At 43.0% G+C, this 71,212-nt stretch overlaps 2 protein-coding genes across 3 annotated transcripts; one reads left to right on the top strand and one right to left on the bottom strand.

Annotated features, from left to right (window-relative positions):
• Positions 1–23,527: 23,527 nt before the first annotated feature.
• Positions 23,528–29,121, top strand: Fabp1 (fatty acid binding protein 1). The gene is made up of 4 exons (XM_070019647.1): positions 23,528–23,652; positions 25,045–25,217; positions 26,690–26,782; positions 29,007–29,121. The coding sequence occupies exons 1-4, from the start codon at positions 23,586–23,588 to the stop codon at positions 29,055–29,057; spliced, it is 384 nt and encodes a 127-aa protein (XP_069875748.1). The 5' UTR covers positions 23,528–23,585; the 3' UTR covers positions 29,058–29,121.
• A 3,924-nt stretch (positions 29,122–33,045) lies between these two features.
• Positions 33,046–66,503, bottom strand: LOC138825234 (histone-lysine N-methyltransferase Smyd1-like). Of its 2 annotated transcripts, XM_070019645.1 has the most exons (10): positions 66,331–66,503; positions 56,315–56,491; positions 54,211–54,424; positions 51,434–51,564; positions 48,931–48,969; positions 44,926–45,115; positions 39,005–39,097; positions 37,156–37,319; positions 34,992–35,160; positions 33,046–33,378 (listed from the first exon to the last, which is right to left on the bottom strand). In XM_070019645.1, exons 1-10 carry the CDS (start codon positions 66,465–66,467, stop codon positions 33,220–33,222), a joined length of 1,473 nt encoding a protein of 490 aa, XP_069875746.1. In that variant the 5' UTR covers positions 66,468–66,503; the 3' UTR covers positions 33,046–33,219. The 2 variants fall into 2 exon arrangements, with proteins under 2 accessions (XP_069875746.1, XP_069875747.1); XM_070019646.1 differs by lacking the exon at positions 48,931–48,969.
• Between the last annotated feature and the right edge of the window lie 4,709 nt (positions 66,504–71,212).

Genomic DNA, 71,212 nt, shown 5'->3' with positions numbered 1-71,212 from the left:
TTAAGAAACCAATCAAGCCACAGGACCTCAAGCTGACCAGAGACTCCAACAAGAGGCTGGTTACAGACAAAAGGAGATACAGGATTCTTCCCACCTCTCCCGAAAAAAAAAAAAATCAAAGAACTTTTTTTTTTTTCTTCTTTTCTTTTTTCTTTTTTTTTTGGTACCTTATGTATATAAAAAAATTTTTTTCCTTTTCTAAAACATTTATTAATCTTTAATCTTTGCCTTTTTTGAAAAAATAATTGTTTTCCAGTAACTTTTTTTCCCTCTTATAATTTTTATTTTAGGAATACGTGAATGTGCGTTTTCCTTTCTTTTCTTGTCTTCTTTCTCTTTTTCTCTCTTTCTTAATTATCTTTTTGTTTTTTGTCTAGCTCTACTGAACTTCTGATCTTTTTTTTTTCTCCCTTTCTTATCCTTATCACCTTTTCCTCTGTTTTGTTCTTCTGTATGTGACTTAACCCTTGTCCTGCACATCCTCAGATAAACCCATAGTTAACTAGTAGACCCTATCCCCCATTGTGTACACACTTAATCCACAAATTTATTACTCAATCCAAAACCTCTGAGACTTAAATTCCTTAATAGCAGTACTATCTCTTTATACCTATATAATACTTTAAGCATTTTTTAAAGTTTTTCACATCTCCTCTATCTCCCTCCTGTTTTCTCAATATATTCATATTCCTCTCTAAATAGATGGTCTTTCAATCTCCATAACTATATTAATTTTTACGTTTCTATTTTTTTTCTGTTCTCTTTTCATTTCCCTTTCGCTTTCTTCTTTTTTTCTCTCTCTATACTTGCATCCTACCCAACCTATTTCCTGCATTGAGATTAGGACATAGTTAACTCTCCCTGTGCCTCCCCACACCAATCTATTCCTATTTTTTACCCACATCTCTCCCTAACCCTAAAAATTTCTGGTTTTCCAAATTCTTCTCTGTGGTTTGAAGCCCATTAACATATAGTTGTTTGATGTTGAATAGATGTATCTGTTGAACTAGATTGTATCTGTAGACTATTGACTGTATAAATGCAAACGTTGGTTGATGGTTGCCTTAAGATAGTGTTCTAGCACAAAACTGGTGCTATTTTCATCTCAAATGGGCAGAGTAAGCCAGAAAAACACAAGAAAAATGGAAAATCCGGGTATCTCAATTCCCAATCTTGATAATCAGGGGTCAGATCAGATAATGAACAATCCAGAGGAGAGTTCCCAAATAGCTCTACAAACACTGGTGGCAAACATGATAAATGAGAAGTTTGACAACTTACTAAGGACTCTGTATGAACGTGATAGAGAGAGAGAGGAGGCATCCCAAAAGTTTATACAGGAATATAATAAGTGTGAGGAAGCTACTCAAAAACTGATACAGGATTTGCGTGAACAACTTGAGAATACTCAAAGAGAAAGGGAGGAATGGCGCGCGCGAGCAGGCTGAGAACAGTCAAAGAGAACTGCAGGAATTCCACGAACGGGAGGAAAGAGAACTGCAGGAATCCCACAAACGGGAGGAAGCTAATCAAAGAGTAATTCAGGAATTGAGAGACCAGGTAGAGAAGACACAAAGATCACTAAAGGCATTCATGGAATCCATTAACAAAGAACTGAAGGAAGTCAGGGAGACCACAAAGGGAATGCTGAATGGAACCCAACAGAAGGAATGGGAATCCAAAGAAACCATAACCAATCAACTAAGTGATTTGAGGACAAACACTGAACACCAAATTAAGGAAGTAAAGAAATTCATACAAGACCTAAAACAGAGCTTCAACAAAGAACTTGAAGCCATCAAAGCTGACCAATTAGAAGGAAAAGAGATAAAAAACAAAGTAGAGGGTCTTGATAGCAGGTTAGACCATGCAGAAGATCGAATCTCAGGGATTGAAGACAGCCTAGATATTATAGAGAAAGAACATACAACCATCCAAGACAAGTCCAAGAAATATGATAGATCTATCCAACACCTGGAAGACACCATCAGAAGGCCTAATCTAAGGATAATGGGTGTGGAGGAGCACCTAGAAACAGAAGTTAATGGTCTAGGAAATTTGTTTAACAGGATCCTAGCAGAGAACTTCCTATTCGGATACAAGAAGCTTTTAGAACCCCAAATAGACTAGACCAGAATAGGACATCCCACCGTCACATTATAATCCACACAGGGTCAACTCAGACCAAGGAAAAGATCCTTAAAGCTGTCAAGGAGAAAAGGGTAATCACCTATAAAGGGAAACCAATTAGAATCACCTCAGATTTCTCAGCAGAGACAATCAAAGCAAGAAGATCCTGGAATGATGTATGCCATGCCCTAAAAACAAACAACTATCAACCAAGAATACTGTACCCAGCTAAACTCTCCCTCATAACTGAAGGCCAAATAAAAACCTTCCATAGCAAAGAAAAATTGAAACAATACATCTCCACCCAACCAGCCCTACAAAAGATTCTTAAAGATGTCCTACACATAGAAAACCAACAAGACCGCAACAAAGGCCAAAGAAACTGCACCCAAACTGAGAATCCAAGAACCATAGGAAGAACCCAGTTTTCGCAGCCCCCAAGAAGGTGGATAACATGGCAGGAACTCCCAAATACCTCTCAGTCCTATCTCTTAACGTTAACGGACTGAACTCTCCAATTAAGCGACATAGACTGTCTAGTTGGATTAAAAAACAAGACCCTTCTATCTGCTGCCTGCAGGAGTCACATCTTGCCCATAAAAACAAACACATTTTCAATGTTAAAGGCTGGAACAAAATCTACCAAGCAAACGGCCCCCATAAACAGGTGGGAGTTGCAATCCTAATATCAGATAAAATAGACTTCAAATTAAAATTCGTGAGAAGAGATAAAGAAGGTCGCTACATACTAATTAAAGGATCTCTCCTTCAGGAGGATATTACAATTCTAAATATCTATTCGCCAAACAATGGAGCACCCAAATTTATCAAAGAAACACTACTTTCCCTCAAATCCCATATAGATCCAAAGACATTAATTATTGGGGATTTTAACACACCACTCTCCCCACTAGATAGATCAACTCGGCAAAAACTCAACAGAGAAACCGCAGATCTAAACAGCTGCATAGATCTACTAGACTTAACAGACATCTACCGAACATTTCACCCAGCAGCATCAGAATACACGTTTTTCTCAGCAGCACATGGAACGTTTTCTAAAATAGACCACATTTTAGGCCACAAAGCAAACTTGTCTAAATTCAGAAACATTGAAGTTATACCTTGCATTCTCTCTGACCACAAGGGAATAAAATTAGAACTCAACACCAAAAGCCACCAAAAAAAGTCCAGTATCACATGGAGGCTGAACAACACACTGCTGAATCAAGAGTGGGTCATGGAAGAGATTAGAAAGGAAATTCAAATGTTCATGCTATTCAACAAAAATGAACACACAAATTACCAGCTCCTCTGGGACACAGCAAAGGCAGTACTCAGAGGCAAGATTATAGCTCTGAGCTCCTACATCAACAAATTGGAGAGATCTGAAACTAGCAATTTAATGACACATCTAAACCTCCTTGAAAAAGAGCAGCAAGATAAACCCCAATCCAGTAGACAGAAAGAAATAATCAAAATTAAATCAGAATTAAATGAATTAGAATCCAAAAAAACTATAGAAAGAATCAACAAAACAAAGAGTTGGTTCTTCGAAAAACTTAACAAAATTGACAGACCCTTAGCAAATCTAATCAGAAAAAGGAGAGAACACACCCAAATTAATAAACTCAGAGATGAGAATGGAAACATCACCACGGAAATAACCAAGATTCAGAACATTATAAGGGAATACTTCTCAAAACTTTATGCTAATAAGTTTGAGAACTTGACAGAAATGGACCTTTTCCTAGCAAATATTGACAAGCCAAAACTAAACCAAGATGAGTTAAACCAGCTTAACAGGCCCATATCAAGCATTGAAATAGAAACAGCAATAAGAGACCTCCCAGCTAAGAAAAGTCCAGGACCAGATGGTTTTACAGCGGAATTTTACGAGGCCTTCAAAGCAGAGCTCACACCAATACTCCTCCAACTCTTTAATGAAATTGAAAGAGAAAGCTCACTACTGAACACATTCTATGAAGCCATCATAACCCTCATCCCAAAACCAGGCAGGGACTCATCAAAGAAAGAGAACTATAGACCCATTTCTTTGATGAACATTGATGCAAAACTTCTCAACAAAATTTTGGCCAATCGACTTCAACAATTCATCCAAAAAATCATACACCATGATCAAACAGGATTCATTTCAGGGATGCAAAGCTGGTTCAATATATGCAAATCAATTAATATTATTCATCACATCAACAGGAGCAAGAATAAGAACCACATGGTTATCTCAATAGATGCAGAAAAAGCATTCGACAAGATCCAACACCCCTTTATGATGAAAGTTTTGGAAAAATTAGGAATCCATGGAACATTCCTCAATACAATAAAGGCTGTATATGACAAACGTACAGCCAGCATTATACTCAATGGTGAAAAACTAATGCCATTTCCTCTTAACTCAGGAACAAGCAAGGATGCCCACTCTCTCCACTTCTCTTCAATCTAGTATTAGAATGCCTAGCTACAGCAATAAGACAAGATGCAGACATAAAGGGGATCCAAATAGGGAAAGAAGAAATAAAACTCTCCCTCTTTGCAGATGACATGATCTTGTATTTAAAGAATCCCATAGACTCCACTCCCAAATTACTCAAGCTGATTCAAAACTTTGGCAAAGTAGCAAAAATCAATGGCTTTTCTGTATGCCAACAATGAGAAAAGTGTGGCTGAAATTAGGAGAGCAACTCCATTTGTAATAGCCCCACAAAAAATAAAATACCTAGGAATTAACTTAACTAAAGAAGTGAAGGACCTCTATGATGAAAACTTTAAAACCTTAAAAAAGGAAATCAACACAGAACTTAAGAAATGGCAAAACCTCCCATGCTCCTGGATTGGAAAGATTAACATCGTGAAAATGGCAATACTTCCCAAGGCTATTTACAAATTCAACGCAATACCTATCAAAATTCCAATCTCATTCTTCAAGGAAATAGAAGAGGCAATCCAAAAATTCATATGGAACAATAAAAGACCCCGAATAGCAAAAACGCTCCTCAATGGAAAGAACACTGCTGGAGGAATATCAATACCAAACTTCAAACTCTACTATAAAGCCATAGTAATCAAAACAGCTTGGTATTGGCATAAGAACAGACTTCAGGACCAATGGAATAGAATTGAAAACCCAAAAATGAACCTACAGACCTATAGCCATCTAATCTTCGATAAGGGAGCTAAAACAATAGAATGGAAGAAAGACAACCTCTTCAGTAAATGGTGCTGGCAAAATTGGTTAACTACATGTAGAAAACTTAAGCTAGATCCTTATATATCACCCTGCACCAGAATCAACTCCAAATGGATCAAAGACCTTGAACTCAAAGCAGACACTCTAAAAACATTACAGGATGTAATAGGAGAAACCCTAGGTCTCCTTGGCTCAGGCCGAAATTTTCTGAATAGAGACCCGGAAACACAACAAATCAAAGAAAGGTTGGACAAATGGGATTGCATAAAGTTGCAGAGCTTCTGCAGGGCAAATGACATAGCTAGCAAGATCAACAGAAAGCCCACGGATTGGGAGAAGATCTTTACTAGCCATGCAACGGACAAGGGTCTCATATCTAAAATATACTTGGAACTCAAAAAATTAAACCCCCCAACAACAAATCCTCAAAGTAACAACTGCCCAATAAATAAGTGGGCGAAAGACTTAAAGAGAAACTTCTCTGAAGAAGAAAGAAGGATGGCCAATAGACACATGAAGAAATGCTCAACCTCCCTAGCCATAAAAGAAATGCAAATCAAAACAACATTGAGATATCACCTCACTCCAGTTAGAACGGCAAAAATCAAGAACTCTAACAACAACAGATGCTGGAGGGGATGTGGACAGAAAGGAACCTTACTTCATTGTTGGTGGGAATGTAAACTTGTTCAACCACTTTGGAAAGCAGTATGGAGGTTCCTCAAAAGACTTCACATAGAACTCCCCTATGACCCAGCAATCCCACTTTTGGGCATTTACCCAAATGTTTACAAACAAGACCACACTAAAGCTACCAGCACAACTATGTTTATTGCAGCATTATTTACCATAGCTAAGATATGGAACCAACCCAGATGCCCCTCAGAAGACGAATGGATCAAGAAAATGTGGTATATATACACAATGGAATTCTATGCCTCCATCAGAAAGAATGACATTGCCCCATTTGTTAGGAAATGGAAAAACTTGGAAAAAATTATATTAAGTGAAGTAAGCCAGGCCCAAAGAAACATAGGTCCCATGGTTTCCCTTATTTGTAATATCTAGTATATGTATGAGTCAAGCGGAAAAGGTCAGATAATGTGATGTCAGGAAAATGAACCCTTAGATGTGTATTTTAATGTTTTTTTCTCTCATGCATGTGTTTCTAATGCATTTATAAGATTATCTCTTTGTTGCTTTGTATGTCCCTCCCCCACAGTATAACCCCTGCTTTCACTATATTTGATGTCAGTATAACTTGTGGAGGAGATGGGGAAAAACCAGTTGTGCGGGGGGGGGGGGGGGGGGGGGGGGAGGAGAACGTCGGTGCGGGGGGGGGAGGGGGGGGAAGGAGAAGGATAGGGATTGGGGGGAGGGGGGGGGCTGGGAAGGGATGTGAAGGGTAAACAAATGAGGAGGCTGCAATGCTTGGTAAGAAATGTACGCATTATCCTGCCCATGTAATTGTAACTCCTCTGTACAGTATGTTCACAAATAAAATTAAATTAAATTTAAAAAAAAGATAACTTGCAAGGTCTTTCCATTTCCTTATGAATAGGGCAATGTCATTCTTTCTGATGGAAGCATAAAATTCCATTGTGTATATTTACCACATTTTCTTGATCCATTCAACTACTGAGGGGTATATGGGTTGGTTCCATATCTGTGCTGGTAGCTGTAGTGTGGTCTTGTTTGTGAGCATTTGAGTAAATGTTCAGGAGTGAGATTACTGGATCATAGGGGAGTTCCATACTGCTTTCCAGAGTGGTTGAGCCAGTTTACATTCCCACCAACAGTGTAATAGCATTCCCTTTTGGCACATCCCTGCCAGAATCTACTATTATTTGTTTTCTTGATAATGACCATTCTAATGGGTAAAGTAGACTTTCAATGTGGTGTTGATTTGCATTTCTTTTATGGCCAGAGATGTTGAACATTTCTTTATGTGTCTATTGGCTACTCTTATTTCTTCTCCAGAGAAGTCTCTTTTTAATTCTTTAGCCCACTTATCAATGGGGTGATTGTTTCTTTGAGGATTTTTTATTTAGGGGTTTAATTTTTTGAGGTCTAGGTATATTTTTATATGAGGGTCTGTTGTATAGCTAGTGACGATCTTTCTCCCAATCTATGGGCTTTTTATTGATCTTGCTAGCTATGTCCTTTGCCATGCAGAAGTTCTGCAGTTTAATGCAATCCCATTTATCCAGCCTATCCTTGATTGTTGTGTTTCTGGATTTTTATTTAGGAAGTTTTAACCAGTGTCAAGGAGCCCTAGTATATCCCCTATCCCTTCCTGTAATATTTTCAGGGTACCTGCTCTTACCTCAAGGTATTTGATCCATTTGGATTTGATTCTGGTGCAGGGTGATATATAAGGATCTAACTTCAGTTTTTCTGCATATGTATAGTCAATTCTCCAGCACCATTCTCTCATTTGTAATAATTAGTATATGTCTAGGATAGTCCTAGCAGAGGATTACAATAGCTCAATAACTATGTACATATGATCATATAAAATGATGCTAATTGAAATTATCTCCAAGATATGGAAACAAGAGGTTTTTGTTGTTGATGATGATGTTTTTAATGTACTGCATGAAGTTATTTCTTTTTTCTTTTGCTTCCCTCCCACTTTGTTTACCTCCTGTCATCACTGTTTTTGAGTCTGGTACCCTGTGTCTTATATATACATTTATCTTAATTGGAGAAGGGAAGGGGAATAACAAAATGGTGAAATAAAGGACAAAGGGTGAACAAATACAACAGTGATACTCACAAGACAATATGTTGGAATTAACTTTCCAATTTGGGGGAGAGAGTTGGGAGGAGGGAACGTGGGAGAAAATGTGGGAGGGGATAACAATGTTCAATAAGAAATGTACTCATGCCAGGCGCTGGTGGCTCACGCCTGTAATCCTAGCTACTCAGGAGGCTGAGATCTGAGGATCTCGGTTCAAAGCCAGCCAGGGCAGGAGAGACCGTGAGACTCCTATTTCCAATAAACCACCAGAAAACCGGAAGTGGTGCTGTAGCTCACGTGGTAGAGCACTCGCCTTGAGCTGAAGAGCTGAGGGACAGCGCCCAGGCCCAGAGTTCAAGCCCCACGACTGACCAAAAAAAAAAAAAAAGAAATGTACTCATTACCTTACTAATGTAATTATAACACCTCTGTACATCACCTTTAGAGCAAAATAAAATTAAATTAAGAAGATAATGTGCCATTTAAACATGCAATGTGGAATTTTAATGTACATAATAGTAATACATATGAAAAGTGTAGGACAAAGGTATGAAAAAAACTGAAGTAGTTTTAAAGTTTTCATTGTATATAGGAAGTGGTGCAATATCATTTAACAATACCATATGATAAGTTAAGGTGTGTACTCTAGACCATAAAGCAATCATAAAAATATTAAATATTCCATAGCTAACCAACCAACAGGGAGGATAAAATAGTGACACAAAATATGTAATTAGCCCACAAAATACAGAAAAGCCAAAGAAAATAGAAAACAGAAATACGACAGATTTTTAAAAACACAACAGATACTTTAGAGTTAATGGCTTATTGGCTTAGGCTATAGTTTTTAGGTCAAACATCAGTAGCACAAACAGTTTTAAAAAGTTGAAGACCAGACTTAATGAAAATCAAAGCTTTTATGCTTTGAAAAATGCCATCGAGAAAGCATACCACCACCAAAAACTGAGGAAAAATAGGTGTAAATCATATATCTGATAAGGAACTGTGTCTAGAATATATAAAGCCTTAGCTGCTAACTCAACAATTAGAAAAGAAATAATAGAATTTAAAATTAAGAAAAGAATGAATACACTTTCCCCCTCAAAAAATGGAAGATACACAGTGTCAAACAAACACATAAAAAGATGCTCAACACCACCAGCCACTAGCGAAATATACTTCTCATCCATTAGGATAGCTCTAATAAAACAGATGGGACAATAATACGTGTTGGCAAGGACATGGAATAACTAGAAACCTCCTATACTGCTAGTTATGGACAAGATTGGTATTTTCTTAGGAAGGATGTAGGTGAGGAGTCAACTCAAAGGGCTTGCTGTGCTAAGATGATTGTGAAGTGAAATAGTCTTGGTTTGGGCAATAAAAGCCTAAAACACTGGAACTTGGAGACTGAAGTCATAAAGTCTTTGATCGCTTACAGGCATCCATGAAAGCAAATTTAAGCCTTTTGATCTCTATATTTTGGTCACCTTTCATGTTCAGAGTGATAAATTTCAGGAAAGTTGAAAACAGTTGCCCACTCCCTAGCCTCCTTATGCTTAAAACTTCCCCCCTGGGGAAAAAGAGGTGTTTCCAGTACCTAAGAACTCCAGTCTTGCTCTTTAGGAATAGATGTCAATCCTCTCAGAGACATCAAGGGCTCATCAGAGTTGCCTCTTGAGAGGAACACAGCTTGGCAAACCTCTGAAACTTCCTGACTGAAACTTTAAAAACCTGGGTGATCAATAAAGGATGTTCAAAGTCCTGGCTCTAGATATATTGTGCTCAGAAACGCTCTGGACTTTTATTCTGGAATGTGTGACATAAATGTGGCTATCCATCCTTCACTCCTCTCAATTGATCACAATGTGTATTTCTTATGTGAATTTCTTATGAGATTGGGAATGGAGGTGAGAATAGGGGATGGGGACCCTCCTCAAGAAATCACTGAAGATATTGGCAGCAGTATTCCATATGTAACATTTTGTGTCTGTGAACAGAATAAGGTACAATGAGAGGCAGTCTTTGTTACTCTCTGTTGAGTTTCAGAGGAGTATTCTACGCTGGGGTGCAGAGTTGATTGGTGGAGACTTGAATGGAGAAGATGGTAACCAGCCTGCAGGACAGGTGGGACATTTCCAAATGAGATAGAGAAGTAGGTAAGTAAGGACCCAGGAGAAATACTGGGGTGCCCAAGGTAGCCCCCCAACACTAACACTCAACCTCATCAGCAGCGCCTTCTCCAGGAATGACTATGGCCATGCTTACTAATCAAGTACAGAAGCTTGCTGATCATGGCTTTGTTTTTTGTTTTCCTTATAAAGCAGACTCAAGCCTCTTTCTATGATTATGTGACCACCATCATTTGGTTCTGATATACATTCATGAAGATTAGAGGAGGGGAGTGTATACTGGGAAGAATAGAGTGGTATGTGCTACTTCTGTGTGGAGACAGAAACAAGGTCAAGAAATAGAAGTGCTTAGTGGCTCACCCCCATAATCCTAGCTATTCAGGAAGCTGAGGTCTGAAAATCATGATTCAAAGCTAGCTCGAGCTTTGGCAGACAAATCTGTGAGGCTCCAATTCACTAGCAAAAAAATCCAAAATGAGAGGCATGACTCAAGTGGCAAAGCACCCATCTGTGAGCCAAAAATCCAAGCGAGAGCACAAGGCCCCAAGTTTAAGCCCCAGTTCCTCTCCCCACCTACATACACATAAGTCCCAGGACTAACAATAAAACAAGCAATTAAACTAAGGAGTAGCAGTACATTGCAATCTGGATTCGATAGTAAAATATAATACTGGATTCTATGGCTCATGAGGGAAAAGGAAGATTTTAAAGGGGAAGGATTTATTGATCCTTTTGGATAAGGAAAATCCAAAAGCATTAACAATTTATTATGAACACTTGGGCAAATGTTCTATCCAGATCACCTTGTCTGAACCATTTCCATCTTAAAAAGGGGCAAGGACAAACTCTGACCTCATAAATTTGTATGTATGTGCAAGATGCTCCAAGTATTCATTCATGTAGAATGAGAAAAATATTTCTAGAGCTTTTAGAAAGTACATGTGAGGGGGCTGGGAAGGTGGCTCAGTGGTAGAGTGCTTGCCTTGCATGCATGACACCCTGGGTTCGATTCCTCAGCACCACATAAGCAGAAAAAGCTGGAAGTGGTGTTGTGACTCAAAGTGGTAGGGCGCTAACCTTGATCTGAAGAGCTGAGAGACAGCGCCCAGACCCAGAGTTCAGGCCTCATGACAGAAAAGAGAGAAAGAGAGAAAGAGAGAAAGAGAGAAAGAAAGAGAGAAAGAGAGAGAGAAAGAGAGAAAGAAAGAGAGAAAGAGAAAGAAAGAAAGAAAGAAAGAAAGAAAGAAAGAAAGAAAGAAAGAAAGAAAGAAAGAAAGAAAGAAAGAAAGAAAGAAAGAAAGAAAGAAAGATGTGAAACTGTTTATATCAAGCATATACAGGTCCACAACTTCATAACTCCCTGCTTCTAATTTTTATCTGGTTCTAACAAGAAAGACCATCTAGTTATCATCTACCTTCACACTTAGAAACTACAATATGCCAGGTACCAATCTCTCTGGTTCTCTTTCTAGTGACTAAATCCTGAGTAAGTATACTTTTTAAAATGCAAACTGCCTTGCATTTTGGATGAAGATATAAAAGGTAGACAACTCCAGGCTGTGGAGGCCTCCTAAAAAAGGCCTGATTTTCCTGCTCTTACCTAGAGATGTGACCCTGGGCTTGACATTTTGCCTTGGAATCTAAGAGTCTTCCTGTTAGGATGGGAGTGGTTGTACACACCCTGGCTGTGTGGTTGGAGTTCAATGAGTGTTGGTAAGCAATGCCATGTAGGGTAAGGTTCATCTGTCTTTTCCAGTTTTCTGGAACTTGCAGTCTTCCTAGTTGCAATGAAAAATACAATTTCACACTAGACTCAAGCATTTATCTACTTGGGCCTGTTTGAAAAAGGAGTTAAGTGAATTGCTGAGATGCCTGACTCTTCTCTTCCCTTGGGGACCGTACATCTTTATCAAATCACTCTTATTTCAGTTAATACCACTCTTGCTCAAGCCCTGGGGATTTTACTTTGCCCTGGGGAAACAATATCCATCCAAGCTATTGGAAGTGGCCAGCCAAAGAGGACTCACAGTCTCTAGCCTCCTAAGTTATTAGGGAATAGTTCAGTCAAATAATATTTAGTTGAAATTTAACTAAATTGCCAAAACTTTGGCCAAAGGAGGAATTCAGGTTGAAATACGCATATATATACTTATCAGAAAGTGAGCTGAGCAGTCCCACCAATCACCACTCGCTGCTCACAATGGACACTGCACATTTTTTTTTTTTGCTTTGCTTTGCTTTATTTTCTTTTTCTTTTTTCTTTTCTTTCTTTTTTTTTTTTTTGTTGTTGGTTCTAGGGCTTGAACTCACATCCTCATGTTCTCCCTTGGCTCTTTTACTCAAAGCTCTACCATTTGAGCCCCATCTCCATTTCTAATTTTTTAGTGTTTTTTTAGTGGCTAATTGGAAAGAAGAGTCTCATGGATTTATTTACATGGCCTGACTTCTAGTCTCAATCCTCAGATCTCAGCCTCTTGAGTAGCTAGGATTACAGGACACCAGTTTGCAGCAATGTGCATTTTCATAAGCTCTGTATGTGTCTTGTAATCCTGGAAGGGCACAGCTTCTATGAAATGCTTATAAAGATATTGCCACACAGATTTTATTTTTTTTTTTTTTTTTTTTTTTTTTTTTTTTTTTTGGTCCGGTCGTGGGGCCCGAACTCTGGGCCTGGGCGCTGTCCCTCAGCTCTTCAGCTCAAGGCTAGCGCTCTACCACTTGAGCCACAGTGCCACTTCCGGCTTTTTTCTTTTTTGCTTATGTGGTGCTGAGGAATCGAACCCAGGGCCTCAGGCATGCAAGGCAAGCGCTCTACCACTGAGCCATCTTCCCAGCCCCTGCCACACAGATTTTAGGTCTTTTCTCCTAGACTTCTTCTTCATTACTCTCTCATCTTTGCTCTGCGCTGGACATTTGTTTCCCACGTGGAACAAAGCAAAGATGCTATGTGGCACTTGTTTTCATCTTATCCATTCACTCTGCCATTCAGCAAGCATGAGGGCCTCATGTGCTCCGCCACTTTGTTAAGCCTTGGAAATATAACCATAGTTCCACCCTCCAGAAAATTAAGACATAACTAAACTCACACAAAATAAACAAAAGGCAATGGAAAGAAGTGTTGTTAAAACCTGAAGCCTCACTGGGCACTGGTGGCTTACACCTGTAATTCTGACTACTTAGGAGGCTGAAATCTGAAGATCATGGTTCAGATCCAGCCTAGACAGGAAACTGTGAGACTCTTCTCTCCAGTTAACTACCAAAAAAAGCTGAAAATGGAGCTGTGTCTCACAGTGGTAGACTGGTAACTTTGAGCAAAAAAGCTCAGAGACAGCACCAGGCCTAAGTTCAAGTCCCAGGTCCAGAAAAAAAAAAAAAGAATAAAAGAGGATATTCCTAGGGAAGGAACACAAAGGCACAATGTCTATGTGCTTCTGATCATATAAAATAATATTTATCAAAATGCACTCCAGGAAATGGAAACAAGAGGCTTTTTGTTTTTTATTTTTGTTTTTGTTTTCTTTTTGTCTTGTTTGTTCATGTATCTGCCTTTGAGAAGGTAACAGGGGTACAGAAATGGAGGGACAAAAAGTGAACAAATTCAGCAATAGTACTCACTAGACATTGTTGAAAATTAACTATACAACTTGTAGGTGGGGATGGGAGAGAAAAACGAGGTGAGAGTAAGGGAAGGGGTGAAACTATCCAAAAAATGTATTTCTTACCTGACATATGTAACTGTAACACCTCTGTATATCTCCTTTATAGTAACAATTTATAAATAAATAAGAAAAAATTAATAATTAAATACACCCCAAACCTCTGTTGTTTAATTCCAGGGACATCTCCATGTGCATCCATAACTATTTTCTCTGTCAGGATCACAAAATCTCATTTAGAGATTCATGGTCTACTTCCTATTCCCAAATCCGCATCCTGATCCTCTCATGCCAGAATTTTTGCAAGTTTCTTAAACCATTTCTCTACCACTGGGTCTTCCTACTGTCCCAATCCCATCTTTCCTGCTATCTTTAGTGTAATCTGCTAGCTTCACAAATCAATTTGCATCACTCCTCTGCTTAGGGATTTGCATTGAGTTCTCATCACCTAGAATAGCAAATCCAAACTTTTGAGACTCTTTTTTTTTTTCCAGTCATGGTGCCTGAACCCTGGGCCTGGGCACTGTCTCTCAGCTCTTCAGCTCAAGGCTAGTGCTCTACCACTTGAGCCCCAACACCACTTCCAGCTTTTTCTGCTTATGTGGTGCTGAGGAATCAAACCCAGGGCCTCATGCATGCAAGGCAAGCACTCTACCACTGAGCCACCTTCCCATCCCCCCAAACTTTTGTTACTAGCATATCAACCTCACTATTTTATTTTTGACACATCTTCTCATGTCATTATGTCTAATTTACCTTTGCCTCAGCCCCTTGCCCTAATTTTCTTTATAGTAGTTCAAACTCTGGCCAAGGTGATACCATTTTATTACCTCCAAAACTGAAGGTACCAACCACCTTCAACCTGTAGAAGCTGGTGTATAGACTGCTGGATTCTAACCAAGCCAGTAACAGTTTGAATCCTCCTTCCCTCTGCTCTCTCAGCAATTCCAACAGTTCAGTAAGCAGCCCCACAAGTGAAATCTGCACTGCCTAGATTAATATCTGTTTTCTGTACTGGACTTTAATGGATTATTCCTGTGTTATGAATTACCTTTCTTTAAGCTACTCTTTTTTAGCTAAAAAAAAAATCTGGAGCCAGGTGCTGTTGGCTCACGCCTGTAATCCTAGCTACTCAGGAGGCTGAGATCTGAGGATCACAAAGCCAGCCCAGGCAGGAAAGTCCGTGAGACTCTTATCTCCAAAAAACCACCAGAAAACCAGAAGTGGTGCTGTGGCTCAAGTGGTAGAGTGCTCGCCTTGAGCTGAAGAGTTGAGGAATAGTGCCCAAGCCCTGAGTTCAACCCCCACGACCAACAAAAAAAAAAAAAAAAGAAGAAGAAGTCTGGCACCAGTGGCTCATGCAGTTCAAAGCCAGACTGGGCAGGAAAAGTTCCTAAGACTCTTATTTCCAATAAATTACAAAAACGAAAACAAAAAACTGGAAGTAGAGTTGTGGCTCAAGGGTAGAGTACTAGCCTTGAGCAAAAGAATCCCAGGGACAGTGCCCAGGCCTGGAGTTCAAGCCCAGAACTGGCAAAATAAAAAGAAAAATTAAAATTACAGGCTCATGCCTGTAATTCTGGCAACTTGGGAGGCTAAGAATTGAGGATTAAGTTTGCAGCTTGCCCAGACAGGAAAGTCAATGAGATCCTTATCTCCAATTAACTAGCAAAAAGCTGGAAGTAGTGCTCATGACTCAAGTGGTAGAGCACTAGGCGTGTGCAAAAATGCTCAAGGATAGAGCCCAGGCCCTGAATTCAAGCCTCAAGATTAGCGCATGTCTGTGCCCCCCCACACACACAAACAGAGCATATCTTAAGCAATAATATCCATAAGGTCATAAACTGACATGAATTTCTAATATATATTTCAGAATGCATGATTAATAATACAAATGACCATCTATGCGATCTAAAATCATTGTGGGACTGTAGATCCCTCTGGGGAAACACAGTATTAGGAATAAAGCACATTCTCCTTCCCCATCTGCTGAACACCAGCTCCTGCCCCCAGATTCCCTGCTCAGAGTCCTGCGTCCACCCTCCTTCCGGTCCTTCACTAAACTACATGCTGTTTTCTGTTTTCATGCTTTACAAGCTTTGCTTTCTCTTCATGCAAAGAAACTCCCTCTGCAGACAGAAAACTCACTCTTGATTCTTTTTTTTAAACATTTAAACAAAACACCTTTTATTTTAAATGATACAGTTTTGGAACTAATACAATCCAGTCTTAATGTAGAGCCAGTTCATTGGTGATTGCTTGTTTTTGCCCTGATCCTTTCAGTCCTTCCATTGGTGCATCATCCTGCTTCTATGCTTCCTGAGTTTTAAATAGGCTATTTCATTCCTTCTTCTTTCTTTCTCTTCTTCTCTTGCTTTCTTTCTTTCTTTCTCACTCTTAATTCTTAAGTCAAACTTTTTCTAAATTTTGAAGTTTTATTCAAATTTCTTTCCATCCAAAACACAGTTTCAATTCCCATCATGCCTCCTTCCAGACAGTGAATTCCTTTGTAGTTTCTAAATGTTATCCCAGCCATCATTTCATAATAGGACACAGTATGCTCATTAAGTGGATAGGTAGCATAGTTTAAGCATCTGGGAAATGGAGACATAATGTTTACCTTCTGATATTGTTTTGAGAATTCAATAACAGGAAGTTCTTAGGATTCAGATAGTTAAGGCTGTTATTTCATCACTATAAATAGAATAGAGAGAATGGGATGGGAGGGGAGGGGATGAGAGGGAAGAGAAGGGAAGGGGAAAGAGAAGGAAAAGAATGGGAGAGGAGGAGAGGATAGAAAAGGTGAGAGAAGGAAAGGAAAGATTATTATTCGAGATCCTGGTTTAAGGGTATAGAGAAAGCAGACATTTCAGGAGGGCTTCCTGGAAGAAGACTGTGGAGCCAAGGTATGATGGATGCCAGTGTGTGGCCACTATGGCCCTGCAAGGCTGTTTATCCAGAGAGAACTCAGGATTGCAAGGTACAGGTGGCAAGTTAGTAAAGGTTTGTTTTGAAGCAAACTTTGAAGCCAACTAGGCTATCTTTTAACCCTCAGGGGGCAAGGAACCCAAGCACACAGGACAAATAAATAGTGCTAGCTTTTACAGTCAAAACAGAGAAGGGCATAATGTGGTAGGCTTGCAGGCAAATTTGGAGTTCTTTCTTGATTAGATCAGTCTGCAAGTATCTCTACCACCTCCTATGCTAGCCCAGACTTTTCGATTCTACCTTGTAAAGATCTCTTTAAGGACCTTAAAGCAAATCATAGGAAGGTTTCACTTTCTATAACAGAAACATTCCTCAGAGGTTATTGAGCAGAGGGAAGATCTGTTTGTCGAATATACATTTCTCTATAGTTCAAGCAGTACAATTCTTACAGAGCAAACCACTTTTGTTTGGCATGTTTTCACTTTTGATCCCTGTGTGAGTTCTTCAAGCACATAGGTTTCTAAAACTACCAAGGTTATTGTAAAGCCCAATAAGACTAGTCTGATTCTAGGTACTGTTTCACAGAAATATTTTTAGTTCCAGTGCTAAGGTTTGAGTCATTACAATGGCCCCTTTTTAATTGGTTATCTTCAAGGCAGTCCTTCCTCCCCAGGCCAGCCTGGACTGTGATCTTCCTCTTAATCATGCTTCTCTGAATCTCTGGGGTTCCTAGTCATTGAGCTTCCTCATAATCAGGATTGCAGGTACACCCCACCATGCACAGTCATGGATTGAGATGGAGCCTTGTGAACTATGTTTGCTGAGCTGACCTGGAACTACAATCCTCAGATTGTTGCCTTCCAAGAGACTAAGGTTGCAGGCTTTATGATAAATCATTTAAGGAACTTCCTATGACTGAAGAAGTCAGGTATATGTAAAATGAGACTTAAAACCTGTCTTTTAAAACAATTTCATTCAAATATATAAGCCCAGAAATCCTATCAGAAGGCTTTAAAACAGAAACATGAGACTCCAGGGCCAATTGGATGGACACCTAAGCGAATGGCAACCCTTTCCAAGCACAGCTGGACTAAACAGCTGGAGTGCTCAGTGTTGCCGATATATAGCAGAGGTCACAAGAAAAACCCCTCATTGCCCAGGACACAGTGGGAACTGGAATCCGGGACAGGAAGCAGTGATCTGAGGCTGGGCACTTGGAGTGGCTTCTAGACTTGAAAACAGACTCAGGTGGCCAGGAGCTTGGGTCTCCTTGACCCAAATAGAAAGAAATCTCCCCCAAGTCAGGAGATAAACTTGAGAAAGAGTCTTGGTTCTGTGACACTTCTGGGGCATCTGGTGGAACCAAATGTTCTCTTGTGATAAGAGCTTCACATTTTTGGAGGACAACGATTTCAAATACAGTTCTTTCACAAGGCAAAGAATATCATGGCCATTTAACACGTAAGGCCGTGGAGGTCCATTTAGGCTCCAGGATCACACAGTAGGTATAAAGAATGGCCCAAATCCAAGTCCTTATCCATTGTAGCCCTGATCTAAGGGATGTGTAAGCTCTTCAGGGCTCCGCTGTGTCCCAGATGCCCAGGATAGGATCAGATACAAGTGAAGAGGGGCCTGTTCCCAAATGAATGCCTGCCATATCCTGACCTCTAAGAGATGCCTCCCTCCCCGCTCTACACCTTCTTCAGACCTCCATGTCTACACACTGCCCTCCCTAGATAGAGTGAGGAGAGGGGATGTCTATAGGGACCAGGAGAGGGATTGGAGTCTTTGGGTTAACCAAAATCCAAAGTTGTGCCCATGGAGTTGGAATTTTTTTTTTCCTTCTTGAAAGCCACTTGAACTTTGTCATTGCAATTAAGTTTATCTCTTCTAATGTTTGCTCAGCTAGTGGGTGGAAGATGTCATCATACTCACTAAATTTTATGAAAACCCACTTACATATGCTAATTTTTCAAAATAACTACTAAATTCTGAGGCTTCAAGACACACATCCCCTAAATTCTAAATACCAGAAGGCTGTGGGATTGGCCTATGAATGGCCACAGGATGTACAGCCTGATCTACCTACTTCTCTGCTTGCCTAGCTGTCCACCTGCCAAGAGAGCTGTCATGTCTTCACTGGCTGTGCCAAGCCCTTGACTGGCCTCTGAGCCAGCCATTGCGTCCTCCATGCAGTTCCTGATCTACAGGCACTGCCTGGACAGAGAAGGTAGAGTGTGTAAAGCAGGCAAAAGGCCTGCGGGGAATTGACTCACACTTGCTGTTCTTCCCCAGGCTATCCCAGAGGTTTCTGGGATTGGTATTGACTTTGCCCAATGGAGGAATTTTCTTGGTCCTCTTCCACACTCCCCATTCCCCACTTTCAATTCCAGAAAGCTGCAGTGCCGATATCTCACTTGAAAACTATGATCTAGGGAAGAAGGTCCAGCTGTGAGATTGAATATCAGGTTTCCCTATTCTCTTAGTAAGGGAGTGGTGCAGGAAGCTAGGTGTGTAAGAGGATATGGTCTATCCAGGAAGCTGCCAGTTAATCCTGCCAGACTTAGCAACTTGATGGGTGGGAAAGGGGTACAGGCAGGAATGTTTCCATCACGATTGTTTACTTTGGAGATTCTTTTATTGGTTTTAAACTGCAAGGCTCCTAAAATGTTTGCTTCTCTTTTTCTTCCTTTCTCTTCTTTTTTCTTTCCTTCATTCCTTCCTTTCTCTTTCTTTCTTTCTTTCTTTCTTTCTTTCTTTCTTTCTTCTTTCTTTCTTTCTTTCTTTCTTTCTTTCTTTCTTTCTTTCTTTCTTTCTTTCTTTCTGTACTGGGACTTGAACTCAAGATCTCATTCTCACTTGGCTTTTTTTTTTGCCTGTGCTATGCTCTATCACTTGAGCCTGCCTCCAGCTCTGGCTTTTTGGTGGTTAATTAGAGACAGGAGAATTTCAGGTTTGTCTCCTGAGATCCTCGGATCTCAGCTTCCTGTGTAGTTAGGCTAATAAGTATGAACCACCACTTCTGGTTCTCTCCCTCCTTCTCTCTCTTCCCCTCCCTTCCCTCATTCCTCCATTCTTTCTTTCCTTTCTTTCTTCTCCCCCTTCTCCCCACCACAATGCTTTGGATAAAACTTAGGTCCTTATCCCTGCTAGACTAGCATTCTACCACTGAGCTACAACTCAGCCATTGGCTTTCCATTTAAGTAAATTCTTACTGCTGTGTTCCTAGACAAGTGTTGGAAGAGTTCTTTAGGTAGGGAGTGGGGGAGGAGGAGTGGATGAAGTCTCAGCTATAATTTTGCATTTAGTCCTAGGTTCAATTATCGTATGATCATCAAACAACATAAGTCAGCTATAACCCAGCATAGATAACCCATATGCCGTCTGGAATCCCACTGTACTCTGGAATCAAGATAAATGGGCTTGAAATTTTCCCAAGATCCTCCCTAAGAATATCGAGGGCATTTGAACACTACTCATGAACACTACTTCCTAATACTGCAGCTGGCTCAGCTGCATGGCATCAATCCAGCAATGAAAGAACCCTTCATCGCTCTCTCTCTACTTGTTCACCTAATGATTAATATTCTATATCTTGCTGAAGCTTTTGAGATAGTAGGGGAGGGTATGAAAGAAAGATGAAATGGGAATTCGCTTTGTACTAAACAACTTCAAATTCAACTCCAGCCTTCCTAGTGTTATGTTAAGCCTTCCTAGGCTTCCACTAACCTTGATTGCTTAGGGACACAGAGGGTATTTCAGTGGCCAGTCACCCCAGACTCTTGCACTGGCCTCTCTCCTCTCTCCTCTCTCTTCTCCCACTGGTATTTCCTGGTATCTTGCGCAATGGACTGCCCTTGCCTTCTGCACAGGTTGAGAGTCTCACATGCCCTTTCCCCCGCAAGTAGCTTATTGACTCATTCACAAATACACACACACACACACACACACACGTGCACACACACACACATGCACACATACACACACACAATGATTCTACTACCTAACTCCAGTGAATCAGTGATTACAGGGTGGGTGCTGATTTGACTATTCTATATCTCTTATTTCCTCTTAAGTAGAAAAGCCTTATCTTCTGACAGGTTGTATTTGCTGACCCATCACTAACTGGGCTTTTCCTGTGTCCAGACATTGAAAAGTTCAAGAAAAAAGCACAATGAGAAAGAATGCATAGAGACATCAGCCCAGCAGGAGTCAAAGGTTGGTGTTTATAAAGTGCTTTGTGGGCTCACACAATTCCCAGAGGATTCCAAAACATGGAGGGAAGCAAATAAACACAAACCAGAGTCATGGACATCCCTGCCATGCCAGCTAACTCTGTAACTTTGACCTCCAGAGAAGGAAAGCATGAAGCAGAAAGGTAAACTCGAGATGGGTTTTGCAAGGCTAGCATCTCTGTTAGAACTTTAGGCAAAGACAATCATTTTCCAAGCCCAAACTTACAGCTCATGAAAACAAAGGGTAAGTACTGTTGAAGACAGTCATTTCAGCCAAGACCTCAAACACCAGGACCTTGGAGCATGGTATCAGGAGCAACAGAGGCTTCTTACCCTGAGGAGTGAGGGACCTTAGAAACTTCTTAGGAAAATCTGTGCAACCACAGCTGTGGAGGATAGGGGAGTGGAAGCTTCAAGTGGAGAGGCTGATAACAAAGCCCAGGCAGTAGAAAGGGAGAAATCAGGGGTAAAGATATGTGGGATGTGCAGACACTGGGTACCATCACCTCTGCTGAGAAGTATTGTGAGCCCTCTGGAATCACTTTGGTGCCATCTCTCCAATGGCAGTGCCAGCCAGGAGCTCCACAGGCCAAGTTCCCCACACTATCATCTCTGGTTCCTGCTTTCTAGGCAGGGATAAGGCAAAGTCAGCAGATGCTGCCTCTATCTATCTATCTATCTATCTATCTATCTATCTATCTATCTATCTATCTATTTATTTTGCTTTCTCTTTTTTTTTTTTGCTTTGTCCCTGACAAGCAAAACTGTGCTTCTATTTCCACACACCTGGTTTAAACAGTTCACACCTGCTGTGCAGTATATATCTATACTGCTTTAGCATTTCAGAAGAGTTTTTTTTTTAATTCTCTTTAAATAGTTGTACAAAAAGAGTTTCAATTCAACATGTACATTCATGAGAACAGTACATCTTGATCTATGTCACCCCTTCCATTATTCTCCCCACCCCATCTATCCCAACGCCATTCAACCACTCAAGTTCCCTGGTTCTATTTTCACAAATGTACATTGACTGTTGTGACTGTATTCCTCCTTTCTCCATACGTGTTAGCCCAATGAGCTCTCTTCCCATAGTTTAGCATGCTCCTTTCTCAAGTAGCTAGGATTACAGGCGTGAGCCACTGGAGCCTGACGCATGCTCCTTTCTTAGGCAACATTAGACTCACATAGTAAAGACAGTAAACAGTCAGATTCCAACCCCCTCTTCCTTGGAATGGCACTTCTCTGGGGCAGCTACCACCATAGAAGGCAACAAGTGTCCCTTAGAGTGACCTTCAGGTCTGGGCAGCTGCAAGACCCTTCATCTACTACTTGGGCAGCAGCCATAAATCCTAGTCCGCAATGATGAAGCTCCTGGCCCTCACATCCACACCAGGATCTCTGCCTCCTAGCCCCTTCTAGCCCCTCCTAGACCTCCTAGGTTATATAAGTCACTTCAGACAATAGCCGGCACTACTTCTCACTTCTCCCTTTTCTTTGTGCTTTGTACCTGGATGTCTGTGTAGTTTTCTGGCAAAGTCTAAAATACTCTAACAATACACCTGCTCTCCTCCCCTTAACCTCCCTCCCCCTAACAGCATATTCCAGCTTCTTGGCATTTATTTTGTTAAACTGTAAGTTAGTTGTTCAAAGGAGTTACCCACTTGAAGTCCACCCCTGTCTATAGCATACTTCAAATTGTGTATATGTACAAACAGCTCTATATATGTTTCCATATACTTATAATTTATATCTAACTTCCACACACATGAGAAAAACATGAAAAAATTATATAACATAATAATTTTTCCTGGCCCATCCATTTCCTTGCAGAATATCATTCTTCACTTGAGAAGAATTTGAGGCACAGGTTGGCACTGGTTGGACTGCAGAATTATCTATAACCATTGAAGACAAATCCTCAGAAGAAAACAGTGTTAGGAATTAGGGACAAGTGTGTAAAAGACTATGTAATGATAATAAGAATGGGAAAAAATCCTAAGGTTATGTAAATAAAGTAAGATTTTTCAGTTCAAAGGTATTTCCTCTGTTTATAATCCATGCACACTCACATATGTGTACATGCATGTGTGTATAATGTATGCATACACACATGCATGTGTGCATTTCCCATGACACACAATGCACTGCATTTACATGTGTACACACAAACATATGTACAGATGCATGTGTGTGAATAGTTATGTACCCTGCACATATGTGCACATACACATTATGTTTACAGCATGCATGCTATACTTGGTCACACACTTATTCACTGCAGGTCCCCTCTGTCAAAGGCTACAGTACCCTAGAGCTTTGTACTTGATTGACATTCACTAATGTTTGCTGAAATAAAGCAAACCTCTGCCATGCCTGTCTGTTTTTATCATTGACCATTGCTCTCAGGAGTTAATGTTTGAACCTAGCCATAAAGAGATCGACAGCCACTGACCTATGGCCAGTATTTGACTTGGAGGAAGCCCCCTATAAAACCACCAACAGTGGGCAGCTTGGCCAGCAGAGCTGTGAGTCAACAGTGAAGAAGGAGCCACCATGAACTTCACTGGAAAGTACCAACTGCAGAGTCAGGACAACTTTGAGCCCTTCATGAAGGCAATTGGTAAGTGCTGGCCTGGGAGCCAAGGCCAGGTCACAGCAGTGAAGATCTGTGCTACTAGTAGTCAAGGTCTAGTCAAGGTCTGACATTGAGATAGGAGGAGAGATGCACTGGAGGGTGTTTTACTGACTTTTGTAGTCTCTTACCACTTCTTGTGCTATTACTAGATAGACAGTGGAAATAACACTAAACTGGGGCTTGATGTGGAGTGAAGCCCAGTGTTGGCTGGCACTGTCTTGGGTCACTCTTGATACAAGAAAGCATTGATTCAAGGCTAACCACATATCAAACAGCAGGGAAGCAAATAATGACAAGTCATGGATCTAAGGTCAGGAGGAAAACAAACAAACCAACTATCCCTTAAAAAGTACCAGGCACTGCATATGCAGCACCCACTTGATTCTTACCACACACTGAGCTGAGTTGTATGATTTTCCTATTTTATACTTGAGGCAACTGAGCCTGAGAAAGGAAGGTTAAGTAGCAATGGCCACCTGGTAGGAAGTGTTCATATTGTGATTGAAATTAGGCCCTGGCCCCTGTCAGTCCCACTTAACCTGAGCACAGGATGGTGGAGGGAAGGTGTAGAAGCTCAGGGGGGTGAAGGCTGAGCTTTGGAAGAGAGGCATCCACTGGGACCTGGGGGAAGGAAGTGTGCTTTAGAGGTAAGGAGCCTCATGAACAGAGGGTACAGCATGACATGGGAGGATGTCTAGAGGGACAGGAGGAAGGGTAATAGCAAGGCAAAGAATAGGAGGACAAGGAGGGCCAGCTGTGATCTTTAAGTCTCTTCTGTAGCCAAGTCACAACGTTTCAGTGTCCTGCATCTTTTAGGCTAGCAACAGGAGTTTCTGTTATCAATGCACAACGCATGGCTTCCATGAACCTCCATTTACATAGAAGAAATAGATATGCTCTGCAATTGGCGGAGCTCTCTGTCAGGATGAGGAAATTCCTGTACATCCTTCCCGACAGCCTTGCCTCTAGAAACACAGGCTTGCCTGGCCCGCTTCACTTGGTCCATGGTGTTTTGAACTAATTACCAACAGTTCCCCTCATTGCTTCTGAGTGACTTGATTTGGAAGACAAATGCTCTGGTCCCTCTAGGAATGCCCACACTCAAACAGCTAAGCCATTAAAAGAGAAGGGAAGAGAGAAAGCAGGTGAATGAGAAGCAGGGAGCCCACAGAAGAAAGTTTCTGCAGGACAGAGGAAGAACTCTTTTTATAAGTTAATTGGAAAGATAGAAGAAGTAGGCTAGGCCACTGGCCACAGACATTGGAGATAAAGCTCTTGCTCTTGGCGGGTCTCCAATGTCCATGGACTCTGGAGATACATGGCGCCCTCCTCTGTTCCTACATAAACCTTCTGTAATCCTCGGCTGGTTTTCTCCAGGTCTGTCTGATGACCTCATCCAGAAGGGGAAGGATATCAAGAGCGTGTCAGAAATTGTGCAGAATGGGAAGCATTTCAAGCTCACCATCACCACAGGGTCCAAAGTGATCCAGAATGAGTTCACCCTGGGGGAGGAGTGTGAGCTGGAGTCCATGACTGGGGAGAAAATCAAGGTAGGAGTTGCTCTTATTTTACTACCTTCTGCTTCTAGAACTTTCCCTGACCCCAGGGCTTCCTGCTCAGGGTTCATATCTCACAATTCTCATCATGGATACCCCATCTTAAATTCACCTCTTGGATGAAAGAAACAAGAAAGCTTGAAGAGAAGCTTCTGGCTTTTTCCTGAGGAATCTTCCAGAATGCTATGACCCCCAAACTTGACCTCTCACATATACAGGATGTGAAGAAAACAGACACAGAGTAGGACTCCCAGGCCCAGTGCTCCTAGCTTTCAGAATCCATCAAGAGGGTCCAGCAATGAGGAAGAGTCCATGAAAACCCTTACCTGGACCAGACAGCTACACCTCCAAGGGGCTCTGGTTCCAATTAGACAATAAGATCTGGGCCATGTTTTCTGTGAGAGGCTGGCAAGTGAAGGAGACTCAAATGCTGTGGGGATACCCGACTCTGCAGGCCACTGTAGCTAATACCACCAAGCAATCATCTTCTCTGCGCCCCATACCAAGATAACCTCAAGCTCTGGGCTCAGCATATTTGCCAATTCCTCCTTTTTGATTGTTCATTAACTCTGTTTCTCAAGATACATTACAAATCAAGATGAATTTCAAAAGGGGAATGAATTATCTAGAAGGTTATTTTTATCATGGTTCTTTTCCAGTTGCCCATTTTGGAGGCAGTTTTAATCTTGACCAGTGTCTTCTGTGTTAAGGGTTTGTTGGTTGTTTTTGAGCCCTAAGCTTACCTGGAATTTTCCATCCTCCTGTCTCAGAATGCCTAAATCTAGGATTCCAGGCATGCATCATCATGTCCTGTTACCTTTCCTTCATTTCTAAGGACTGAAAAAAGAATCACAATAGGAAATATTCATGTGCTGGAAAGAGCAATACACACTAAAGCAAACTATATGTCCTCTCGATGTACCTCTTTCCATTAGCTTGGAGAATCTGGGTTTGCTTTATTTAATTTTAGCTTGCTTTGAGGGTCATCATAGGTTCCCTATGCTCATTTTGAGATCATATACCACAAACTGAAATTCTCATGAGGAAAGTTCTTATGTTTTCTTCCTTTTTTTTTTTTTTTTTGGTCAGTTGTAGGGCCTGAACTCTGGGCCTGGGTGCTGTCCCTTATCTCTTCAGCTCAAGGCTAGTGCTCTACCATTTGAGCCACAGTGCCACTTCTGGCTTTTTCTGCTTATGTGATACTGAGGAATTGAACCCAGGGCATTATGCATGCAAGGCAAGCGCTCTACCACTGAGCCACCTTCCCAGCCTGTTTTCTTCCATTCTTAAATGTACCTCACTTCCATTTAAAGCCAGAGAATTGGAGGGGAGGGGCCTATATGTAGAAGGGCAGAAGTGTTTTGGTGGTTGTGAACCAAGATGGTGTGGAAAAACCAAGCTCATTAGCAAGGGTCTAGCTCCCTCCCCAGACCTTTCTCACAAGCCCATCTCTCTATCTCCCACAGACAGTAGTTAATATGGAAGGTGACAATAAACTAGTGACAACCATCAAAAATGTCAAGTCTGTGACTGAACTCAACGGCGACACAATCACCAATGTAAGTTGGCACTCTGTGGAGCTTATAGTTTCCAGTACTTGAGGGGAGAGGAGAAGGGAGTGTTACACAGGAGCTGTGCCCCCATTTTCCTTCCCTAAGCCTCTTACTCTCCACATTTCCTGGCAATTTCTTCTAGTGCTTACTGAGAATCCACCATGTATCCATTTAAATCTTCCCAACAACACAATTTTCTAAGTGAGGAAACTGAGGCACTGAACAGGTAGAATCAGCAGAACAGGGCTACCAGCCACTACTCCCCCCCCCCCTCCAGAGGGAACCACTCACATTGTAGACAATAGATTTGCATACTTATTACAACCTCACAGCAGTCTTCTCCAAACTCAACCACTGCAGCGCATGAGGATGGTTTTTTCTTTCCTCACTTGGTCTTGAGGAAGAGGAACCTTTTCCTAATTCACCATATGAACTCACGGACGATCTGTCTGGTGTCACCTGGGTGACCTTCCACTATCATTTTCTGAGTCAGCCAGCCTAACCCAGCACCTTCTTCTCCCCTCCTTACCCTCTCTCCGTACCCTTTTTCTCAACAATACCCATATGGGGAATTGTTTTATGGTCAGAGGCATGGGGGAGCTTTGCATGTCTTTTCCTGTCCCTATTCAGTAGCCATAAGCCTCACATTCAGGCTAAAGTCCATTCAATCAGAGACAGCCACAGAAATCCATTCCATCTGCAGAGACCTGCCTCCTATGGACACAGTGGCTCCTGGAGCAACTCTTCATCCCATTGATTCAGTTCTGGCTCACAAGGAGGGTTCTGTTTGCCCCCAAATTTGACTCTTTTGTTGCTCTTCCTATTTTATGACATCATAAGTAACAATCGTAGACTGTGGCTGTGCCTTATACTACCCAATGAGTCACAGAAGCCCTTATAACCTGACCTACAAGCCCAAGGTGCCTAATAAATGCCTCTGGCCACTGGTGTTTATTTGTTTGTGTCAATATTGGAGTTTGAACTGAGGATCTCATCACTGTCCCTTAGCTTTTTTGCTCGAGTCTAGTACTTTACCACTGAGCTACACTTTCAGCTTTTTGATGGTTAACTGGAGAGAAGGGTCTCATGGACTTTCCTGCTTTGACTGGCTTCAAACCATGATTCTCAGACCTCAGCTTCCTGAGTAGGTAGGATTAGAGGTGTGAGCCACCAGAGCCCAGTTTCTACTAGCACTTACAAGGAGACTCCAATTCATGGAAAATGTATAGCAGCTTATGAGAAACACAGGCCTACTGTGCAGTCAACCTGCGCCTGGCAATTGGCCACATCCTGCTCCCAGTTTTGGGAGTGAATCTGCAGTGTTCTTTCCACAGTCATGCTCTGCTAGTTCTTCTTTGCCCCTCAAGAATATGCTTTAATGAGTCACAAGGTAGAATCCTGCTCAAGGAGGCTGTCACCGCTGACTTCCTTCCACCAGGAAGAATGGGCGTCAACCATGAAACATGCAGTCTCCATCCCCACCCTGAACTTTACAACACAGGGAGCAGTAGGAATGAGTTGTCCTACACTGAGTCCTGGCCACCAGCTTTTAATGTACTCCACTTTGCCTAATCCTCCTGTCTTCTGAGAGGGAGTTGGGATCCAGGATTACATAGGTTGACTGATAAGTGGTAGAGCTAGGGCTCCACCCCGGCAATGAAGTGGCTGTAAAACCAAAGAGCTCTTTTCTTCACTCTGACAAGCTATGTCACAACAGCCAACGTGTTCCAGAGAACCAAAGGGATGAGGGAATCACCCCTCAACAGTCTACAACTGGTGGATCCAAGTGTTTTTATATGCTTCATTCATAGCTATGGAAGATAAATTACATATTGGCCACTGTGTTTCATGTACATTCTCTTGGGTGTTCAACAACATGTTCTGGACTTATAATAGACCTCAGTGGAGTTTTGAGGAGTGGTGCTGGTATGGCATTATTGTTATAGCAACCACTGATGCAGAAAAGAATGCAGTAAATGTAAGGACAATTTTCCCCATGAGAAAATGAAATGGCAAAAACATGGCATGGCATTAAAAACAAATTACCCACCCTTCCTCCAATCTTACAGAAAATGAGGACCTTTAAATTACTCCACATGTTAGCATATTTGGGTGTTATTAGGGTAGCTTAACTATTACTGTTTTGTCTTGTTTTGTTTTTGTGTTTTTTTTTTGTTTTTTACAATTCAACATTAGCTAAAATATTCGTGATTGTTTTTCTGGCTTTCAGACCATGACATTGGGTGACATTGTCTTCAAGAGAGTCAGCAAGAGAATTTAGACAAACTGCGACACATCTTCTTTTACTGTGTAAAATTAATAAAGTAAACTTTGTTTAAAAACTATTGCTTCTTCTTGATAGCTTCTCATGATATTACTGTTGGTTTGAATGTGTGTATGTGTGGTGCTGGGCATCAACCCCAGGGCCTCATGCATTCTAAGCAAGTGTTCTACCCCTGAGCTACCTCCTCAGCTCTGCTGTTGGTGTCAACTAACACTGACCACCTACAGACTTGGAATTATTATCCATGTGTTTCAACCTATCAAGTCAGGCCTGAAGAGTGAGTCTTACCCTGAATACAGACCTCAGATTGTCTACTCAGGTGTCCCTGACAGGAGCCCCAGGTATGCAAGATCTTTAGAAAGGCTCAACATATTCTTTCTTGGTCAGTCACATGAGCAAGGAGCTAGAGCCAAGGATATTCAGGGGACAGGGTATAGGAACAGTGGGCAGAGAGATTTTAGGTAAGGAGTAAAAGAGGAAGCCAGTCTTCAGCGGTAAAAAAAAAAAAAAAGAAAAGAAAAGAAAAGAAAAGAAAAGAAATGGAGCTGGGCACCAGTGGCTCATGCCTGTAATCCTAGCTATTCAGGAAGCTGAGATCTGAGGATCATGGTTCAAAGCCAGCCCAGACAGGAAAGTCTGTGAGACTCTTATCTCCAATTAACCACCAGAAAACTGGAAGTGGCTCTGTGGCTCAAGTGGTAGAGCACTTGCCTTGAGCTAAGAGCTTCGGAACAGACCCTGGGCCAGAATTCAAGCCCCACAATCAACAAAGAAAAAGAAAGAAAGAAAGAAAGAAAGAAAGAAAGAAAGAAAGAAAGAAAGAAAGAAAGAAAGAAAGAAAGAAAGAAAGAAAGAAAGAAAGAAAGAAAGAAAGAAAGAAAGAAAGAGAGAAAGAAAGAAGAAGGAAGCAAGGAAGGAAGGAAGGAAGGAAGGAAGGAAGGAAGGAAGGAAGAGAGAGAGAAAGACAGAAAGAAAGAAAGGAAGAAAGAAAGAAACAAAGAAAAAAGAAAGAAAGAGAGAAAGAGAAAGAAAGAGAGAAAGAAGGAGAGAAAGAAAGAAAGAAAGAAGAAAAGAAAGAAAGAGAAAGGAAGGAAGAAAGAGAACGGAAGGAAGAAAGAGAACGGAAGGAAGGAAGAAAGAAAGAGAACAGGGGGGAGGTGGGGGGTGGATGGGAAGGGATGGGAAGGGGAAACAAAGGAGGAGGCTACAATGCTTGATAAGAAATGTACTCATGGGGCTGGGAAGGTGGCTCAGTGGTAGAGCGCTTGCCTTGCACGCCTGAGGCCCTGGGTTCGATTCCTCAGCACCACATAAGCAAAAAGAAAAAAGCCGGAAGTGGCACTGTGGCTCAAGTGGTAGAGCACTAGCCTTGAGCTGAAGAGCTGAGGGACAGCGCTCAGGCCCAGAGTTCAGGCCCCACGACCGGACCAAAAAAAAAAAAGAAATGTACTCATTATCTTGCCCATGTAATTGTGACCCCTCTGTACAGTATTTTCACAATAAAAAAAAATTTTTTTTAAAAAGAAAGAAAGAGAACAGGAGGGAGGAACAAAGAAAGCACGGAAGGGAGGAAGAGAGGGAGCTGGGTACCAGTGGCTCATGCCTATAATACTACTAGGCTGAGATCTGAGGATCACAATTTAAAGCAAGCCCCAGCAGAAAATTCCATGAGACTTTTTTTTTTGGGTGGTGGGGGAGGGGCGGCACCTGTGGGGAGGGGTTATGTGGCTTGAATTCAGGGCCTGGGTGCTGTCCCTGAGCTTCTGCACTCAAGGCTAGCACTCCACTTTTCTTGTGGTTAGTTGGAGATAAAAGTTTCACAGACTTTCCTGCCAGGCTGGCTCTGAACCCCAATCCTCAGAGCTCAGCCTTCTGAGTAGCTAAGATTACAGGTGTGAGCCACCAATGCCCAGCTCCATGAGACTCTGATCTTCAATAAACTACCAAAAAGCAAGAAGTGGCGCTATGACTCAAGTGGTAGAGTGCTAGCCTTCCGGTTTCAGACAAGATTAGTGTGTTCAGGGTGGTATGGCTGTAGAGTGCTAGCCTTCAACAAGAAAAAATCTCAAGGACAGTGCCTAGGCCCTAAATTCAAGCCCTAGAACAGGTACTCTCTCTCTCTCTCTCTCTCTCTCTCTCTCTCTCTCTCTCTCTCTCTCTCTCTCTCTCTCTCTCTCTCTCTCTCTCTCTCTCCAAGAAAAATCAAATGAAACAATACTAGTAGAAAAAACAGTTAGCTATGAAGATTATGATCCAAGAGCCCTCAGCATGTTCATTCACTGCATTTTCAAAAAGAAAGATAGTGTCAAGAATCCAGATGGAGAAGGAATAATAATGGAACTAGGTCTCAAGGACATAGGAGAGCCAGGGATCCAGGGCAGAAACAGAGGTTAGATTTGGTGGGAAAAAGACCTGTCCCCCTCCCCCAGCCCCATTCTACTGGCCCAAGAGGGAAGGAAGGAGGGGAGGAAGAGCACAGGCCCAGAGCATCATTAATTGAAGACAACAAATTTTAGTAAGCTGGGGAAATGACCGTGAACATGAGAGAAAGGTAAATGGGTAGGCAGAAAACAGGACAAATCAGGAAGAGGGCTTCCAGGGAGGTTTTGTATTTTGGAAGAGGAGTGGTGGTATAAATGTGCCAGTTGGATCTCGTGAAGAATGTTCGTGCTGTCTTTGAGCCTAAAGAATGGAGGTTGGAACTTTTACAGAAGAGCATATCCTCAAAGAAGAACCAAATGTCATATAAATATTCTTCACAGAAGTGGCCTGCTTGCAAGGGTTTCATTTAGCGGCAGGATTCAAAGGGAGGAGTTGACATCTTAGGCAGAGATAAATATAGGGCTTGGTAGGATCACTTACTTGACTTTAGAATGTTAGGATGAGCTCTGGGTTCCAAGGTAGCCCAAGATTGTATTGATGGTTTGGTGTCATCCTCAAGTATAGAACCTTGTTCTGGGCTCCCCCAAAACACTGACAAGAAATTGGGTCCCAGAAAATACAAGGCCATCCCTGGGATTGGTTGATTCCCAAGACTTTCATATCTCCTATGCAAATCTGCGTCCAGCAAGTGAAGATAGTTTGGTCACACTCCTGAGGTGGGCAAGACTGTTCTTTCCAACTTTCCAATGAAAAGGGTATAAAACCTCAGGACCATACAGAAAACAAAATTAAAGGAAGTAATAACTATTCCATGCTACCAGTGGAGGCAGCGATGAAGTCTACACTCGGTCTCAACCAAGAGCCAATTCTTCTGGGCCCATGTTCATCAGGTATGTGTGCTTCCGTGTCTCTTTCAGCTTTGCCCTAAAAAGGCTTTTCAGTCATGCTAGGAATGAACATCCTGGTAGGCCACTACAATCCTAGGCCATCAAACTCTCAGATTTTGTCCAAGTAGCCCCCCACATGACAAGTAGCCACAAGGCTCAGGGATGAGAGTAAGGAAGGACATATTTGCTCTCTGTATGTTCTAGAATTATTTCTAAAATCTTATTTGGACTTTGAGTTGGGGCCTCAGGTGGTTTGGACAAGGCCACCACCAATTCATGTAGCATCCTGAAAGAATTTCAAGTCTGAGTAGACAAGTCCACTCATACCCCACTAGCCAGAGCAAATGAGACATCACCCATCTTAGAGTATGATCTTACCTCTTCCAGAGCATGGGGAAAGAGTATGGCCCCACAGGCACCCATAGAGAGGAAAGCAGACACCTGAGTATCCAAGCACCTGCCACTCCCAGCTCAGATGTCCTTCTCTGTGTCACACACACTGTGTCACACACCACAGACACACACACACACACACACACACACACACACCATGGCCTCCTTTATATCCTTCTTTCCATATAGTTTGTTGCATTTAATATTACACTGTGTTTTCATTGATTACATTTTGCCTTACCCCCACCCAACTATATTTGGAACTTCTTTATGAGAGGCTCTGTCCTAGTACTCAATAAATATATTAATAGGAAACACTGGGCTGGGATGTAATAGAGCTAAGGTGAATTGAAATGCATTGAATTCAAACAAAATGACAGTGGGAAATTCAGGGCAATACATCCCCAGAGACACAGGTTGAGCAGAACCCTAACTGCCCCCAGAATCTCAAGATTCTCCAGCTCCCCCAGCCTGATAGCCCCTCTCCCAGCAGGTTCTCATTGCTTCTTATGGAACAGAGCTGGGGCCGGCTCCTTGCTGGGCTCTGCCATGACCTGCATGGGCTGGTTGTTCAGGGCAGCCTCGCGCATCTTGTGGTACATGAATTCGTTCTGGCGGAACATGCGCAGCTCCATCTCTGTCTGCATCCGCATTCCCTGTGGGACACAGATATACCATAAGCAGTGTGACAAGCCCACAGGGCATGGTCCCTGATCTATCTTGCAGTAAATGACTCTCAGCCACTGAGATTCATCTCTGCTTCTTTAGAAAACACACACACACACACACACACACACACACACACACACACACACACACACACACACACACGTGGCTTTATGTCTTAGCAGTGCATCCTTTTTTTGTCAGGGAGGAGTTAACTGGAAGGAAAGAGCAACTGGAGGGATTGTTTGGGGCAGAGAATGTTTATTCTCAGAAATTGTCAAGTGTGCACCTGGATTTGAACCTCAGATCCTGTTACTTATTGGTTCTGGGACCTTATGCCAATCATGTAATCACTTCAGTCTTGTTTTCCAAGGGTGAGATTCCTTTGTACCTTGCAGTGGGTTGGGAAAACTGTAGTGTACAGCACACAACAAATCATCTTTCCCCATATGTCCAGTCAACTATTAATCAAATACTGGACATTGTTAAGTAGCTGAGGATTCCACAGAAGTTAAGACTGCAAAGATCACTTTTGACAAGCTCAATCTATTGGATGTAAAGTTAGTCATCTCTGCCTTTCTGCCCCCTACTTTGGCCTCCCATCCATTTTCAAAGGCTAGTGTATTATTTCCATTTTTTAGATGAAGAAACTGGAGATCTGAGGAGCAAAAGGACAGCAACACCTGAGTTCATACTAGTTCTAAATGTAACCACTTTTCAGTGTATGTTATGCTGACATCAGTCTGCTTTCTTGGGCTACACCACCTGGGAAAGCCATGTCACTCTCAACCAACCAGCCCTTCAACACACAAAGGGAAACAGTAGCTTGTAAGATCACACTACTTACAACTGAGTACCTGTGGCTCACACTTAAAAATTTAGCTATTCAGGAGGCTGAGAGGTAAAGGATCATGTTTTGAAGCCAGCGTAGGCAGAAAAGTATGACAGATTCCACCTCCAAGATAACTAGCAAAAAAAGCTGGATTGGAGGTATGTCAAGTGGTAGAGTGCTAACCTAGAGTGCAACGACTTGGCACCGAGTTCAATTCACTGAACCTCACTGCAATCCTTCAGGCTCATCCACTCAATATGGTAAATCATAAAACCAGACAATTTTACAAGCTATTTTTTCCATCCTGGTTTTTTTCTGCTCTCTATTTGGTGAGTGGTTACTCTAATTTTTTATTATCCTTTAGTTATACAAAGGGCTTTCCATTCATTCAATGTGTCAGTACATGAGTACAAAACACACTGATCAATCCTGATTATCTGAGCCTATGATCACCAAATGTTTTCCAATACAGATGGCTAATGGAGCACATGAGCACACATGCACAGACACACACACACATGTGCACACGCATGCACACACACACACATTTTCTTAGTTCAGGCTTGGGGTCATGATGGATACAACAAACGTGGGGTTCAAACCTCAACTCTGTCATCAGCTCACAAGGTAGTTTTGGATAGATTACTTCCCTTCTCTGGGCCTCATATTTGCATTTGTAAACAAGGGTTGTGGGCCAATGCCTTTAAAGTTTCCTGGCAAGCTGAGAACTATGCTTAGCTCCGATACATCCAGTCCCAGGTTGCTACTTGCCTCTAGGTCCTTGGTGATGGGGTGAGAGGGACCATGTGTCACCAGGAGAATGGCATAGGCTTTGCAGATCATCCCGTGTCCTACTTCGATGTTACCAGCATGCCAATTGGTCAGCCCTGCCCGCATGATGGCCATACCCAGCTGGGCATTGTTGTGGTGGTAGAGTTTCCTGTAGGGTCACAGCAAGTAGTCATCATGCTTCATAGCAACCATCCTTCCATCTGCACATCATTTAACAACTCAAGTGCTTTCATAGACCAAGTCCATCTGTTCCTCCTGCTACTGCTGTGAGGTCCTTCGCCTGTAGAGGGCGCTAAGGGGCAAACGACTGAAGTATCACACACAAGGAGACTGAGACCTTGGGCTCCAACCTAGACTACCAAGACAACTCTTCTTTAGAGAAGGGGCCCAGGATTGAATTCTGAGCATGAGCTGACACCCTCTGAAGCACCTCAGCCCTCTTCTTAGGAGAGTGACATGAAGTTCAAGGACAGTATTGTAATTTCATGTATGCATTGGTAGGAAATGAGATCCTATATTAAAAGTAACCAGTGCAAGTGGGGTGCTGGTGGAGCATACCTGTAATCCTAGAAACTCAAGGGACTGAACTCTGAGGACTGAGGTTCAAAGCAAGCCTAGACAGAAACATTCATGAGGCTCTTATCTCCAATTAACCAGCAAAAAGTTGTAAGTAGAGGTGTGGCTCAAGTAGTAAAGTGCCAGCCTTGGGAAGAAAAAGCTAAAAGAGAACATGAGGCCTAGTACCAACACAAAAAATAAATAAAATAAAATAAATCAAAAGCAGCAGTGTGCTGGTAGCTCACACCTTTAATCTTAGCTACTCAGGAGGCTGATATCTAAGGATTGTAGTTCAAAGCCAACTGGGGTAGGAAAGTCCATGAGACTCATTTCCCCACACCCCCCTCCCCCATCCTGGGGCTTGAACTCTGGACCTGGGCATCATCCCTGAGCTCCTTGTGCTCAAGGCTATCACTTTACCACTTGAGCCACAGCAACACTTCTGGCTTTATCTGTGATTGGTTGGAAATGAGAGTCTTTGTTGTTGTTTTTAATATACTACATGATTTATTTTTTCTTTTGTGATTTCCCTCTATGGTTTATCCCCTGTTGTCACTGTATTTGATTTTGGTACCCTGGGTATTGTATATATGGTTATCTGAATTAGAGAAGGGAATAGGAACAAAATTTATGATACAAAGGACAAAGGGAGAACCAATGCAACAGCAGTACTCACAAGACACTATGTTGGAAATGATCTGTATAACTTGGGGGGGAGAATGGGGGGAGGGAAGGAGGGAGAAAAATGAGGGAGGGGGTAACAAGTTTGACAAGAAATGTACTCACAGGCTGGGAAGGTGGCTCAGTGGTGGAGCGCTTGCCTTGCATGCATGAGGCCCTGGGTTCAATTCCTCAGCACCACATAAGCAGAAAAAAAAGCCAGAAGTAGGGCTGTGGCTCAAGTGGTAGAGCCCTAGCCTTGAGCTGAAGAGCTGAAGGACAGCGCCCAGACGCAAAGTTCAGGCCCCACGACCGGACCCAAAAAATATAAAATAAAATGAAAATGAAAATGAAAATAAATTTAAAAAAAGAGTCTTCTGGACTTTCCAGCCTGGGCTGGCTTTGAACCTTAATCCTCAGATCTCAGCCTTCTGAATAGCTAGAATTACAGGCGTGAGCCACTGGTGGCTGGCTCTTGAGACTCTTATCTCTAGAACACTGGAAGAGAAGCTGTTGCTCAAAGTGGTACGGCACTAGCTTTGAGCAAAAGAGCTCAGGGACAGTGCCCAGGCCCCAAATTTTTTTTAAAAAGTAGAAGAAGCCACTTAAATGACACATGACCAGAGATGACAAGCAGGCTTCATCTGGATTATTCATTCTAACTGGACTATCCATTCTGTTGGGTCACTACTCGTTAAAGCAACACAATAAAGAGGTTCAGTTGAAAAGAGAACCATAGGCATAACTGATAACTGTGATGCCTGCTGTAGGTGCAGCGGGAAAGGTAGCAATGTGTGTGTGTGCATGCACACGCGTGTGTGCATGTGCGCACACACACACACACATGTGCACAAATGCCATCCATTTGCCATCCCTGGAATATACATGCTTCCAGGAGACTGTGAGACCCCGGCTTATCACCTACATGTAGCCATCCACCATCCTCTTGGCATAGTGTGCGGCCTCCTCAAAGGACTGCAGGTAGGAGAGCACCTCTGACACGATGCTCAGCATCCTCAGTGTGTAGAGGTTGGTGTCCGCGAACACTGGCTCCTGCCTCTCCAGGCATTCCCGGCACAGCTTCACAACCTGGAGTGAGAAAGGCCCTGTCCATCACCACTGCACCAGACCACATGCTTACTTTGCAGATGATGTGTCAGGACAACACTGGACACTTGCTCTTTTTTTTTTTCAGTACTGGGGATCAACCCCAGGATGTTGTACTTGCAAGGCAAATGCTTTTACTACTGAGCTACATCCCAGCCCTTGGACACTCACTCTACTCACTTTTTGAAGTGTGGGGATATTGATGAGAGAGATGGGAAAGCCAGGCTTGTGATTTGCACAGCTAAATGGGATGGGAAGGGAAATGATGGAATAGAGGATGATTCAGCAGAGATAGAAGCTTTCAAAGTCACAGATAGCAGAGAGCTATAAAAACTATATCTGTATAAATGTGTGTGTAAATAGCTACACACAGATACTTATGTACATATACACAAATATGCAAATAGATACACAATGCAAATATATTGCTAGGATTTGGTTAAGTGTCCCCCAAAGGCCCATGTGTTAAAGGCTTGGTTGCCTGCCCATGGTGATATGATAAGGTGGAAATGAAGAGGAGAGAAGAGGGGGATGAGGCCTATGGAAGTACACTGATTAGTGTAACTCCTCTAATTCTAGGCTTGACATCAACTAACCATATTATATTAGGAAGCAATTAGTATGTCCTGGGCTGGTCACTTCAGGAAAGGGTCATACATGTGCAATGAATGAGTTAGTAAAAGAACAAAGAGAAGGGACAAGCAAATGCAAGTGAAGAAATAATAACTTTGTATATTGCCATGCCCTACTGGCATCTGCTCTTGGGGCAGAGGGTGGGAGATGCGGAGAGAGAACTGATTTGATGGTCCCTGTGTTCTATTGTAGACTGGGTGAGTCCTACCTTACAAGTGTTAGACACAGAAATTAACTTCCAACAAGCTGCCCAGGTTCATTCAAAGCAACATCTCTGCAAGCTCATGTTTGGGCTTCAATTTTGACTGCACACTGAAATCACCTGAGAGCTTTTTTTTTGGGGGGGGGGTCCAGTCATGGGGCCTGAACTCTGGGCTCTTTAGCTCAAGGCTAGTGCTCTACCACTTGAGCCACAGCGCCACTTCCGGATTTTTTCTTTTTGCTTATGTGGTGCTGAGAAATCGAACCCAGGGCCTCAGGTATGCAAGGCAAGCGCTCTACCACTGAGCCACCTTCCCAGCCCTCACCTGAGAGCTTTAAATCTAGAGGCCTCTCCAAGAAATTCTGTTAAAGTTGTCCTGAGTAAGGATCTAATAATGAGGAGTTCTCAAAGGTGATTATAGAGTGCATCCAGAGCCCAAGTTAAATGCCCAGTTGGTGGAAATGGGAAATTGTATTCGTATGGAAATCCAGTTATGGGAAAGCGAGCAAACCACTCTTAGTGTGTCCCACTGTCACAGCCATCCCTCTATCTCCAATGCCACCTGAGCTGTCACAAATCCCTCAGGCATACTGGCCAGGCTGCCTTTGCTCCCCTCAAACCAAGTTTCAGTGGGTTGACCTGTCACTGAAAACACAGTTCTCACAGGTACTGAAGGTTCAAGGGCATAAAGAGTCATGGTCTCATAAGGGACATTTTCCAGCAAAATAACCTTCTCAGTAACATCCCTATCATCACCCTCAAATCCTCACTTACTAGAGAGCCTATCTATCCTCACCCCCCGTCTTTCACATTCCCTATAAAGTCTTCTTACCTCGTGATACAAACCCTCGGAGCGAGCCTTGTCTATTTTTTCCAGTGTGTCCTTTGAGAATTGTACCATCTCCTTCACCACTTCCGGAGAGGGCTGAAAAAGAAAGAGACATTGAGTTAGAGACTTCTTAATGGAGAAACTCATTCTGTCTCTGAATAGCTATTGAGTTAGTTACATTCAATCTAACTCAAGATCAATGTCTTTCTCATTCTGAATACCTCAATTCAAGTGTGCTAAAGACCTCAGTGTTTTTCTAGCTGCCTCAGCATACTTCTAACACATAGTGTGTTTTCTAGATCGCATCCTAGAACATTGTTACTAGTCAGTCAATCCCAGTCTGGGCTCACAGCTGGGCTTTTGGACCCAAGCACTAATTTTTTTTTCTTTTTTTTTTCTTTTTTTTTTCTTTTTTTTTTGCTAGTCCTGGGGCTTGAACTCAGGGCCTAGGCACTGTCACTGAGCACTCTCCACTTGAGCCACAGCATTATTTCTGGCCTTTTCTGTTTATGTGGTATTGGGGAATCAGGGCTTCATGCATGCTAGGCAAGCACTCTACCACTAAGCCATATTCCCAGCCCCTAAGCACTAAAATTAACATTGATCCCTATTGTTTTCTCTGACATTTTAGATTCCAGATGTGTTACCTGAAATATATATTATTCTATCTCTTTATTTCAAGTTAACCACACAAACTGAAAACACACTCCTGTGTTTTTTTGTCTTTAATACAGCTATTAAATACTAGCAAGCATAGAATAAAGCACAAAGCTTGAAGATTTGATTCAAAAATCACGGTCCAGTTTGCCCTTGAAGCTCAAAAGAGATCGTTCTTAGTATTACGCTCATTCAATCTCTTCTGAGTGTCTTAGTATCCATCTATTTGTTTTGACCAGAAGAATATCATGAGAAATTTTGTCAGCTGTATCTGAAATCTAAACTTATTTGGCTTACTGCTGAGCCTAAGCAGCCTCAAGGTCCCAGGTAAAACCTATCAAAATAGGTTTTTCGTGTTTTAAGCAAGGAAGTACCATTATTAAGAAGCCAGTTCCCCTTAAAGTCAACATAATTTTGAAGAAAAATGCAAAATTTATCAAAGCTCAAAGAAGGAAGAGAGGAAAAAAGGGGAGAAGCCAGATTAGAAAGGGTAAAGCCCTTGGAGAAGAAGAGGGTGGCGGAAAACAGATGTCAGTTCCTCAACCTTGAAAATCTGACAAATTTCTATTATAAAAACCATCCAGGGGTACAATTGAGAAAATATGTATTTATACAACATATATATGTACAAAACGCATATATAAACATATATAATATATTATTGTTATTTTCGCATTTAAAATGTATTTAGTTTAATAGTGGCTTACACCTGTAGTCCTAGCTACTCAGGAGGCTGAACTCTGAGGATCATGATTCCAAGCCAGTTAAGTCCATGAAACTTTTATTTCCAATTAACCATCAAAAAGCCAGAAGTGGAATTGTGGCTCAAGTGTAGAATGCCAGCCTTAAAAGAAAAAGCTAAAGGACAGCACCTAGGAACTGAGTTCAAACCCCAGTACAGGCACAGGCACATACACACACACACACACACACACACACACACACACACACACACACACACACACACACACACACACACACACACACACACACACACACACACACACACACACAAAACAACTTGGTTTACATCTCTCTGTAGGTTTACAGAGACTGTTGTACATGCCTGAATGTCAACATCCATTTCCTAGATATGGAGCCTCAGTTTCCAGGAAAAAATGATGTTCCTATAAGAAATGTACTGATCCTTGGGTCTCAACTACTTTGCCCTTTACCAGGGAGGTATGACTCTCAATTTCTCTACCCCTTGCATTGATGACCCACTGGTTACAACTTCCTTCTTACTTTTGTCTACATGAAGACTAATCATGCTTGCACATCCAGCCATGCATGGGTCTATATGTGTAAGAATAAGTCCTTTGTAATTTCTGTAAGGGGGATTGTACACTGTGTTACAGGTTAAAGTTCATCCCCCTGAAATTTATTTGAAGTCTTAACACCTAGTCCCTCAGAATGTGGCCTTATTTAGAAACAGGATCATTGGTAGACATAATTAGTTAAGCTGAGATCATACTAAAAAAAAGTAGGGTCTGTCCTAGTCCAATATGACTAGTGACCTTATAAAATGAATATCAGGCTGCAAAGTTGGCTCTGTAGTAGAGCGCTTGTCTTGCATCCATGAGCCCTGGGTTCGATTCCTCAGCACCACATAAGCAGAAAAAACTGGAAGTAGTGCTATGGCTCAAGTTGTAGAGCACTAGCCTTCAGCTGAAATGCTGAGGGACAACACCCAGGCCCAGAGTTTAGGTACCATGACCAACCAAAAAATAAATAAATAATAAAATGACTGTCATGTGAAGAGAAGACAAACATAAATGAAAATGATGTGCAGATCACCAAGAAAAGACACCCACCTACAAGCTCAGGAGAAAGATCCTTCCTCTCAGCCCTCAAAATGCAACACTCTATCAACAGTTTGTGGACCAAAGTTTCAGAACTGTAAGACAACTTGATGTGTCTTACCACCCACTTTTTGGTTCTTTGTTATAGCAGCTCCAGAAAACTAATACACATGGTATTGTTTAGCTCATTAATTCTTTTCCCTTAGAAGAGTTCATTCCAAGCAGGGTACTGGTGGCTCACTCCCATTATCTTAGCTATTCAGTAGGCCAAGATCTGATTATTGTTCAGTTAGCCCATACAGAAAAGTCTGTGAAACTCTTATCACCAGTTTACCAAAAAGCCAGAAATGGAAGAGTAACTCAAGTGGTTGAGTACCAGTCTTGAGCTAAAAAAACCAAGTGAGAGCTCAAAGCCCTGAGCTCAAGCCCCAGTATCAGTATAAAAGAAGAAGAAATAAAGCTCAGTTCATATCAATGTATAAACATCTAAGATTTTTTTTTTTTTTTTGGGTCCGGTCGTGGGGCCTGAACTCTGGGCCTGGGCGCTGTCCCTCAGCTCTTCAGCTCAAGGCTAGTGCTCTACCACTTGAGCCACAGCACCACTTCTGGCTTTTTTCTTTTTTGTTTATGTGGTGCTGGGGAATCGAACCCAGGGCCTCAGGCATGCAAGGCAAGTGCTCTACCACTGAGCCACCTTCCCAGCCCAACATCTAAGATATTTATTTACTTTGTTGCAAGACTGGGATTTGAACTAGTTATCTGAAGCTTTTGCTTATTGGCTAGTGCTCTACCCTCTGAGCCATGCCTCCAACCATTTTTATAATTTATTTAATGACTTTTGCTTGTTTATGTGGTACTGAGGAATTGAACCCAGGGTCTCACGCATGCTAGGCAAGCACTCCACCACTAAGCTACATTCCCCGCCCAACATACTTACTTTAATGGTTACAGGATATTCCTTGCATTTAAATATTTCTCTATTTGTGGTTATCTGGGTTTTGATATTTGTGTGTGTGTGTGTGTGTGTGTGTGTGTGTGTGTGTGTGTGTGTGTGTGTGTGTGTGTGTGTGTGTGTGTGTGTGTGTGTTTGTGTGTGTGTGTGTGTGTTCTTATGAACATTTATGCAGGATAAATTCTTAAAACTGAAACTTTTTGGGTAAAGAGTAAAAACTAGTATAAAAATCAGTGGTCCAGGCTGGGAATGTGGCTACGAAGTAGAGTGCTTGGCTTGCCTAGCATGCAGGAAGCCCTAAGTTCAATTCCTCAGTACCATATAAATAGAAAAGGCTGGAAGTGGCTCTGTGGCTCAAGTGGTAGAGTGCTAGCCTTGAGCAAAAGAAGCTCAGGGACAGTGCCCGGGCCCCAAGTTGAGCCCCAGGACTGGCCAAAAAAAAAAAAAAAAATCAGTGATCCAATGTCTAGAAGTGCCTGGAGGTGAAAGAGCTGAGTTCTGTGGGGACATGTTTTCTGGATCATAGCACTGATACCACCGAGTAATGAAGTGTTTCACAGGAGTACTACCACCAGTCTCAAGGAGTCCAGGTAGAGCCTCTGCTCTTACTAGAAGCAAGTTTCTGCTCCCACATGGGAGTTTAGAAGCATATTTAGATGTTTGTATACTAGTGGACTGCTAGTTATACAGAAACACCCAGTTACACTACCCTTAGGGTCTGCCTCCTCTTTAAGCACCTCTGTGTGATTCCTCAGACCTGTTCAGAGGCTGTGAACAAAGCCCGCTTTGTTCTCAGACATGGTGCACGGCAGCCTCTGAGTAGTAGGGCTACAGTTAAGGATGCAGACCTCCCTGTCTGGCCATGATGTTGTATGTGTTGGCACTTTAGCCCCAACCGTTCTTGGGTCTATTTGGCTGAGTTCTGGTGCCCAGATCCTCCTTAAGGAGCAACACTGAGATCGCCTCACAGGGGAGGAAGGGAGTCTTGAAGACACTTCTCTACATATTGATTTACCTTTCAGTTCTTTCTCACCCTAGCCCTTCCTCTTTGACTGCCTTCCAACCACACATCAAAAACTTCCAATACCTTTGGATAGGGTTTCCTTAACCATGAGTCACACTCAACCTTAGTGCTTACCTGTCCTCTGCTCCCTGCCTGTTCCAGGAGGAGATGGCCCAGTTTTGGATTCTTGTTTGTATTGTTATATAAGTGACTCAAGACTTCACTATTTGGCTGGGAAGGTGGCTCAGTGGTAGAACGCTTGCCTTGCATGCCTGAGGCCCTGGGTTCGATTCCTCAGCACCACATAAGCAACAAGAAAAAAGCCGGAAGTGGCGCTGTGGCCCAAGTGGTAGAGTGCTAGCCTTGAGCTGAAGAGCTGAGGGACAGCACCCAGGCCCAGAGTTCAGGCCTCACGACTGGACCCCAAAAAAAAAAAAAAAAAAGACTTCACTGTCATTTTGGTGTGTGGCTTTAACCAGCTACTTATTATATGGCAACTCCACTGAGCTCCTCCCCTTCCTGCCCGGTTGAGACTGTTCCATCTCCATGAAACTAGATCCCTAGTTCCATCTCTGAAATAACCAGATATCAACTCCCTTCTCCCTCTCTAATACTGAGAATTGAACTGGGGCCTTGAGCTATGTCTCCAGCCCCAGATAACAAACTTCTTTGCCCACTGGTTCTCAATAACTGGACACATTACTTAATCTGTGTAAGGCAAGGGCCAGATCCAAAACTTATTTGATGCCTGTATATCACTCTTTATTTTTCATGCGTGTGCATGTGCATGTGTGCTGATCTTTTTTTTTTTTTTGGCCAGTCATGGGGCCTGAACTCTGGGTCTGGGTGCTGTCCCTCAAGGCTCAAGGCTCAAGGCTAGCGCTCTACCACTTGAGACACAGCTCTACTTCTGGCTTTTTTTACTTATGTGGTGCTGAGGAATCGAACCCAGGGCCTCATGCATGCAAGGCAAGCAGTCTACCACTGAGCCACCTTCCCAGCCCCTGTGTGCTGATCTTAAACTAAGCTTAAACTCAGGGCCTGGCTGCTGTCCCTGAGCTTTTATGCTCAAAGCAAGTGCTTTACCACTTGACCCACAGCTTCATATTGGACTTTTGGCGAATTATTGGAGATGAGAGTTTTGCTCAGGTTGGCTTCAAACCACAGTCCTCACATCTCAGCCTCCTGAGTAGCTTGGATTTCAGGTATGAGCTACTGGTTCATTTCATATATCACTTTATATATCTCATTTTGTTTCATCCTTATAACACCATGTAGTGGGGCCCCATTCTCATTTCAAGGATGAGAAGACTGGGTGATTCTTTACATTTAAGCTCTTAGCCAGAGTAGTACCAGGACACAAGCCAGGATCCATCTAATACCCTGCTCTGTGCACCATCCCATGCCACCTCCCCAAAGGCTATAGGCTTATTGCTTAGCTTTGGAATCCACCCTTTTGTGGCTCCTGAAGAAGACAGCCATAAACATCTGGCAGCAGAGAGGCATGTACCTTGGGGTCTTCCTTCACCCCCAGGAAGAGGTCATCCTTCAGCCCTTTCTGGCAGTGCTCACATGTGCAGTCAAAGTAGTATTGCTTCTTCAGCTGCTTCTTTCGCTCCTCACTGACATTGAGGAAGTCGACATAGGACACCGTCAGCTCCTCTCCTTCAGAGATCTTGCCCAGGGCCCGGAGTTCAATTCTAGAGCAGGGCAAAGGGAGTCAGTGGGATCCAGGCGTAGCAGCACAGGATTTGTGCTTTGCATGGCTTCCAGGAGTCAAGTCTCAAATACAACAATGTTTCCTGACATTCTGAGAAAACTCTCATTCTCTCTAAATAGGGGAAATGTGACCTAAAGCACAGCTCTCTGAATAATTCCACTCTACTCATTATAACAGTTAAGTCTGCTCCATTCTGTGAGGTTGTGTGGTTTGTTTGCTTGTTTGTTTCTGGAATCAACTCTAATAGAATCTCAGTAGAGGGCTGGGCTTGTTTACAAAGCTATACACAGCTTCTATGTGCCTACAATTATCCATGTACCCTTAACTATTGATTATGTGTAACAAGGGAAGGGAGAAATAATAACATGAAATTTTCAAGCAAAAAAAGATCTATAATTTATTTATGGTTAGGAGGCTACTCCCTCAGAAACACACATTTAGTTACCCACATCTTGGCTCATTACATACCTAACTTTGAGCCCCTCACACTTTACAGTTCAGCCTAATTTCATGCCTATATCATGTCAGGGAACATATGCCCACTGAAGATCATTGAAGGCATTTGTACTTATTAGGAGAAATGGTTTAATGGTTGAAGGTGGTTAGCAACAGTATATGGCATTTTAATTGTCTTCTAATCTAGATCTGACCCAACAATTACCCATAACACTACTCTGGTTACCATGGAATAATACAGAATGGGACACAGATAAAAACCTTCTAAAAGAGCTGATATTCCCTCAAGCCAAACAGGTGGAGGCCAGACCAGACTCCCTTGGCCATGTACCTCCTACCACGAGGCCAGACAACTAAGGAAAAGGTGTGGCAAGGCCGGCAAGCTGGGTCCTATGCTGTGCTTCTAAATCCCCCTGGGAACCTGGGTTCCACTGTTTAGTGGGAAAGCAACTTCTAGAGAGCAAGTAGTAGGATACAGAGACTGGGGACCACATCTGACAAAGATCACTATGAAAGACAGCGCAAACACTCCACCCAGGATCCCAAAAGTAGCCCCTTCCATGTCTTTTGAGATGAAAACTAAAGGAGGCATCTGACCACTTATGACTACAATCTTTTTCTCTCAGACAGGTGCACACCTGTAATCTAGGCACTTGAGAGACTGAGGCAAGAGGGTCCCAAGTTCAAAACCAGCCCAGGCTATATAGTAAGTCTTTGTCTCAAAATAAATAACTAAATAATTTTTTTTAACTTTCCTCAAAGTCAAATATAATGACATGTCCAATAAATGAGGTACATAAATATGTATCAAAACAACTAATAGAGAGTCTGGAAAATCTAAATGCTTGCTTACTTTTTGTTTCTTTTTAATTTTTTTAAATTTTAGTACTATATTTGGAACTCAGATCTTAGCAATTGCTAGGCAGGTATTTAACTGCTTGAACCATGTCCCAGGTTCCTTTTCCTTCTTTCCTTTCTTTCCCAGCCCCAATTTTGCCAGGAGCTGTCGTTAGTAAAGAGATGAAAGACACATGGGAGAGGAAGGCAGGCTGATTGCCACACTGCAGCTACTCTCAATATTTCCAAGCCCCAGACACATGTCACACACAGGGACACTGATACCAGAGATGTAAGCAACTTCCCTGAAGGTCTCACAGCACTTGGACAACAGAGACAGAATGAGAAGATAAGTACCATTCATGCTTCCACAAGTCACACCAGCCTCTCCTGATGGTTTTCAGCTGTTTCCTCTCTGTGATACATGCATGGAAAAAGAAATGCATCTAACCCCCTACCTTTTAGGAACCCGTTACTGTCCTAAATAGTTCTATGTGAGCTTCTCTGGGGCAAGTGTAGAGGGTGCATGGCTGGAGTTTTGCAGATTATTGAAGTGATATTACAGAGTTTTCAAAACCAAATTAACTTGATATCATTTGACTATGACAAATGCATGCCACTTTACATTAGAGATGCTCCTTGTCATACAGAGGGTGTATTCCACAATTACAACAAATATAATATGTTGACATATAATTGGTTGAAAATGTATTTAATATAGCTAACCTGTCAAGCATCATAGCCGAGGACTGGGAATGTTGCTTAGTGTAATAGTGCTTGCCTCGCATGCATGAAGTCCTCGGTTCAATTCCTCAGTACTACATAAACATAAAAAGCCAGAAGTGACACTATGGCTCAAGTGGTAGAGTGCTAGCTTTGAGCAAAAGAATCTCAGGTACAGCACCCAGGCCCTGAGCTCAAGCCCCAGAACTGGCAAAACAAGGACAAAAACAAATATCATAGCTGAACCTACCTGCCTTAAATGCATTCATTTAATTAATTGGACAAAACTATCTAACACAAAACTTATTTTATAATAAAATACTATACATGGACTCATACAACTTATTGAATACTATACTGGAAGTGAAATGCAGAATGTGTGTATGAGTATAACTTTATCATAAAGTTAAAAAAGTTAAGTCAAACTATCTTAAATTAGGAACCACCTTACTTGATAAGAGCTGACAGACAAATTGTGATTAAAATAAAAGCTATAACAGTCAGGAAATGAAAGTTCTAGCATTAAGCCCTTCCTCCAATCAGCTTCTATGGCTAATCATTCCCCCACACTGGACCTAGAGCCCTTCCACTTCCAACACTTCAATTCCACAATTCTGCTAATTGAGCACAAGTAGATGACTTGCAGAGATCAGGAAGCCACAGGGGTATAAAACTAGAAAGGTCCCTAAAGATGATGACCTCTTGACCTTCCCTTTACAAACATGGAACCCAAGCTCAGGAGACAATGAGACTCATCCAAGCAGACAGTGCTTGCTAGCACAGATGATTCAATTACCCCCACAACTCATTCCAAAGCCATGCACTATTTTATCCCTAAGCTAAAGACCTGCCTGAGCAAATGACCGATCAGTGGATCATATGATTAGTAAGAAAAGTAAAAAGTACTACAGGCACTAGTGGCTCATGCCTGTAATCCTGTCTACTCAGAAGGCTAAGATCTAAGGATCACTGTTGTAAGGCAGAAAAGTTCATGAGAACCTTATGTCCAGTTAACCAGCAAAAAGCCAGAAGTGGAGCATGGCTTAAGAGCAACAGCCTTGAGTGAAATCAAGTGAGAAGACAATGCCCTGAGTTCAAGCTCCACTTCCAGCACATGCACACATGCACATGCATACACACACATACACACACACACACACACACACACACACACGCACACCACACACACGCACAACCACACACACACACAAAATACACACACACACACACACACACACACACACACACACACACACACACAAAAGTAAAACATCACCTAAAAGCAAATTCCAAAAACAGTAAGCAAAATATATGAATACCTATTTACCAAACTATCATGGTTATAAGTGCTCTTCTCAGAGTGCAGTCTAGGTAAGAAGTTGAAATTTTAAACATAATCCTTTAGTAGATCAATAGCATCAATAGTCCTCAGTTCATGGTAAGCAGTGTTCAGGGGTATAATAGATCTTTGCTAAGGTGGTCTAGACTAGAGAATTCATGCTTCAAGGCTGGGGAAGTGAGAAACATGAGTAAGGAAAGAGAGAGAAAGAAAGCATAAGAAAACAAAGGCAAGGCAGGCAGTGGTGGGTGGGTGAGAAGTCAATGGTTAATTTCAATGCATTAAAAATGTGCCATCACTCAATGAAGACCAGACACTGGAGTGCAGGACATTACAGATGGGTGGCAGACAGGGATACTTGGGAGGGGGTGGTCCCAGCAAACCAGGCAAGTGAGGGAGATGGGTCAGAGGGACAGGGATGCTGGAAAAGACTGACCCACCTCATCTGGGTGTGAAACATGGATTTCACTGCCTCATGACTGAAAGACAAAACAGACATCCAAATGCAAGTCAATTCCATTGGCTGATCTGGAGCACAGCATTGTGGGTCATACTACCAAGGCCTTGGCCATCCTGGTAATTATCCCAGCCCCTCCTAGCAAGGCTCATGCAGCAGAATTCAACCTGGTATATAGAGGAATCACACTGGATTTGGAATGCAAAGTGCTAGATTCAAAGGTTCTCAGTGTAGAACAAATAACTTCCCTTCCATGGGCCTCAGTGCCTCACCTGTTAGAAGGTAATGAAACTATCAAACTGGGTGTTTGTGGCTTATGCCTATAGTCTTAGCTACTCAGGAGGCTGAGACCTAAGGATCACAGTTCTAAGCTAGTCCAGGCATAAAAGCCTCTGAGACTCTTACCTCCAATTAGCCAGCAAAAAGCCACATGGAGCTGTGGCTCAAGTGTTTGAATGCTAGCCTTAAGCAAAAAGGCAAAGGGAAAATGTGCAAGGTCTGAGTTCAAACCCCAGCACTGGCACAAAAGTGAGAGAGAGAGAGAGAGAGAGAGAGAGAGAGAGAGAGAGAGAGAGAGAGAGAGAGAGAGAGAGAGAGAGAGAGAGAGAGAGAGCAGCTGTGAAGAAACAATGTATAGTGCAGAAAGTGCAGCATTGTTCTTGTCCCATTGACAGGCATCATGGATATTCAGGTATCATGGCCTGTTTGGAATGAGTATCTTGGGGAGAGTTTTCATTGTATATATGGAGACTGGTGAGGGACAGGCAGCATGTAAAAATTGTTGGAGTTAGAATTGGGCCCCCAATACCATGTCCAGGGTTCTTTCCACTATGCCAGGCAGCTAGGCAATGACTGTAAAAACTGCTTCTCTTGTACAAAAGCCAAGAATCCCAGATATACTGGCTGCTCAAGATTAGTAAATGCAAAGAAGCCAAAGCACACACCAAACATGACCTGAAGAAAGGTCAATGGCTACACATAGTGACAAGAAGAGCCTGGGTCACTGTCACTTAGAAGAGGGACATCTAGAAAGTTGGACCCTGTATATGACTAAATTTGATCTGCTCTCTGCTAACTAGGCTAAGCTCATTAGACTACAGGACTACAGGCCTCTTGGAGGATTCCATGAAGTTCAGCCAAATGACCCAGAGAGGCTTAGGAAATGAAACACAGAGCCTGGAAAATGTTACCATCAGTGTACAAAGTGAACTTTCTTAGCCCCAGCATCTTTCTCAATTGCTTTAGAGCCTGACTTTAGAAATAGAGGAGAAAGGGGAAATTAGAGTCATTGCTAGGTGAAGGCTTGAGCCTGATTCTCAGTAGAGACATGGAAACCATAATTTCTGGTATCTAGGTTTGGGGATAGGAAGGAGGAAGCTACTCATGTTGAAGGCTGAATCAGCTTGTTTCTGTTATACAAGATCATCTTTAAGAGCATACGCAATGAATATAGCTCAGGCCTCCTTCCTCGGATTTCTCCAGCGTGAACCATGGACAAAACCAGGTGCTTGGAGCAGGGAGTGTGGCTTACTGGTACTTGCCTAGCATGCATGAAGCCCTGAGTTCAATTCCTCAGTACCACATAAGCAGAAAAAAAAAACAGAAGTGGTGCTGTGACTTAAGTGGTAGAATGCTAACCTTGAACAAAAGAAGTTCAGGGACAGTGCCCAGGCCCTGAGTTCAAACCCTAGGACTGGCAAAAAAAAAAAAAAAAAAAAAAAGGTGCTCATCTCATTGACTGATCCCTCTCTATTCACGTCCCATCTGCAGGATCCAGTCTTTGCCCTCATGTCCTTCATTTGTGTTAGCCTCAGGGCAGAATTGTGAGGGCCACATCCCCCAGGGTCCTTTGTTCTCTGGTCTTCTGGAGTTGGAGGAGTCCAGAAGGTTGGAGGACAGTCTACCGTGGTTCCAGTAGTGACTGGCTTCTCTGCTGGCATGGTTGTAACCACAGTTGAGCTGCCAGGGCCCCTCTACCATGGTTTAGGCTCTAACTGGCTGTAGAAAGGGAGTGAACTCTACTTGTCCCTCTAAGACTAGAGGCTATAGAGTTTTCTTGTGCTCTAGACCTTGATTGCTTGCCATTCCTGTTCAGTTCCTAAATCCTGTCTACACTTCTATTGTTCTCATTAAATTCTCTGTGGATAGATCCCTTTGAGTATGCCTTCCAACATACATTCTTGCCAAGCCATTCTTAAGCATTCTCTGATGTCGTTTCTAGGTAAGCAACCATAAGCTTCAAGTTTTAGAATCGAAGTTAGAGATTTATCTAAGTAGCCTTGAGAACGAGACAAATTTAAATCTGATCCCAAAGGAATTCCTTACTCTCCGCCTCAATTTTTTTTCTCCTAGCCACAATTAATCTAGAATGAGATTTAGGGTTGCTGAACCTTGGACATCCATGGCTCAAGTTCAATTCTGACTATTGAACCAAAGGAGACCCCAATGTCCTCCTCCCCATCTCACACCCCAGGCGCAGTACTCACTTGCCATTATTGAATATGACCGTGCAGTTGGGCCAGCAGTCATGGTTCACCAGGCCCAGGTTGGGGAAGATGCCCACACCCACCGCCTGCAGGCCTCTCTGGTCACTGAGGGTGAAGCCATTGCAGTTAATCTACCCAGAAGAGAGGACAAAAGAGTTGGTCAGCAGGTAGAGGTGGGGTAGAACACCATCCTAGCTATTGCAAGTGTAAATCTTAAAAGTGTGAGCCTGGAGTTACTTGGAGAGTCTGGAAACAATCTCTTACTCTCTATGGGACTCCACATGACCCACAAAATGGAACACCATTATGGAAGCTCTCAGTGGCTGTGTTCTAGAAGGGCTAAAGATGGAAATGTTGAATTCCTTTTTCTGCATTTGAGTTTTACATGAGGACTCCTTGGTGTCTTTGTTTTGCTCTCCATTCCCTGCCCACTTGCCTTGCCGGTTTGGATGTACACATGTGTATCAAGTGTGTGTCTGTGTGTTCCAGTATATTCAAGTGTATTGTATACACATGTGTGGGCACAAGTAGAGGCTTTGGCACCAGGCAGATTGCTTCTAGACATTTCTTAACCATCAGCTAACCAGACAGCCCTCAGAGATTATGAAGCTTCTCTAGTTCCAGGTCTGCCTATGAAACCAGAATATTGAATAATTAACCTTACCTTGTATTGTAAAGATTGCATGGAATACTATAGCATGGGAATCTGGGATGACACATCTACATGGCACTATGGCTGGGTTATGGTGCTCGGATAGTTTATTTGGTGAAACATCATTTATGTTTCTGTGAAGCTATTTCTTTTTGGATAAGATTAATATTTAAATTGGAGAATTTTGAGTAAAAGCAGATTGTCTTCCTCAATGAGGGTGGGTCTCATCTAATCAGTTAAAGATCTTTTTTCTTTTTTTCTTTTCAGTCAGTAAGGGAGTGACTTGAATTCCAGGCCTGAGAACTGTTCCTGAGTTTTTTTGCTCAAGGCTAGCACTCTACCACTTCAAGCCACAGCTCCAGTGGTCAATTGGCAATAAGAGGCTCACAGAGGGGCTGAGAAAGTGGCTCAGTGGTAGAGTGCTTACCTTGTATGCGTGGGGCCCTGGGTTCAATTCCTCAGCACCAAGTAAGCAGAAAAAGCCAGAACTGGTGTTGTGGCTCAAGTGGTAGAGCACTAGCCTTGATCTGAAGAACTGAAGAACTAAGGGACAATGCCCAGGCCCATAGTTCAGGCCCCATGACCAAAAAAAAAAAAAAAAGTCTAACAGACTTTTATCAAAGCCAGCTGGGCCTAGCTTTGAACTGTATTGCTCAGATCTCGGCCTCCTAAGTAGCTAGAATTACAGACCTAAGCCACCACTGCCTGGCTAGTTAAAGATCTTAATAGAATAGAGATTGACTTTTCCTGAGCAAGAAGGAATTGGGCTGAAAGGGTGGCTTAGTGGTAGAGTGCTTGCCTCGCATGCACGAAGCCCTGGGTTCAATTCCTCAGTACCACATACACAGAAAAAGCCACAAGTGGTACTGTTGCTCAAGTGGTAAGAGTGCTAGCCTGGAGCCAAAGAAGCTCAGGTAGAGTGCTCAGGCCCTGAGTTCAAGCTCCAGGACTGGCAAAAAAAAAAGAAGAAGAAGAAGGAATTATGTCAGAAGATGGCCTTTGAATGAACTGCAGCTCTTTCTTAGTTGTCCAAACCCCAACAGTGCATGACTTCTCAAAATAAACAACCCCATCTCTATCTTTTTCTGCATGTGTTCATGCTGTTCTTGACGTTATTACTGTTACTATAACCTCTCTCTTCAGCCTAATCACCATCACCATGTAAGGTGTGGCCCAACACACAGAAGCCATCCAGACATACCCCAAAGCCCAAAGCCTGAGGCTCCAGATCCACCAGGCTCCTCCATCTAGTTCCTGGACTCCTGTGCCCTTGCTTGCTTCTGTCCTTCCAACCAGGAAGGCCTGACTCACTGCTTCAGGCTCCCCAAACATCCTGCCCAGGAGACATGAGAAAGGGTCTTCTTTCTAAAGTGAGTGATGGGCAGACCATAATGTGGACCAAGTCTTTGTTTTCAGGAGAAAACTGAGAAGGTACAGATAGACCAGAAGATTAATTACCATCTAAGTCCAGTACTCAGAGAATGACAAATGAGTAGTTTGTAGAAGGGGTAACAATGTGAATTAGGGTATAAATGATGTAGTAAGAAGACCAGAAAGAGTGTAGACAAGGGGTCTTAATTTTAAGCTTCTGTCCCCTCCAGCCCTCTTGGCCACCTTTCCTGATGTCTGGAAACTTCTTGACTGGGCAATGCCAGCTGTAACCATGGCCCATCTTTTATTAAGGGTTAAGAACTCTGAATTTTTTTTGGGGGGGGGCGGTCACTTGTGGGGCTTGAACTCAGGGCCTGGACACTGTCCCTGAGCCTCTTTGTGCTCAAGGCTAGTGCTCTACCACTTGAGCCACAGTGCACTCCCAGTTTTTGAGTAGTTTATTGGAGATACGTGTTTTATGGGGAATTTTCTGCTCAGACTGGCTTTAAACCACAATCCTCAGATCTCAGCCTACAGAGTAGCTAGGATTACAGGTGTGAGTTGCCAGCACCCAACGTTTATGTTTTTTAATGGGGACATTTAAGGTTCTGTCAGAAGGACCAGCAGGTGTTTTGGCTATATCTGGGAAGTACAGGGCAGATTCCAACAATCCTTGGCTGCCTGGGTTAGATCCGATTGACAAGAGGAGGGCGCTGGAGGAGAGAGGACAAGGAATCAGGGCACAGGGCTATACCACTCCAAAGATGTGAGAGATGTATTGCATGCTGAACTGCTGGCTCTGGGGCGGCCAGTACTGCAGGAACGTGTCCACATCCATCCGCAGCTCCTTCTTCTCCTCCTCCCCAAAGTTCTCCACGTGGTTCTGCAAGTCATCCACCGACACCAGGCAGCCCTCCGTGAGCCCCGTGCCCTCTCTCTCCACCCGCCACATGATGCGGGCAGCCAGTCTGTGGGAAGGGACAGACTTTGTCTGAGAGGCCACACCCACCACATTGTCCTTCAGGCTTTCATTCAACAAACACCAAACACCGGGTACCTCAGAGGCCAGGCAGTGTCAGGCTCTTGAACTACATGAAAGGACAATCTATCATAATGTTTCTTATGATAGGGGAAATATAAGTAAACAACATTGTTTTGAGTAGTGTTAAATGCTGGGCAGAAAATAAAAGGGGTAACAAGATGGAGAGAAATGAAGTGGCTTGGCCTGATGGAGAAACAGCAAGAAGACCCAGATGGCTGAGTAGAGGAGTGGAGAGCAGGAGCTGGGCCACTCAGGGCCTGGGGACATGGAGAGGGACAGCAGTCTGGTGTCTCCTAACAGTACAGCTTACTGGTAGGGAGCTGGGTAAATTGCATCTGGGCATAATACATTCTGCCACCCCTCCAGAAGTACTTGGAGGGGTGTGTGGGGAGGGAGGGGGGAGCTTGAATTCAGAGCCTCACACTCTTAATTAGCTTTTTTTCTCAATGTCAGTCAGTGCTTTCCTTCTTGAACCACCAATTCCAATTGCATCTTTTTTTTTTGTTTAATTGGAGACAAAGTGTCCCAAAGTGTCTACCCAGCCAAGCTCAGTTCCTAACCTCTATCTTCAGCCATCAGCCTCCTGAGTAGCTAAGATCTTAGACTTGAGTTGACAACTCCAACTGAACTAATTCTTAATGATAGGACAGAGAGAAAGTGGAGAAGACAGCCTTAGGGGATAAATAGCATAAGCAAAGGCCCCAGAGGTAGCCATGGATAGAGCCCATTCAGGAAGCAGGAAGAGGCCTGGCCAGACTAGAGCAGAGGGGTCTGGGGAAGGAGAGGGAAGGAGGGACAGGAGGAGGTCTAGAGAGCAGGGAGCTTCATGACTAGGCCTTCCTTTTTAACTGTTAGGCAGCTCTGTCCCACAAAGTGAATCCTGTGACCTAGGGACACAGTGTCTCTCTGCCACCCACAGTGCTGTCCAGGTCCCTGGGAGGGGCTGCTGGGCCCGGATCAGATCAAGTCAGTCCCACCTCTTGGCAAACCACAAACTCTTTTCTTGTCTCATTTAGGTCAGAGGTATTTCTGGAGACTTGACCTACGTGAGACTTGACCTACGTGAGTCCATAGGTGCCTGGGGACCAAGGTGTCCCTACATGGAGTCCTGAGCAGCTTTAGAATGAAAGAAGACTCCATGCCTAGCTTCAGTGTCTCCCACCTGTCACCCTAGCTACTCAAGAGGCTGAGATCTAGCATCGATAGTGGTCTGAAGCCATCCTAGGCAGAAAAGCCTATGAGACTCTTATCTCCACTGATCTACTAAAAATGCTGGAAGTAGAGCAGTGACTCAAGTGATAGAGTGCTAACTAGCCTTGAGTACAAAAGCTCAGAGATAGCGCTCAGGCCCTGAGTTCAAGACCTAGGACTAGCAAAATGAAGAGAAGAGAGGGGAAATACAGTCAATAATTCAATGTATAATCCTACAAAATTAAGAAGAGTGAGAGAAGGAGTGGATAGGGAAGGAGAGGGTGAGAATGTTGAAAGGAATGACACTGATCAAGATGCACTGTATTAACAAACTGCTTTGTTAAATGGAAGGAGGAGGAAGAATAAGAGGAGGTGAGGCTGGGGCTCCAGATTAGGTGTGGAAAAGACCTGTAGCCTCTAAGTCCTAGGCCTGCTTCATCAGGGGCAGCCGCAGCTGTAGACCCCCAGCTCTCCCTGGTGGATCCAAGGGCATGACTAGAAGAAGGGACCATCAGGTCTCTTGGACGCTCTTTTCCACAGCCAGTGCCAATGTTGTCCTGCTACCATCCTGTCTGATGTGTGGAACTCCCAAGCCCACCCCCCCCGACCCCCACCCAACTCTGACCTGATGTTCTCATTGGGCACCTTTCCAAATCTCTTGATGGCAGAACACTCGTTCTTATGGTTCAGCCAGGCATCCTTCTGGCAGGTGCGGTCACAGTAATGGGCAAACTTGCATTGTCCGCAGCGATGGAGCTTCTCTTGCCTCTTGAAGCAGGTGTGGCACACAAAATTAATGAGGCTGCCCGTGGAGGAAGAAAACACAGGGTTAGTGGGGGGCTCTCTTGGGACATTTTCTCTTGTTACAAAACATGAGCATTGGCTGGGTGAGCTAGAAAAAAAAAGACTGCTTTGGGGTCATGGTCTAGTGGCACAGATTAGGACTTGAATTTGATGATGGGTTTTATTTTTGTTTTGTTTGACACAGCCCTAAGGTGAAGAGCATATTGTATAATGAGAAAACAGGGATCGAGAATATGGAAGGGGGCCAGGCGCCGGTGGCTCACGCCTGTAATCCTAGCTACTCAGGAGGCTGAGATCTGTGGATCATGGTTCAAAGCCAGCCCAGGCAGGAAAATCTATGAGACTCTTATCTCAATAAACCACTAGAAAACTGGAAGTGGTGCTGTGGCTCAAGTGGTAGAGTGCTCGCCTTGAGCTGAAGAGCACAGGGAAAGCACTCAGGCCCCACAACCGACAAAAAAAAAAGACTAAGAAAGGAGTTCTGGTCTCTCCCTCCTGCTCCTGCTCCTGCTCCTGCTCCTCCTTCTCTTCCTCCTCTTCCCTCTCATGTGTGTGTATTTGTGCATGTATATGTGTATGCCAGTCCTGGGGCTTGAATTCGGGGCCTGGATGCTGTCTCTGAGCTTCTTTTGCTCAAAGGTATCACTTTACCACTTGACTCATTTTAGCTTTCTGGGATGGGGGCGGGATAGTTAATTGGAGATCAGAATCTCATGGACATTCCTGTCTGGGCTGATTTTGAACAGAGATCCTCAGATCTCAGCCTCCTGAATAGCTAGGGTTACAGGCATGAGCTATGGGCACCAGGCTCTCCTTTTTTTTTCTTCCTCTTTTTTTCTTTTAAATGTATTATTATTATAAAGGTGAATACAGTTACTTAAGTCAAGCAAGGACTACACTTTTTTCTACAATGTCACTCCTTCCCCAGCTCTCTCCCAGCTTTTCCTCCCATTCCCACCCACAAGTTTCTCCCTTTTCTAATAAAGCCACAATGTTTCAATCATTAGAACTCCACATTGATTTTAATCTTAACTACTTCCCAAAGGCCCCACCTCTAAATACCTGCCATCTTAATAGCTCACAATAAAGATTAAATGCTACACAGCAAACCTTGGGGACACACTCGGCTTCAAACTACGGCTGAGAGCCTATTGAAAAGCACACAGCACTGACCATGGAGAAACTTGGCTTCCAGTCCTAGCTCTAAGCTGGTCTTTATCCTTCAAAATTATAGATCCCTGCTTTTCAAAATGAGGAGCTTGAGCTTTCAAATGGTCTTTTTGTTATAATCAGACTTTTCACAGACTTTTTTTTTTTTCTTTTGTCAGTCGTGGGGCTTGAACTCTGGGCCTGGGCGCTGTCCCTCAGCTCTTCAGCTCAAGGTGAGCGCTCTACCACTTGAGCTACAGCGCCACTTCTGGTTTTCTAGTGGTTTATTGGAGATAGGAGTCTCACGGTCTTTCCTGCCCGGGCTGGCTTTGAACCGCAATCCTCAGATCTCAGCCTCCTGAGTAGCTAGGATTACAGGCGTGAGCCACCAGCGCCCAGCTTCACAGAACTTTTGAAGTGACCTCAATGTGAGAGACACAATGCCTTCTGCAGGTAGGCTTTTGGTCAGTTCATTTCACAGTGTCAATTCATGAGCTCTACTGGACGAGTACTGGGATACAGTGAGCAAGTCACCCAAAACCCAAGCAAACATGTGGTCACCATGTAATGTGCTGAATATTATTAAAAGGAAGTTTTTTCTAGAACATGTCAGAAAAGACCCCAGAGGAACCTGGGAGTCTTGAAATTCGTCATGGACCCCTTGCCAAAAAAATTATGTCATAGGCACTGTGTTATATATATCACCTCCCATATATATATATATATATATATATATATATATACACACACACACACACACACACACACACACACACACACACACACACACACACACACACATACACACACACACACACACATATGTATAACAAATCACAATCTGACATGGTGGTACATACCTATAATCCCAACCCTCAGGAGACTGACTGCAAGTTAAGGCCAACCTGGGCTATATAGTTAAACTCTAACTCAAGAAAACCATAAAACAAAAGCAGAACAGTTTGTGGCTGGCCAATTCTAATTGTCATGTACTTCCCTGTGTTAAGTGTGACTTTGCCTTCCCAGGAAACACACTCCTGTACCCCAGTGTAGCCGTCTGGCCAGGTCAGTTCCTTAAAATTTTGCTAGCCACTGCTGCTGTTTCTTTCCTCTTCTCTGAGTTGAACCCTCCCAGCTCCTTCAAATGATCCTTGTACAGCTTCTGCTGACATGCCTCCAGCCATCAAACGAAGATGGCAATTACAGTGCAGTCAAGCAAGACACATGGACATGGCTAGGGGTCAGGCTCCAGAACTAGACCAAGGCCAGGCCTGGTGGTCCACTGTGGCATCAAGAAGGGAAGTTGGGTTCTGGTGGCTCACACCTGTAATCCTAGCTACTTAGGGGGCTAAGATCTGAGGATCATGGTTTGAAGCCAGCCCTGGCAGAGAAGTCCATAAGACTCTTATTTTCAAATAACCACCAAAACACTGGAAGTGTGGCTCAAGTGGTAGAGCATTGGACTTGAGCAAGAAAGCTCAGGGACATCTCCCAGGCACTGAGTTCATGTCCTAGGACCAGCATAATTTAAAAACAAGCAAAAAAAAAAACCCCAAAGAACAAAAATCATAAAGGAGAGAACAATTCTACCACTGAGCTATACTCTAAGCTTTGTTTTTGTTTTTTTTTTTGTTTTTAAAACTGTTTAATCAACACATTCTAGTAGTAATAATCTTTCAACCTGGCAAGCTAGCAGGAAGTAAATGGTCCCTGTGGGGACAAAGACAAACTCCCCCTCCCCCACTGCTTCTCCCAGTGTGGGAGAGTGTTCAAAAGACTATAAAGTCCCCAAACCCCCTTTTGGATCCCAGGAGTAAGAGTGCTTATTCCCACCAGCCTTGGGACAGCGGTAGTGAGGAAATAATGACCTTCACAAGTATCTATCCTGTCTCCTGTTCACTCAAGTAGTAACTTCATTCATTCAGAACTTCGCAATGTCAGTGCAATGCTGGCTTTGAGCAGTGATGCTCAGATCTCAGCCTCTTGAGTAGCTAAGACCACTGGTGTCCATGGATTGGTGCTATTGGCTCCTTCCATTCACTTTCTATATGCAAGTTTTCACCAAGCCCCTCTAGGGAAGTGGTGGTCATTATCCTCACAGGTATTATTCTTGGAAGTCCTGGCTGCTAGCCAGTGCGTCCAGCCAGAGAACAGAAGTCCCCAAACAGTCCACCCACTTTACCAGTACATCTTTTGCCTGCAGGAGGACCCCCACTCAGGCCTTGTTCTGCAGCCCCACCCTGGGTTGCTGTTATCTGTCAGAGTTGAGAAGGCTGGAAAGGCAGCTGCTCCTCAGCTCCTTATATGGAAATGATCAGTGACTGGCAGATAAATAAATACAAAGACAAGGTGTATGCATGCTGGACAGACAGCCTGCCACACCACTATCAAAGAGGACTGAGCCAAAGAAAGATTCTCCCTGTCTGGTCTTATTAACAAAAATGTTAGGGTAAAATTTTGTAGTACTAAATGTCAAGCCTAGCTGTGAATTTTGCTCTCTATCTTGACTAAATTTGCAAAAATGGTCTCAGATTGTCAACATAATTGATACACTTTGATGAGCTATGAATTTTCTAATTAAATTTTGCTTGCTTGCCATGATTTTTATATGCATGATACTTTGATTAAACAAATATTAGTTTTTTGCCATAGTTATATTATAAAATGTTATTACCACTAAGGGAGTTTAGATTTGTTGTTTTATTTTGGGGGGGGGGGGGGTCCAGTTGTGGGGCCTGAACTCTGGGCCTGGGTGCTGTCCCTCAGCTCTTCAGCTCAAGGCTAGCGCTCTACCACTTGAGCCACAGCATCACTTCTGGCTTTTTTCTTTTGCTTATGTGGTGCTGAGGAATCGAACCCAGGGCCTCATGCATGCATGGCAAGCGCTCTACCACTGAGCCACCTTCCCAGCCCAGGAGTTTAGATTTTAAAAATCAAGTTAGATTTAATTGTATGTTTCTTACAAATAAAAATAAATTTGTAAAAAAGCTAAAAAGGAAAAAAAGTCCACAAAACTCCAAGCCCACCAAATAGTAGAGAATATTCCATCCTTTAAGTACCCACACTACCGTTTTTTAATTCCTTTTCTCATTTTCTTCCTTTTTACCTTTTCTCCCTCTTCCTCTCCTTCCCACCTTCCTTTCTTTCATAAGGATTTATTGAGCATCAATTACAGGCTTTATTATCACATGCTTATTATCTATTATTGAGTTAGGTAACAGAGGGCCTTACATAAAGAGAATACTGGAGAATAAAGAGAATACTGGCCTTAGAGATAAAGAGAATACTTGCTTCCAGCAGTATCCAGGCTGAGCTGGTACAAAAATATAAGTAAAGAAGATGAGATCCTAGTCCACAACTGGTGGAGACAATCAGAGGGACATTCAGCAGGGAGGTGAAGAGGATTTGCCTTGCTGGGATAAAGAAGAACTGAGTTTGTCCTCAGATAAGGTCAAGGTCTTCCAGAAAGAGGCCCTGGCTGTGTCAAAGCTTTGAAGTAGGGGCAAGCACAGACACTCTAAGATATAGGAGTGGCTGTTGGGGATCATAGGAATCATAGTGAGAAATGATGTTGGAAAGACAATCTGTGAGGGATCTGGAATACTTCCTCTGCAGTACCTTGCAATTGCAGACAATTTGCAATGTGACCAGATTGATGTGTCTATGTAATTTTTCAGTGACTCCTGTCCGCCCCTGAGGGGCATTGCTGTGTTCGTGTTGCATTACTATACACCTAGGTATAAGTTAGACACTTCAGCTTCCTTGTTCAGGAATAGAGTGGGCCCTTTTTATTTTGTCTGTTGAAGCAGAGTCTTGCCATGTAACCCAAGCTGGCTTCTAACTCACAATCCTCCTACTTCAGCCTCCCATTCATACTGGAATTACAGCCAGTGCACATAGCACCTCCTCCTGTATGTATTTCTGTGCATCCTCTGTGTTCACACTCCTCATCCCAAGTTGAAGTCATATCCCCAGATGTAAATGAGTGGAGATGGCCTCATTGTGGAGGTAGGTGGTATAGTCTAGGTTTAAAAGGAAATTTTTGCCAGATATGGTAATATCTGGGGAGGGGAGGGAAGGGGAGAAGGGGAAGAAGAAGAAAAAAGAGAAGAGAGGAAGGGGATTGGAAGAGAGGGAAAAGGAGAAGAGAGGATAAAAAAAGAAAGAGAAGAGGCTATTACTCCTAAACTTTAGAATCTGAGGACTATTCAGTAGATGTTTTAGCAATGGCACTCACAGCAGGCTGTCACACAACAGCATGTCTTTCCTAAAAGCAAAAGTCTAAATTTACTATGGTTATCCTCAATAACCAAGAGCAAACATCAAAAGGGAAATATATATATATATATATATATATACATACATATATATATATTTCATATAGCAGTTTTATGTGCAATGGCTTCAAACTGGAAATGATCCAGATGTCATTTAGCAGGTGCATGGCTCAACAAACTTGTCCATACACATGGGGTACTACATAGCAACAAAAAGGAAGGAGCCACAGGTAAATGGAACACCTGCCTGAGTCTCCACAGAATTATGACTGTGCAACAAGACAGTCCCAAAAGGTGACACACTGTGTGGTCCCACTTAAACAACACTGTAATGATAGAGTTATAGAAATGGAGACTATATGACTGTGCTAGGGTTGTCAGGGATTATGCAGGAGGTGGGGACAGGGGAGAAGTGGGTGTGGCTATACAAGGACCTCCTGCAAGGCCTGGGTATTTAGGGACACTTAAAAAAAATAATTTTAGGGCTGGGAAGGCGGCTCAGTGGTAGAGCACTTGCCTTGCATGCCTGAAGCCCTGAGTTCAATTCCTTAGCACCACATAAGCAAAAAGAAAAAAGCCGGAAGTGGTGCTGAGGCTCAAGTGGTAGAGTGCTAGCCTTGAGCTGAAGAGCTGAGGGACAGCGCCCAGGCCCAGAATTCAGGCCCCACCACCGGACCCAAATAATAATAATAATAATAATAATAATAATTTTAGAGCTGGGAAGGTGGCTCAGTGGTAGAGCGCTTGCCTTGCATGCATGAGGCCCTGGGTTCCATTCCTCAGCACCACATAAACAGAAAAAGCTGGAAGTGGTGCTGTGGCTCAAGTGGTAGAGCACTAGCCTCGAGCTGAAGAGCTCAGGGACCGCGCCCAGACCCAGAGTTAGGCCCCACAACTGACAAAATAATAATAATTTTATTGTTATTATTAAAGAGTTGTACAGAGGAGCTACTGTTTCATAAGTCAGATGATGAGTACATATCCTTCTTTTCTTTTTTTTTTTGACAATGTCATGAAGAGGCTATTCTTTAACAAATATTTTAACAAACACATATTTCTTCATTTTCTGAACAAATGGTTCAGGAATTTACCTAATCCTTTTATGAAATTACTTCCATTTATAGATCATTTGTCCTCCACCACTCCTTCCCCAGCTGTTCCCAGTTTAGAGGCTGTCAGTGTGCTCTGTGTGCCAGGGCTGCTCCTGGCTTCCCACAGGCACATAGAGAACCACATAGATACCCAGCCCAGCTGTCCCCACTGGGTGCTAAGAAGCTCATCCCTGCTTCCATGTTCACAAACAGCCTGCCTAACACCAAGTTCCTTAAAAGTTCTCAACTTGACAGGCACTGATGGCTCATACCTGCAATCCTAGCTACTCAGGAGGTTGAGATCTGAGCATGGCAATTTGAAGCCAACCCAAGAGGGAAAGTATATAAGATTCTTATCTCTAACAAAACTACCAACAAGAAGTAGTAGTGGAGCTGTGACTCAAGTGGTAGGGTGCTAGCCTTGAGCAAATAAAGCTCAGGGACAGTGCCTAGACCCTGAGTTCAAGCCCAGGACTGGCACAAAAATTGTAATAAATGAAGTTCTCAACTTTTCCCTCACACATCTTCTCCCTAACCCTGAATATGAGCATCCTAGGCACTTTGGTCCACTTAAGCAGACTCATTTAAAGCTGGTTACATTTTTCAAATATTTTGTTATTATAAAGGTGATGTACAGAGGGGTTGCAATTATATAAGTCAGGTAAAGAATACATTTCTTGCCAGGTGCTGGTGGCTCACACCTGTAATCCTAGCTACTCAGGAAGCTGAGATCTGAAAATCATGGTTCGAAGCCAGCCCAGGTAGGAAAATTCATGAGACTCTTATCTCCAATAAACTACTCAGAAAAAGCCAGAAGTGGTACTGTGGCTTAAGTGGTAGAGTGCTAGCCTGGAACACAGAGAGGCTCAGGGACAAAACCCAGGCCCTGAGTTCAAGCCCCGGGCCCCCTTCCCTCCTATTCTAGTTTTTCCCTCCCATCCCTACCCACAAGTTGTATTAGTTCATATTCAACATAGTGTCTAATAAGTACAACTGCTAGATTTGCTTACTCTTTGTCCCTCCATTTCTCTGCCTCCCAAAGACAGATAAAAGAGTAAATAAGACAAGGCTGGGAATGTGACTTAGTGGTAGACTTCTTGTCTAGCATGCATGAAGCCCTGGGTTCAAGTCCTCAGTACCACATAAATCAAAAAAGCTGGAAATGGCACTGTGGTTCAAGTGGTAAAGTGCTGGCCTGAGTTCGAGCCCAAGTACTGGACAAAAGAAATGAAAGGAGGGCCGGGAAGGTGGCTCAGTGGTAGAGCGCTTGCCTTGCATGCCTGAGGCCCTGGGTTCGATTCCTCAGCACCACATAAGCAAAAAGAAAAAAGCCGGAAGTGACGCTGTGGCTCAAGTGGTAGAGCACTAGCCTTGAGCTGAAGAGCTGAGGGACAGCGCCCAGGCCCAGAGTTCAGGCCCACGACCGGACCCCCCCCCCCCCAAAAAAAAAAAGGAAGAAAGAAAGAAATGAAAGGGAAACAGCAATAAAGAAAAAAAACTCTTGTTTCCATTTCCAGGAGTTCGTTTCCATAAGTATTATTCTGTATGAACTGAGGTGCATAGGCATTGCCCTTTGTGTTCCTCTCCTAAGAGTATCCTCCTTTGGTCTCACTATGTGAAAGCTGGTCACATTTGAAGAATTTAAACTTTTATTTAATGTTTATTTTAAAAATTCAAAGAAGTGTTAGAGCACATTCCTAGTATGTGCAAGATCCTGGATTGATGAGCTGAGAAGTTGACCCAGTGGTAGAGTGGTTGCCTCGCATGCATGAGGCCCTGGGTTTGATTCCTCAGTACCACATAAGCAGAAAAAAGCCAGAAGTGGTGGTGTGGCTCAAGTGGTAGAGTGCTAACTTTGAGCTGAAGAGCTGAGGGGCAGTGCCCAGGCCCAGAGTTCAAGCCCCACCACCAGACCCCCCCCCCAAAAAAAAAAGATCCTGGGTTGAGTCCAAAGAACAGAGAGAAAAGGAACTTGCTGTTGCCAGTGGCTCACGCACCTGTAATCCTAGTTAGTCATGCAGCTTAGATCTGTAGATCCCACTTCAAAGCCAGCTGGGCAGAAAAATGATACTTTTATCTCCAATTAACCAGCAGAAAGCCAGAAGTGAACTTGTGGCTTAAGTGGCAGAGCTCCGGCCTTGAGCAAAAAAAGTTTAGGGACAGCATCAGCGTCCAGGCCCTGAATTCAAGCTCCAGTACTGGCACACACACACACACACACACACACACACACACACACACACACACACACACACACACACACACACACACACACACACACACACACACACACACACACACACACACACACACACACACACACACACACACACACACACGAGGAGGAAGAGGAAAATGAGGAGAAAAAGAATAAGAAGCAGCCACACACACACACACACACACACACACACACACACAAGGAGGAAGAGGAAAATGAGGAGGAGAAAAAGAATAAGAAGCAGCCACAAACGTCTCTTAATAGGAAAATAAGTAAGTGAGATGTCATGTATTATAGGGTAGAATATTTAGCAGTTAAACTCAGGATTAATACAGCTTATGAGTCAATACTGATAGCGTTACATGTCATTTAAAGAAAGATATTTGAAGGCCTAAATATCTATAGACTAGTTTCCACAAGGATAAGCATTTTAAAATATGCTATTTAGAGGGGAAAATAATGTTTTAAAGTAACACATAAAGTATTATACTATTTCTATATAAAGCAAAAATAGACAATCTATAGCTATATATCTTGATAAGAACAGACAGATACATGTAACAAACATTCTAGAAGGAAACACATTAAAATCATCACATGGATTATCTCTAAGGAAAAGCATAGGAGACTAGGGTTGGACCAGACTCTTAACTTTTTTTGAAAAGTAAAGAGGTGCCTGTGTTGTGTTACTTGTGTATTTACAATTAATTTCTTACACTCTCAACAACTTCTTTGCCCTCTAATAGACTTCTAGGTTCTTGTATATACCAAAAGAAGCTAAAGAGTTTTCTGTAAGAATATATTCCCCCAGAACCACACCCACCTTTCCACCCACAACACACCCTCCCAGCCAACTTCACCCCCTTAAAAGAAGATGTCCCAAAGTCCTGTTCACCTGCAACCCCTCTAGGGACCACAACAAATTCCAGGAAATGGCTCCTCACAGGAAGGGGAAAAAAAAGCACCAGCATTAACAGTGCCACTCTGTTAAGGATCCATAACCCTTAGCCCTTCCCTTAACGGTTTTGAGAGCAAAGCATTGGGAAATTTCTCACCCACTAGGCTAATGAAGGAGAGGATGGCCACTCCCCGGGTTTCATACCTGTCAAAAACCACTGCAGAATATGCCCGCTCGGCAAAGATGACATCAGCCGCCCAAAACTCCTTTGTGGCCTTCAGACCCCGGCCTTTGCCCTCAGAAGTGAAGATCTCCACATTCTCCATGTCCCCTATTGTCATCTCAGAGCCTGTTAGGCCAGCGAGGTAGATATCACACTGCACCCAGCCTCTGGTGGCTGCTGCTATTTAGCACCTTCAGTGTCCCAAGAGGAGGACTATAAATGGACAGGCCACTTCCCCTTCCCCACCCCCCTGAGCCACTAGGCCCTTACCTCCCCCTCACCACTTTCCCTGGAGGCAGGCATGGGGAGGGAGCATGAGGACAGTGACCTGATAGAAGTGACTATGAGTTCGTGTGGTCTTGGGATGGGTACTGCCAAGGTTTGAAAAGCTCGTTTTCAAGAAGAAACTATCTGCATGTGCCAAGTTCTAGACTTGTAGCCGTGTTCAGCTTGAGTTGGAACAAGGAGCTCTTGGTCAGTAGGGTATTTTTAGCAGCCAGATGCCTCTGTCAGTCTAAAGCAGCTGGTTAGAGTGGCCCAAGAGAAGAGACAAGGTGATATTTGCTGCTCTGGGACCCTTCAGCTGTCAGACTCACCCTTTCTCGGGTAAGATAGGCCCCTTGCCCTACCAACCCCAACCCCCACATTCCTCCATCCAGGAATGTTGGCAGAAAGCCATAGAAACTAAACCAAGCCCTTTGGAATATATATACATATATATATATATATATACATATATAGAGAGAATATATATATGTATATATATATATATATATATATATATTCTACAAGGGTATCTCTTCTCTCCAACATCATCCCAACTTCAAGACATGGAGATCAGTTTCCCTCTTAGAATTGCTGATGTTACAGAATGTTGGATGTAGGCTGGGGACAATGAAGGCACACTTTTAAAATAATAACCCCTAAAAATCCCCATTGAACTAAATGTTACTTCTCTTTGGTGATGAGATAGGTATTACTGAAGTTAGGGCGGGGGAGGGGGATGGAGGAAAAAAAAGATAAAAAGCACTTGCAGATCTGGAGCTATGACTTATCTGTATAATACTTTTAGCTTCCAGACACATCTGTTATAGTTTAAATGTGTCCATGGAGTTCATGTACTGGAAAGTATAATCCTCAATGACTCAGTGTAGAAAGGTGGAACCTTTAAATGATGTTAGCTCAGGAAGGCTACACCCTCACAAATGAATTAATATTATCAGAACATTAACTCATATATTCTCTCTCTCCTCTCCCCTCCCACCTCTCTTTCTCTCTCTGTGATGCTTCCCAGCATGTTGTGATACCAGCAAGAAGAATATCATCAAATCCAGCCCCTTCGACCTTGAAATCCATGAATCAATACTTTTATTTATTATGTATTTCCCAGCCTCGGGTTTTCACAAAGGCACACTTAATTATGTCATCTGGATCTATGAGTAATCACAAGCACTCACTTCTTTTAAAAAAAAATTATTGTAAAGGTGATATACAGAGGGGTTATAGTTACAGAAGCCAGGTAATGAGTACATTTATTGTGAACTGTGTTACCCCTCCCTTATTTTTCCCCTCCCAACCACCCTCCTCCCCCAAGTTGTATAGGTCTTTCCAACAAAGTGTCTAGTGAGTACCACCATTAAATTGGTTCACCCTTTATTTCAGTTTCTGTGCTTCCTTTTCCCCTCCCCAAATAAGATAAACCTACATACAAGACAAAAGGTACCGAAATCAAACACAGCAACAAAAGAAAATAAACCAAAGGAAAAAAGAAACACAAACAACAAAACAACCTTGGGACTAGGAAGGTGGCTCAGTGGTAGAATGATTGCCTGCATGCATGAAGCCTGGGATTCGGTTGCTCAGCACCACATAAGCAGAAAAAGCCAGAAGTGGCGCTGTGGCTCAAGTAATAGAGTGTTAACCTTGAGCTGATGAGCCTAGGGACAACATCCAGGCCCAGAGTTCAGGTCCCACGACTGGTAAAAACAAAACAATAAAACAACCTCTTGCAGTCTTGTACAAAAAAAAAAAATACTCTTGTCTCCATTTCAATAAGCATCACTTTATATGACCATATGCACAGAGCTATTAAGCCCTTGTGATTCTCTCCTAAGAATATTGTCCTATTGCTGGGTGCTCTAGTACTCAGGAGGCTGAGATCTGAGGATCACTGTTCAAAGCCAGGGCAGGAAAGTCCGTGAGATTTTTTTCTTGGGGGGGGGGAGGGGTCAGGTCGTGGGGCCTGAACTCTGGGCCTGGGCGCTGTCCCTCAGCTCTTCAGCTCAAGGCTAGCGCTCTACCACTTGAGCCACAGCGCCACTTCCTGCTTTTTTTCTTTTTGCTTATGTGATGCTGGGGAATCGAACCCAGGGCCTCATGCATGCAAGGCAAGTGCTCTACCACAGAGCCACCTTCCCAGCCCCGTTGTGAGAGATTCTTATCTCCAATTAACCACCAGAAAACTGGAAGTGGGGCTGTGGCTCAAGTGCTCAAGTGGTAGAGCGCTCACTTTGGGCTGAAGAGCTCAGAAACAGTGCCGAGGCCCAGAGTTTAAGCCCCATGACCGACAAAAAAAAAAAAAAGTCCTTTGTTCTCACTGTATAAATGTTTAGAGTGCTATTTATTAATTATGTCTAAGTGTAATTATTTTGTCTTTTGCTATCAATTGGGATTACTTGTAGATTTATAGGCACATTCTAATTATTACAAATGAGGGAATCCATGCAGCCTATGTTTCTTTGGGTCTGGCTTACTTCACTTAATACAATTTTTTTCCAGGTCTTTCCATTTCCTTACAAATGAAACAATGTCATTCTTTCTGATGGAAGCACAGAATTCCATTTTCTTTATCCATTAGTCCACTGAGGAACATCTGTGTTGTTCCATAGCTTAGCTATTATTAAACAATGCACAAACATTCAATTCTCAGTCAAATAAAACTGAGTTTGAATTATTGTACATGGGGGGTGTGTGTACATGTGCATGTGTATACAAGTGTGTCAGCTATCGGTCTAGATCTTAGACCCTGGGGTCATCCCTTAGTTTTTTTGCTCAAGGCTCTTGCTCTACTACTTGAGCTACAGCCCCACTTCTAGATTCTTGCTTGTTAATTGGAGATAAGAGTCCCTTATCTGGGCTGGCTGTGAACTATGATCCTCAGAACTCGGCTTCCTGAAGAGCTAGGATACAGACATGAGCCACCAGTGCCAGGCTGGGTTTAGACTCTAAGTCTGCTTCTACCACCTTGGAATGAAACCTATAAAACAAGGGTGATAATTTCTACTGGATTGTTGAGAGGGTTGAATGAGGTCATGTGTATGGGGCCACAGCACTCAAAACTTAAGTATTCATTAAATGGTGCCTATTTTCTTTTTTTCTTTTTTTTTTTTTTTTTGGGTCCGGTCGTGGGCCTGAACTCTGGGCCTGGGCGCTGTCCCTCAGCTCTTCAGCTCAAGGCTAGCGCCTCTACCACTTGAGCCACAGTGCCACTTTGGCTTTTTTCCTTTTTGCTTATGTGGTGCTGGGGAATCGAACCCGGGGCCTCATGCATGCAAGGCAAGCACTCTACCACTAAGCCACCTTCCCAGCCCCGGTGCCTATTTTATTTTAATGACTCCTTTCCATTATCTTCCCCAAATTATCAGGATATGCCAAAATGTACAATGTGTCTTCTACCAAATCATAGCTGGGAAGGTGTCTTAGTGGTAGAGTGCTTGTCTAGCATGCATGAAGCCCTTAGTTTGATTCCTTAGTACCACATAAACAGAAAAGGCAAGAAGTGGTACTGTGGCTAAAGTGGTAGAGCACTAGCCTTGAGCAAAAGAAGCTCGAGAACAGTGTCCAGGTCCTGAGTTCCATCCCCAGGATTGGGAAAAAACAAAAACAAAACTTCACATTTTCTCGAATTTCTTTGACTCTTAGAAGCCTATCCAAAATCCTTTGTCAGACCATGTTCCCTGATTCTTACATCAGAATGATACTGCAGTTAGGCTCATCTATGTGTGAGGTATGGCTCACACCTTTAATGGTTCAAAGTCAATCCAAGTAGAAAAGCTCACAAGACTTTTCCAATCTATACCTGGGCATAGTGGTATAGGCCTGGCATCTCAGCTATGACAGGAAGCCAAGTGGTCCACTTGTCCATTATCTTGGCAATCATCTCAGGATACAGAACTATATGGGTGCCAAGAAGTACATCTAGTATACTTTTGGTCTTAAGATATTCAGTAATCAGGTCTATTGTTCATGGGCTACAAGTCCAGAAAGACTCAGGAGAGCTCAGAAGAAAAGATAGGAGACAAGATGGAGTCAGAAACAAAATGGAGTATTCTAGGTTAGTGATCAGGTTCTCCTTCAAATCCCTGCTCTCAAGCTATCTTCCTATTTCTATGGGAGTGGGGACAACCTGACACAAGAACACATTCACAGACACTAAAGGATGCCTCAGTGATTTGAGATCTATCCTGAAGAGTAAAACAAGTTAAGATATTTAAAACTGGTGACTCACAAAACCAAATAGTAAATGCCAGGTGCAGTGGCACACACCTGTAATCCAAGCTACTCATGAGGCTGAGGCAGGAAGATCACAAGTTTGAGGCCAAGCCTGGGCAAAACTTGGTCTTAAAAAAAAAGTACAGGGCTGGGAGGTGTGGCTCAGTGATAGAGTGCTTGCCTAGCACGCATGAAACCCTGGGTTTGATTCCTCAGTACCCCATACACAGAAAAAGCCGGAAATGGTGCTGTGGTTCTAGTGGTAGAGCGCTAGCCTTGAGCAAAAGAAGCTCAGGGACAGTGCCCAGGCCCTGAGTTCAAGCCCCAGGACTGGCAAAAAAAAAAAAAAAAGTACAGACATGCTAACCTCCA

The sequence above is a fragment of the Dipodomys merriami genome, unplaced genomic scaffold (genome assembly GCF_024711535.1).
Source record: "Dipodomys merriami isolate MVZ:Mamm:240054 unplaced genomic scaffold, mDipMer1.0.p SCAF_136, whole genome shotgun sequence".
NCBI lineage: Eukaryota > Metazoa > Chordata > Mammalia > Rodentia > Heteromyidae > Dipodomys > Dipodomys merriami.
Note: the sequence above shows the minus strand (reverse complement) of the source record. Positions and strands in the feature narration are given on the sequence as shown.

Excerpts from the sequence above, each read along its gene's own strand:
- Fabp1 (XM_070019647.1), top strand. The coding sequence starts at position 23,586 with ATGAACTTCACTGGAAAGTACCAACTGCAGAGTCAGGACAACTTTGAG. Across the intron at positions 23,653-25,044 it reads GCCCTTCATGAAGGCAATTG|GTCTGTCTGATGACCTCATC; the intron begins GTAAGTGCTGGC and ends GGTTTTCTCCAG. Across the intron at positions 26,783-29,006 it reads ACGGCGACACAATCACCAAT|ACCATGACATTGGGTGACAT; the intron begins GTAAGTTGGCAC and ends TCTGGCTTTCAG.
- LOC138825234 (XM_070019645.1), bottom strand. The coding sequence starts at position 66,467 with ATGACAATAGGGGACATGGAGAATGTGGAGATCTTCACTTCTGAGGGC. Across the intron at positions 54,425-56,314 it reads GTGCCCAATGAGAACATCAG|ACTGGCTGCCCGCATCATGT; the intron begins GTCAGAGTTGGG and ends CCCTTCCCACAG. Across the intron at positions 48,970-51,433 it reads GTCATATTCAATAATGGCAA|TCATGAGGCAGTGAAATCCA; the intron begins GTGAGTACTGCG and ends TTTGTCTTTCAG.